This window comes from Camelus dromedarius, chromosome 1 (assembly GCF_036321535.1).
Source record: "Camelus dromedarius isolate mCamDro1 chromosome 1, mCamDro1.pat, whole genome shotgun sequence".
In the NCBI taxonomy this organism is placed as follows: Eukaryota; Metazoa; Chordata; class Mammalia; order Artiodactyla; family Camelidae; genus Camelus; species Camelus dromedarius.
This window is the reverse complement of record NC_087436.1, coordinates 46,699,912-46,772,000: the sequence shown is the minus strand read 5'-3', so window position 1 is coordinate 46,772,000 and position 72,089 is coordinate 46,699,912. Positions and strand designations below refer to the sequence as shown.

General features: G+C 38.3%; 1 protein-coding gene and 1 long non-coding RNA gene across 4 annotated transcripts; one reads left to right on the top strand and one right to left on the bottom strand.

Annotated features, from left to right (window-relative positions):
• Positions 1-31,912: 31,912 nt before the first annotated feature.
• Positions 31,913-63,497, bottom strand: LOC116157706 (uncharacterized). Of its 2 annotated transcripts, none has more exons than XR_010380217.1 (4): positions 63,364-63,497; positions 61,042-61,136; positions 57,564-57,630; positions 31,913-32,415 (listed from the first exon to the last, which is right to left on the bottom strand). It is a non-coding gene; the product is annotated as an uncharacterized LOC116157706 (long non-coding RNA). The 2 variants fall into 2 exon arrangements; XR_010380209.1 differs by lacking the exon at positions 31,913-32,415 and adding an exon at positions 51,876-57,190 and having other exon boundaries at positions 57,564-57,637.
• A 105-nt stretch (positions 63,498-63,602) lies between these two features.
• Positions 63,603-68,554, top strand: RPL34 (ribosomal protein L34). Of its 2 annotated transcripts, none has more exons than XM_010981058.3 (5): positions 63,603-63,662; positions 65,507-65,580; positions 65,663-65,762; positions 66,086-66,189; positions 68,417-68,554. In XM_010981058.3, exons 2-5 carry the CDS (start codon positions 65,516-65,518, stop codon positions 68,499-68,501), a joined length of 354 nt encoding a protein of 117 aa, XP_010979360.1. In that variant the 5' UTR covers positions 63,603-63,662; positions 65,507-65,515; the 3' UTR covers positions 68,502-68,554. The 2 variants fall into 2 exon arrangements, with proteins under 2 accessions (XP_010979360.1, XP_010979359.1); XM_010981057.3 differs by having other exon boundaries at positions 63,653-63,792.
• The last annotated feature ends 3,535 nt before the right edge of the window (positions 68,555-72,089 follow it).

The following is a 72,089-nucleotide window of genomic DNA, read 5'->3' as shown; positions in this document are numbered from 1 at the left end:
GAGTTCTATACAAATGAAATATATTAGCCTTGGGAGTTACTCCACAGCAGTTAAAGAGAGGAGGGGCAAGGACAGGAAAGTCAGAATGCCAGTTAGTGCCAGAACACGGTATTCTGCTTTTTCAGGAGTGATTTTTAAAAAGAGATGAAGAAGAAAGAAAGTCGAAGGATCCGTGCATTTCTTCAGTCAGCTCCAACCTAGGAACTGCAGTGGGGATTTAGCCTGAGGAAAGATTACCACATCAGACATTGATTCAGCTAAAGCCAACCCATTTCAAGGTGTCACCCATTAATTTATTGACTGCAAATAGGAATTTTGCCCAAGGCCAGAACTCACAATTGGTCCCAGTTGACCTGAAATAGACTTCCACAAGTGGCTGGGGAAAGGGAGTCTGTCTTTCGGATGTCTCTCCCTGGTCCACTCTTTCTTTCTTTATTACATCTCCTGCTCCATCACACCGATAACACAGCATTCAAAGAGCTTCATTAGTCGATGGTGTGCAAACAGCTGCTCAAAGGATTTGCGACTGGATTGATCCTGACGCTGCCAGTACAGATAGCACAGGGCAGAAATGACTGTGCTATCCAATTTTGACATCATCCCCTTTTCTTTCTTTCCCATCCCATGTGCTAAACGTTCATTTAGTAAAAGAAAAGACAATATTCTTACAGAGTGGCTCCTTGCATTATGATGAAAGTCTTGGTTTATACATGTTTTCATATAAATACAAAATGGCTACTATTTTTCACTTCTGAAATGCATATTTAACATGCAAGCTACAAAAGTGAGAAAGAATATTAAAGTAATATTTTGGGGAGTGATGACATGTGTAGCATTCTTAATAGTTAATCATTGAGACTGGAAAATGAATAGTCATTTGATGTAGGTGGGAAATGGGCTAATGTTTTGCTAAGATTAAAGAGTAACTCTTCTCTTCCCTCCAATTGTGAGGCGATTTTTAAGACCCTCTGTGACATGCAGCTGAACTCGAGCTGCCCTTATAAGACCTGGCGACCCAGAGGCTAGAAACCAAATTATTTCTACCTTAGAGAAATGAACAATCACATAGGTTCACAAGGAAGCTTATGTAAAGATGGTCTTTGTAGCATTTCCAGTAGCTAAAAACAAACAATCCAAAAGCCACATAATTGCAAATCACAGGGGAATGGCTAAATAAATATGACTTACCTATGCTACAGAACTCTACAACACAGTTAAAAAGATTGAGGTGAAATTCATGTACTAATAAGGACCTATCTCTCAGACACAGCAATTAAAAAAACCCATACTGAACACTTAGACATTGTTGATCAGAATGTAAAGTGGTCCAACTACTGTGGAAAAAAATATGAAGGTTTCTCAAAAAATTAAACATAGAGCTACTACACAATCCAGAAATTCCGCTTTTGGGTATACTGCCCCAAAAATGAAAAGGAGATTTTGATGAGGTGTGTGCACTCCCATGTTTATTGCAGCATTATTCACAATAGCCAAGATATGGAAACAACCCAAATGCCCCCTTCATTGTATGAATGGATAAAAAAGATGTGGGATATATATATACAATGGAATATTATTCAGCCATGAGAAAGGAGGATATACTTCCATTTGTGACAACATGAATGGACCTTGTGCACATAATGCTAAGTGAAATAAGTCAGACAGAAAAACAAGTAGTGTATGAGAGCACTTATATGTGGAATCTAAACCTGTAAAAAACAGAGAGTAAAATGGCAGATACCAGGGGATGGTAGGGAGAGGAATTAGAGTGATGGTGCTGAGGGGTACAAACTTGAAACGAGTAGTAAATAAACCACAGAGCTCTAATGCAGAGTATAATGAATATAGTCGATAATACTGTACTATAATTACATAATGTAATAAATATCCCTACATCAGCAATCATATTACAATATACAAATGTATCAAAGTAACATGCTGTGCACCTTAAATTTATCCAATATTACATTCTGAATGTATTCAATAATAAAAAATTTTATTAAAACAACACATACTATTTATATTAAAAACATACACACATAAAACAACACTTTACAGCTTCTACCTAGAAGAAGGTCTGTGAAGAAAACATGGTAAACTGATAAAAGATTCCCTTGGGAGAGGCTGGGGTGGAACTGGGATTAGGAATAGTGATGTTCAAAAAATGGGCAGACCTCAACGAGGTATCACCTAATACCGGTCAGAATGGTCATCATTAAAAAGGCTACAAAAGATAAATGCTGGAAAGGGTGTGGAGAAGAGAGAACCCTCTTACACTGTTAATGGCAATGTAGTTTGGTGCAGCCACTATGGAAAACAGTATGAAGTATGAGTCTAAAAATAGACTCACCATATGATCCAGAAATCCCACTCCTGGGCATATATCTGAAGAAAACTCTAATTTGAAAAATACATACACCCCAATATTCAGAGCAGCACTATTTACAATAGCCAAGACATGGAAGCAATCTAAAAATGTCCATGAATAGATTATTGAATAAAGAAGTTGTGATATACATTACAATGGAATACTACTCAGCCATAAAAAAGAATGAAATAATGCCACTTGCAGCAACATGGATGGAGCTAGAGATTATCATACTAAGTGAAGTAAGTCAGACAGAGAAAGATCTATATCACTTACATATGGAATCTTAAAATAAATGACACAAATGAACTTATTTACAAAACAGAAAGAGATTCACAGACACAGAAAACAATCTTACAGTTACCAAAGGGGAAAGTAGGGGGAAGGGATAAATTAGGAGTGTGGCATTAGCAGATACAAATTACTACATGCAAAATAAACAAGGTCCTGATGTATAGCACTGGGAACTATAGTCACTAGCTTATAATAATATACTCAGTAGCTTATAATAACCTATAATGAAAAAGAATATGAAAAAAAAAAACCATGTATAACTGTATCACTGTGCTGTACACCAGAAAATAATACAACATTGTATGTCAACTATATATACTTCAATAAAAAAAAGAATGGCGGTAAAAGGGGAGTTTAGTCTTCTATTTAATATTTTCAGTTTTTACAAAGAAACCATATCCATATATTACTTATGCAGTTTAAATTTAAGTCCTTTTAAACAATCACAGTATTATGAGGTTAAAACATTAATTTCTTGCTTTGGTCTATTTAGCAGGCCCTTAATACTATCATGAAAATCAGCTATTCCTCTTCCTGAGGCTTGTGTACTCCTGATGTTCTGTTCTAGCAGAGCAATGGGAAAGGAGAGCAAACAAAGTCGACTTGGAACTAAATCTCAACATGGAATAAAACATCAATTATCTCCCTTCTCCACTCTTTCTTGGATCTACTACTTCTCAGTGGCCACCCACAGCTACCCTGAGAGAAACAGAATCTTAGAACTGTGAGGGTCCATAGCTTTTGCTTTGGCCCCCTTGTTTTTAAGGTGAGGGGACTGGTGTGCTCAGGTTAGAGTCCATTGCTTCCAAGGACTAATCCTGTTCTCCACAACTGCATTCTATTGCCCTCCCTTGGGAGGGAGGTGGGGGCGGGTTGTCATCCCCGTCCAGCTCTGCAAACTCCTCCTACTAATTTCAGCAGCAAAAAGGTTGCTTTTTTCCTGAAAAGATGTTCTACAAAGTAAATTTTTTGTGATGATAAATTTCAGTAATACTACTAATTTAAAAAAAAAAACCTCAAAAAAAGTTAAGACCAGAAGGTAGATTCAGTTTTAATGAAGTGTTCTTCTTTTACCTTGCTTTTATGTTGCTCCTTTTTATCTCTTCATCAAGGAAACTGTGTTCCATCGAGCCTCGGGGTATGATAAATAACTTACAAGGATGCACAGTTGTACATTACTCTCTTGACAGGGTGACTCACAACACTGATAGGTATTATCTACATTCTTTAAATGGTTTCCTGCAGGGGTAAACCCACGCACATGCACACCCAGAAATACAAAAGCACATGAGGATCAAATTTCTACAGGTGACTTGTTTGGCCCATCCCTATTTCCTTGCAAAAGGTTGCTTAGAAAACTGCAACTACATTCAAAAAGGCATAGGCAACTGAGGAACAGATGTCAGCATTCTCCTTGGATCTGGAGCCTTCCAGGATGGTTCAGTAAACAGCTCATCTCTCTAGCTGTCCAGTCCTTCGTGGGCTTCAGGAGAAAAGGGTGGTGGTTGTGCTGGCTGGGAGAGGCATGAACAGACTGAAACCGTGCCTCCCTAGCCGTGCTTAAGAAACTTTTTCCCAAGTGTTTTTCCAAAAAGAGGGAGTTCCATAAAGCGACATTTCTCCCTTTGAACTTGAGCCTTTTGGCATTTTCATTTACATCTGCTTAAACAGACGCAGGACCAGGGCTTATCAGTCCAGCACGTGCTGGGGCCTTCTAAACCATGAAAGGAAGCTCTGGTAAAATTATGATTTTTTTATACCTGACAAGCTGTGACCTGTAGAAAGCTTTGCGTTCTGGCAGAAACACAAAATCAATTGAGTTTCATCTAAACCATTCTCTGGCTTTCAAGACCCTTTGATAAATCTCAGATGGAAATTCTTCAGTCCCACAGAAGCTCAGGAGGGCAACCGTACACTTTGATTTTTGACTTTATCATGTAATTGAGGTGGCGTTTTTATTGATCAGCTGCTCACTGGATCAGTGGGTTTATTAATCTGCTTTTCTAGTCAAATAACTTGATGGGACTTCATTTTAAAGTGATTGTAGTGTCTGCAATAGGGCTCCCCGTGGGCAGTGACCATAAGTTACTGAAGTCAACATTTTATTACAAAGCCCACACACAAGCAGGATAAAGATTCAATCAAGTTGGGAAAATTGAGAGCCTTAACATCAACTTCCTGAATTACTGCAACAATTGGCTTCTTTGCTTGGGGGGAAGGGGAAGGGAGAAAATTAATCCACTCTCCACACTCCAGCAGGAGCTATCTTTCTAAAACACAAATCCGATCATGCCTGTACTCTGTATAAAGCCCCACTGCTCTTGGTATAAAGAACAGAAGACTCGTCCTAGCCTACAACATCTTCCAAGTCCTACCTTTCTAGGCTTATCTCTCGCCCCTCACACTGAAAGCTCTGCCACCCGACACTTTACAGTTGAAGGAAACTCACCAGCCTCCCTCTTACTTCTCGGCTTTTAAACAGGACAGTCTTTCCGCTTCCCCTACTCTTCAGCTAACTAATCCTTATTTGCCCTTCGGGACAGTTTAACTATCACTTCTTCCAGACTCTTCGGGAGTTTACAGCATTTAACACACCAATTTGAATTTTCCTTCTATCTTTGACATTAGATTGTAAATTCTTTGAGAACAGGGATCACATCTTAGACACCGCGTTTGTTGCAGTGTATTTCGTAATACGTACACATTTTTGCCCCTCCAGAGTATGTATTCCTCTCTGGAAACATGTTGTATGATGTCTGTCTTCCCAGCCAGAGAAACCTCCATGAGAGCTTCTCTGGCTCATCCACAGCATGTAGCAGGTTTGGGACACATAGGAGGCATTCAATAATACTTTGCTTAATATTAATGTAATATTAAAAAATAGTATATTTGCTTAATTAACTCTCTGCAAAACCTAGCACAGGGTCTGGCAGGTACTCAGAATTCACTGACTCTAAGGCACCACTGACGGTGAGATGCATCACTATTTAATATGACTTGGGAATGGGAAAAAAGCCTCCCCCAGATGATGACATACACTTATTGAAATGATGACACTATGCTTTCTGATTACTTCGACATTTTTCTATTTAGTGTAAGAGAATTATTTAGTCATAGATATTTATCATAGCTCTTGCATGTGTAAAAAAGAAAATATAAGCAAAATAAATAGGTCCAATTCCCTAAACTTCTTCATACTCAGAGTCTAACTCTGCTGAATTACCTTCTAAATTCAGAGTGGTCATTTGTGCCATCACGAGTGTTGGTGTGGCACTATTTTTTCAAAGAGTGTGCCACTATTATCTCTGGGATTTTCTTTCAAGCCATTGACACCCACCATTTTGCAAGTTTGGGGGCTAGAGCCTTGTTGATCCTACCAAGTGTTAGATTTCAAAGGACAATTCATGTGCCTTTCTCAAATAGTCCTTAAGAAGTCAGGTGACAGAAATAGGAAGAGACTCAGTTATCCAACTGTGCCACCAGGAATGGTAGCCAAGTAGTACAATTGATTGTTCCAGCTGACAGTAATGCAACCCACCATTAATGTTAAAACTTCACGTAATTTTAGAGTAATAAAATATGAATAAATATCTGGCTTAGAATTGATGCAATGTATAGGGGGAAGGTATAGCTCACTGGTAAGAGTGCATGCCTAGCATGCACAAAGTCCTGGGTTCAATCCCCAATACCTCCATCAAAAATAAATAAATCAATAAACCTAAATACCCTCCTCGAAAAAAGAACTGATGTAATAGGTATGTGTACTGAATAAGTGAGATTGATGGAGAAAAACATACAGAAAAATAATTCTAGGAAGTTAATCCTCAAGATATAAGTAATTTCACATTCAAATTCTGGTCTCATTCACTGAAAATATACTATGTGCCAACCCTGGTGCTTGGTTCATTTGTTTACATTATTTCATTTAATTTAACAATATGTGCATAATTCCCAGGGGTTATAATCAGTTCCCAGAGTGAAACAGATCTACTTTATTTATCATTCTGTCTCCAGAAATCCTCATTGACCTGGAAATTACTCACATCAATATCACAATAAAAACTGATTTTCACAATTTTGCAATCAGAAAAGATCTTCATAATCATCAATTAAATATTGGGTTCAGCATAGTTTTACTGTCAAAGATATTCAATAATAATTCCTGAGGACTGGTGATCTATGTCATGCATATTCTTTTTAATTAAAATATTTAATTAACTTGAAGTTCCCATATAGCTTCAAAAAGCAACTATTAAATTAAAATGCAAAGACTCATACTCTTAACTCAAAGATGGAACAAACAGCTAGAAAAGTTCATTTCAGCCTTGGTTTTGAAAAAGTCTGAAATGCTGCAAATAGTTTCAAAAGGTATCTTGAAATTGTCAAAACAAATATCGAGACAAAATCAAATCCAATTCTCTCTAATTTAAAAATATAGGCACGCTATGTAAGGTAGAATTAGGAGACTGGGTGTTATACTCCAAAGGCTAAGAATTACTCAATTGGGTAAAATCTCCACCCACATCAATTTGAGACCAATTCTCATAAAACCAGGGGTGTGTGTGTGTGTGTGTGTGTGTGTTTTGCCAAAAATAACCAATTAATGGATCAGAGCTATCCAAAGCTTATCTGATGATGAATCTTTCAGGAGATGTTGTCTCAAGTTATCTATTATCTATTAATCCCCATTTCCTTCCAGCCACAGAGCCTTGTCTCCTTCAAGCTGCCCTGTGGCAGCTCTGATCTATATGCTGTGAAATCATCCCAGCCGCATCATTCTCCAGCATTATTTGAAATTTGGGTGTTTGACATCCGAAGAAGAAGTGGAGAAAAGTTCCATGGTGGGCCTGACAGTACAGAGGCTAATTTCTAAAGGGCAGAGTAATAAAATGTCATTCACTCACACAAGCCCCTGCGGTTTTCAAAGCAAGAGCCAGTGTGTTTTCTGCCACAATCTCAGAAGGGCAATTAGTGGAGGGGGAAAGGGGCGGGGGAGTCTGAAGCCTTGCCAGTGTGTAACTGTACCGGCTACAAAGATCAGTTGTTAGCTCACTTCCCTGGTCACTGGGGATAACGTGGATGGCGGTCATAATCCACGTGGTGAGGGTGATGCTTTGGGATGTGTTTGTTTGTTTGTTTTTAATATTACAGTGGGTGGTGCTCAATCTGAGGGCCAGCCTAATTTACATAGCTGCACAAAGCCCTGCGCCTGCAGTTAGTTCCCAGTTGAAATGGAACTATCCTTACCCATCATATGAGCAGGACTTTCTGACCGGGGCTGGAGATTAGAAGGATTCATTCACCTGTGGAAAGGCCAAGGCGGGAGAACCCTCCCCTCCAGAGAAGGAAGGAATCTACACGAGCGGGAAGAGAAGAGGGAGAGCGAAGCCCAGGCTGCGTGGGGGCAGGGGGAGGCTGTCAGGGCAGCGCTCCAGGCCCTGCGGGCCCAGTTTCTGTCCTGTCCTCAGGGCGGGCGTCCCCAGCAGGCACAGGGGGCACAGTGCCTGGGAACACAGTACTTTCAGGGGCCTATGAAAAGGTTTTATTTCTTTAGAAATCAGAAGGAAAAAAATGAACTTTAATGTTGAAGAAGATATTTTAATATATAATATTAATATATTTGTCTTTATTCCAACATAAAAGAAATTATATTAATTTCTTAAATTAAATTAGAAATTATAAAGAAGTGCCTTATGCCGACGAAAGTCACAGTGTGGTCCTGCCTTTTGTACTAGGTTAAATGATACAAAATGGCTGAGAACCAACCATTTTAGACCTATAAACAGAGTGGCTAGTCAGTGTGTAGAAAATTTCAGTTATGGAAGATGAATAGGTTCTGGAGATCTGGTGTACAACTGAGTGCCTGTAGAGGACAATCCCGCACTGTACACTTAAATCTGTTAAGAGGGCTGATCTCATGTTCAGTGTTCTTGCCGTAATAAAATGTAAAACAAAATACAGTTTAGACCTAATACCTACTCTCAGAGGACCTTTTGCTAGTGTGTAGAAAATCTCAGCTCAAGCTAGACAGGCAGAGAAGGTAGAGAAAGCAGTCCTGTCTTTCCATGCCTCCTACCTCTTCCTGTCCCTTCTCGCCTCTTTTCTCCTGCTCCCTCTAGTTCTCTCTTTCTGTCTCCTCCCTCCTCCCCTTCCCCTCTCCTTTCGCGCCCTCCTTCTCTTACTTTTCCCCTCTCTCCCTAACTTCCAGGAATTTTCTTATGGAACCAAAGGAAGGTTGGTCATCTCCAGTCCTGGGGTCCCGAAAGGACCTGAGACTGTTCCAGGCACTCACCCTGCTCCTCCCACCTCTCAATGCCACCTCTGCTGTCCTTCTCTAGGACACAGATACGTTCCCAATGGGATCCGCAAAGCCCAGGTGAACTCAGATCAGGGGTACCTGAAGCTCTCCAGGGGTTGGGACAGGAGGCAAGGCCCAGAGACACATCAATTTCTGAAGCTCGCTTGATCTTCCCACACTCTTCCTCCATCCTTCATTCCTAGGATCTTTATCTGGTGAGGAGGGAAAGAGGGAGGGGAAAAACTGAGTCTACCTATTTGCTTATAATTTACAATGTTTCTTATCATTCAGGACAAAGACTTTGCTATTAAAAGCCAAGAATTTGCATTTTTTTTTTCCTTCTGATTCCATCCCTGACAACTCTTTAAAGAAATGGATGTCTTCTGGACTAGCTCCCCAGTAGGGAAGTCACCAGGTAAATAAGGACTATGGCATAAAGCAAAGCAATTACAGACTCACCTATCACCCACTACAAATACCAATTAAACTTACTAGGGCTAAATCACAAAGTTGACTATCACGGAGAATAAGGCAGTATGTTATCAATACAAATACAAAAATAGATAGAGCCCTACTCTCAAGGAACTACAGTTTAATGGAGGAAAGTCCTACCAATAAATGATACAAGAAAATGAACATAAATGAGGAAGAGGCAAGTGCCAGGTGGGGGTTGACAGAAGTAGCCAGTATCCAGACGTCCCATGGTGATGAAAGGAGCTTCAAATCTACGGCATGGTCACGGGTGATGGTGGATGATCTACTCTGGTCTGTAGCCTGTTGAGGAGGCTGGGTGACTTCTGTCAAAACTCAGCCCAGAGGTGCAGTTAAACATTCAGACTTAGAGAAGTCCTGCAGGGCCGAGAGGAAGAGGACACCTGCAGTCCAGGTGTAAGAAGAGAGGACTGACTGAGTGCTCATCCTGCAGAGCTGTGAAGGGAGGAGCAGGCAGACCCAGGGATTTGGCTCAAGGCTTTTATTTATCTGAAGATGTCAAAGAACCTTTGTTATATTACTGATGTTCAGAAATTTTGAGAGAAAAAAATGAAGAAGATGGCCATTATCCAGCTTCTACAGAGAGAGTAACAAAAGCAAAATGGTTAACTTCTTAAAATATATCACATGTCTTGAGTAGAACAAGAACAGCAGGGGAGAAGCACAGAGCCCATTTTGTGCCAACTTTAGTTTGGGCTTAAATGGTGAGGCTGGAAGAGGGAGGTGGAGCTGGGGAGTGGTTAAGCATTAAATAATCAACCATGACTAATCGCTGAGTTTAGCCTGAGTGAATTCACTCTGCAAGCATAACTCTCATCAAAATGTAGCTTATGCAAGGCTCCAGAATGGGCTGCATGTCACAACATAGAACTACAAATCCATGCTTTGTCTGCCAAGTCATAATCAACAGGGTCTAAGGTGTAGCATTCGGTATGGTTAGGTGACATGGAATGGTGCCCCAGGTGAGTTCACTTTTGATGAAAGTAGGTGAAGGTAAGCATTTTATTTACCACATTGTTGAAAGTGAATCTGTGTAGTCAAAGGGTTGTTTGTTTGTTTGTTTGTTTTTTGGGTGGGGGAGGTTGTTGTTATTTTTAATTCAAAGAACATGCTATAACAAAATACAGCTACCTTTCAGGACAGACCTGGATTCATATTCTAGTTCTGTATTTCTGTATTGAGCTAGCTACATGAGGCAATTACTTTATCTTAGAATGAGTTCCCTTCTAGCCCTAGAGTGCTATGATTACATTATTTGGTTATTGTGAAGAGCCTGGTAGGCACTTTCCTCTGAGAAGGTGGAAGAGCAGCTGAGGAAAAATGTAAGACACCATTAAATCTACTTACCGTTGCACGTTGGAAAGAAAAATAATGAATTAAGTAGGGATTCTGTCAATTTCCTTCCTACTCCATTCTTTACACTAATCCCAGCTTTCAAAAAAAAAAATAAGTGTATAAGTTATGTAAAAAACTGCATAAGGGTGAGCCATAGGACATTCAAACTTACTACTTCTCCACTGAGCCCACACACTGAAAGGGGCATACAGTTGGAAGTTTTGACACATGTGTGTGGAATTTTGAAAACGGGCTATGTGTTTAAGAGGGACCATGCTATATGTATTAGCTATATTTGAGTCTGATCTATACCAGGGTTTCTTGACCTTGGCACAACTGACATTTTGGACTGAGTAATTCTTGGTTGTAGGGGGCTGTGCTGTGCATTGTAGGATGTTTAGCAACATTCCTGGCTCCTACTTACTAGATGCCAGGGGCAAACTGCTCCCCCTCCAGGTATTGCCAAATATCCTCTGAGAGACAATTGTCACCACCATCCCCTCCACCCATTAAATATTATGGTTCTGGACAAAATGACCAGGTAGACTATGATGTTTGCTTTTGATGTGTCTGCCCCTGCCACCTTTCCTGTCCCCTCCCTCAGCCATTTCTTTATTCATCCATTCAACAGATGTTTATTAAATAACTATGTGTTGGGTACTGTACCAGGACAGTAATAAGCAGTGAACAAGAGGATAAGTAGTGAACAAGAAGGAATGGTACTGGCTGTCATGGAGTTTACAATTTTGTAGGGGAGACGATGTGAAAAAAAAAATCATAAATAAAAGAGTATGTAGTGCAAAAACAGCAGTTCAGGGAAAGTGCACACACAGTTACCGCCACTGCTTCCCCAAATCCTGTTACTATTATGGTAAATGGCTTAGAAAGACATAAACCTACAAAGGAATGGTAGTTGGTAGAGGAGGAGAACAATAAAAGTGATCGAAACAATGAGTTAGATGGATAAGATGAACTTAGTAAACTTAGAGGAAGCTGAAACCCAAGACCCACAACAAAACAAACCCTCATGATGCTTAAAAACACTGGGCTCAGAGAGGAAAACCTAAACGTCCACAGATGAAGAAGAAAGCAAAACAGATCACATGCAAAGATATGTGAATCAGAATGGCATCGGACTTCACAATGGCAGCGCTTGAAGCTGGAAGACAATAGAGCAATACCTTCAACGTTCTGAAGAATTCTTCCAACCAAAAATACTATACCCAGCCAAATTATTAAATAAGTAATAAATAGAATGAAGATGTTCAAGATACTCAGGGTGTCAAATTACTTCCCAAATGTTCCAGTTTTATATCACTGCATAACAAACTACCTCAAAACTTAGTGGTTTAAAACAACTCTATCTCATATGTTTCCAAGAATTCGAACAGAGCACAGAGGGGACAGATTGCCTCTGCTCCTCAGTGTCTGAGATCTCCGATGGGAGGACTGGGAGAGCTGGGAGCCTGTCAGGCTCTTCTCTCTCTTTCTACGTAGTCTCTCAACATGTTTAGCTTGGGCTTCCTCACAGCAGATTAGTTCAATTTACATTGCTCCAAGACAATAAGACAGAAGCTGCCAGTCCTCTTGAAGACCAGGACTAGAACCATCATTCTCTATTAGCCAAAGCAGTTACAGGCCAGTCCAGATTCAAGGGGAAGAGAAATATACCCTCCTTTCAATGCACTAAACCAGTTCTTAATAAATCAAGAGGTGTTCTGTTGCCAGTAAGATTGGGATTGAGTTGAAGAACAAAATGAACTATGTGCAAAGATAAAAGATCTACCTTTATGCCTGTTGAAAAGAAACCAAATGGATGAAGCTTATGTGACAAGACCAAATCACACCAAGTAAGGAATCTGGATTGTGTTTATTTGCAATGACAGGGAAAGTATATGATCTGAATCATATTAAAAACAAAAACAAAAACAAAATCAAAAAACAAAAAAACTCCCACTTTGCTGTGTAGCGAATGACTTGTGAGGGAGCAAGCATGGCAGCAGGGAGACCAGTTGGATAGTTACTTCAGTCGGTGACTTGGACTAAGAGAGAAAAGTAGAGAATAAGAGAAATGGTCATATTTGAGATAGATTTTGGAAAGTGAGCTGAATAGATCTGCTGATGGATTAAAAGTAGGAATAAGAGAAAAAAGGAATCAAGGTTGATTTCTAGGTTTTTTGTCTGGAATGGCTATATAGATATTAATGTCATTTACTGAAATGGTAAAGAAAGGCTAGATTTGAGAAGGGAATCAAAAATTTAGGATTGAAAATTATTACTTATTAAATTCCATATCAAGGAGGAAGTTGGATATGTAAGTTTGGAGCTCAGTGGAGCTGATGAAATTAAACTGGAAATCATCATCATTCAGGTGGTATGTAATTGCCTAGAATGAGGATATTGATAGAAAAGAACAGAGAAACTAAGACTAAGCCTTTGGAATGCTCAGAAATATAGGAGTTGAGCAAAGAAAGAACACCCAAAAGGAGGAAAACAAATACTGTCAATGGTATAGGAGAAAAACCCAGAGGAACACAGTGTCAGGGGAGCCAAGGGAATTTTAAGAAAGAGAAAAATTAACTGTGTGCTGATTGGTCAGTAAGATGACATCAAAGAGAATGTTGCCATTATATTTTGCTAGCTAGTATCACATATAAATCTTGGTGATCTTGGAAGCTATAGTTGAGAGGATTAGGAGGAAAGGATGTGAGGGGTTAGAAAAATTAGGATTTGAAGAAGTAGGTGGAGAAAGAACAAGGAGCCAGGGTTCCCTTAGGAAAAAAGGACCCAACACCTCTCACTCTTTTTCTGAGAGATGAATTAGGAAAATACATCAAGGTGCCTTGTAAACTTGATCCAAAAGCTACTGTTGTAGGAGTAGACAGGACTGGTGGCTAGCCCCGGCCTGAGACAGAAGTGTGATGGTACTTCTGGGTATGAACAGGAGCACTGAATAAACCCTGATCTACTCTACCTGGATTTATCTTGCACCCTTTTCAACAGAGTGGGTGTGAGACAAAAAGATCTGGTTGCTAAGAACTGTAACAATAAGGCCAGAGCCAGATTCTGGCCAGGAATTCTCTGTGACAGAGCATAACCTAATTAAAAATCACTTTCCCTTGGAAAATTTCTGTGAATGAGAAAGGCTTTTCTCTACTCCCTTAGTCCTAGTCACAGTCAGGACTCAGTTTTACCTGTCCTGGTCCTGACTTAACCTCCAGAATTAATTAGAGAGAACTAACCATGGAGTATTAGCAATTTCGTGCCAGCCAGGTCTCTGCTACCACCAGCCTGGTGGCAATTAACAAAATCAAACTCATTAGCTTCATCTTGGGATTTCTTAGCAGCCTGGGGAAGAGTGTTAGCCCAGAGGACCCTGACCACTTGGGCTGGGAAGCTTCCTCATAGAACTTGGCCAGAGGGAGTAAATCAGCCTATTCTTAAAAAGTCTTATCACTGGGCCACTCTGGGGAGAAGGAATGTATCCCGGCTTCTGTTCTTCAGAGACAGCCCCCAAGGCCAATAGCCTCCCACTGTAGTCAGCACACATAGAACCAACTGGATCCACTCCTCAAGTTACTCACATGAACTTAAGAGATACCTGATGGACAAAGCAGCAGAGGCTGGGATTGTGGAGGGATATGTGTTGGCCTTCCAGACTTTGTTCTCACTGATGCATTGTTTGAACATAAATAGTGCAAGAAGATATGGCAGCTACACTAGGTTTATTATGCCTTGGTTCACTTTCTCTATTCCCTCTGCATCTAATTTTTTTTTCTTTTTCCTTGATCTGTTTTCAATTCTAAAGACAGATAGTATCTAAAATGAGACTGCTCCTACTCCATTTCAAGTCAAATTCATTTTTGTAATAATTATATAAAGGGATATATCTGAACATGATTGTGGGCACATACTCAGGGTTAACTATATGTTGAGTTTTGAAATCTAGCTAAATTGGTGAAATGACTTATATAGTACACAGTTCATGAGCGCTAATGGAGTTAGAGTCATGGCTAGTTGATATCACAATGGATGTAATATGTCATGCTTTTTTCTAACATCTTTTTTGAAGTATAACTTACATACCATGAAACTCACCCATTTAAAATGTACAATTCAATAATTTTAGTAAATATACAGAGTTATGTAACCATCACTACAATCCAGTATTAGAACATTTGTATCACTGTGTAAATAACTCTTCTACCCACAGGCATTCCAGCCCAAGCCCAGACAACTGCTAATGTATTTCCGGGCTCTATAGAGTTGCCTTTTCTGGACATTTCATATAAATGGAATCATAAAACACATAGTCTTTTGCACCTGGCTTCTTTCACTTAACATAACATTTTTGAGGTGCATCCATGTTTTGGAAAGTTTTTTTACTAATAGCATTCCATCCACATTTTGTTTATCCACTCACCAGTTCATGGACACTTGATATTGTTCTTTAGAATCCTTTCCTGAGTGTATTTGGCTCAAATGTATCATAAAATTATCTTGCAGATGGCGTTTCCTATCTGTCTCAATAAGGGAGTTAGAAGCACTTCCTCAGGGAGACTGTCAGCATCTCAGAAAAGTTGTGCTAAGGGTGGATGGCAGCTGCCCCAACATGCTGTTATACAGCCTGTGGGCAGGTAAGTGAGCAAGAGCCCAGTTATAAGTACTGATCCTCTCTTTTTGTGGCGGGAGGGATGGGAAAATGAGAATCTGAAAATCCATAGGTTGTCTTACAGGTCTTATTATGTACTAAGGCACAAGGGTATTTAATTCTCCTGGGAAAGAAAAATAAAGAAAATCAGAGGCGGCATCAAGATTCAACGTTCTAAGTAGAAAAGGAAGAAAAAGTTTTGCCTGACCTGGAAGGGTAGGAATGCTGAAGGAAAGCAGAGTTTTTCACTCTGAGTTAGCAGATCGCCAAAAGGTTTATGCCCAGTCTTGAGGCACCAGCTGGTCCTTTGTGGGAAGGAAGAAAAACACTGCGGTGTTATTCAACAGTACCTCCAGACCAGTCCCTGGGGAAATTGTTCCACGTTCCTTACACAGTGGGACCAGTAAAATTGAAAGAGTAAGACTAACCTCTTGGGAGACTAAAATATCTGTGGCCACTAAACTAAAATATCAGGTCAGACCACCCAAGATTTCTAAAGAGTGGTATTCACTTTGATTGAGAGGATGGTTCCTCCAGTCGGGAACGAGCCACAGGCTTGTATGGCGGTGGTGGAGAGCAGAGAGGTGAGCCCCAAGCACACAGCAGCAGTGGGAGGAGATGGACTGGTGAGCAGCAGTGGAAGGAGAGCACAGAACAACAGCAGGAAAGCTACAACCGCCACTGAGGGCCGTGTGGAAAGGAAGATGCCTCAGTGGTTTAGAGTTCTATAATGCTATTCAGATTGGGGTGTGGGGAAAACCCCAGGACAATTGTTTATCAAAGCCATGTGGTATAATTTGGGCACCTCAAACATGCAATGTGATTTCCTGATTTCCTGCCCCTGTGTCCTGAGGCTGTCACTGCTGCCTGGAATATTCTTTCTTGGGCTGTAGTAGTAGGACCAACTTTTCTTATTCTTCAAGTCTGAGATAAAACATATCTCACTGCTCAGTCCATCCCTATTTAAAGATCCCCAGTGATACTCTTCATGGTCCTCTACCCTCTTGCTTGAGGATTTCACTGGTTCTAAGATATACATCCCCTCCACCCCACCCCTCACCCCCACTTTTTAACGTCTCTGAGATTGGAATAAATGATAGTTTAGTTGGCCATGGTCTTTTCTTTGTAAGCAACTAAAAAAATAATGGTGTATCTCATAACCAGCAGCAACTCTACTCAATAAGATACAGTATTCTTCACACTCTATGGGTTCTAATTTATTTGATGTTTATTGCTTGTCCACCCTGTAAAACTATAAGCTTTTTTGGAGCAAGGAGTACATCTGACTTGCTTACCCAGCATGTAGTACAATTCTTGGCTCATCATATGTGCTTAATAATGATTAATCAAATGGGTGAATGAAACTTAGAACACGGTTATATGGATCTTAGCCAAAAAAAATCACTGTACACAATACTATGTGTAATTAAGTGACATAATAAGTTTTTTGGACAAAATCAAACATAGATTCTAACTGTCAGATTCACATGTACCCAACGTCTTATCCCGAAGGTTGAGTTATAAGTACTGGTTTTAAGCAGAACCTTCCACACAAGTGGATACCTGAAAACAAAGCACACTTACATCTGTCCAACCAGAACTAATTTTTTGCATTATGCATTTCTTGGAAAATCACTTTTAAATGGGAGATATTATTAGAAAGTATTTACAAAGCCTCTCCCAGTATAATACCTGTGTGCTTTGACAAGTATGCTATTTTTGTATGTAAAAAAACTCATTGTCATACATTATGACCAGTTTCTCCTGCTTAATACCATAGTTAACTCTAATCTGATGTTTATAACCTCTTAATCTTTTTCCATGGAGACAATAGATTTGGCCTTATCTATTCATCTGGTCCTGACTTAAACAAGTAGAAAAACCAAGGGATTCAGTCTTAGCTAAAATAATTTAGTAATGAGCAAATATTTTAGGAAATGTCAGTTAGAAATATAGAAAACACAAATGGATTTAAATGCGCAGTTGATTTATTTGAAAATTTTCCTCTGAATGGAAGTCCTTCTTCAAAACTGATGCAAGGCTCTGGATAAATCTCATTATTATGAAAGTCCCCAAAAGTGAGAATTTAAATACAAAATTATGCAAAATGAGAAAAATGGGTCATTTTTGCCACTGCCTCATTCTGGGGTTTTTGAGCAAAATAGAACAAGAATAAAATCATCTCAACTTCACAGTACACCGTATCTCCCTGGCAGCATTCAGATGATGGTTCTGACGCAGTTCAGAATGATGGCTACAGAACTGGATTCCAATCTCAGACAAATCATACTGCCCTGAACCTCAGCAGTCATTCCAGGTTCTGGGAGTCTGACTTGTCAAGGTCCAGGTCAATTGTCATCTCTCAGAAACTTTCCAGACTTCCCTGGTCAGAATCAATGTCTCCTTCCTCTTGTGGACACCCCTAACATTTTGTTTCTTCTTCCTCTGTAGAGTGACACAGTCTGCTTTGTGACACAGACAGGTATCCAGGCATGCCTCATTTTATCACACTTCACTTTCTTGCACTTTGCAGACAGTGCATATTTTACAAATTGAAAGTTTGTGTCAACCCTATGTCAAGCAAGCCTATCAGCACCATTTTTCCAACAGTATTTGCTCACTTTGTGTCTGTATATCACATTTTGGCAATTCTCGAAATATTTCAAACTTTTTCATTACTATTATATTTGTTATAGTGATTTGTGATCAGTGATTTTTGATCTTACTATTGTAATTGTTTTGGGGCACCATGAACTACACTCATACAGGACAGCAAACTTAATTGACAAATGTTGTGTGTGTTCTGACTGCTCTACCAATCAGCTGTTCCCCTAGCTCTCTCCCTCTCCTTGGACCTCCCTAGTGGCTGAGACACAACAATATTGAAATTAGGCCAATTAGTAGCCCTACACTGGCCTCTAAGTGTTCAAGTGAAAGGAAGAGTCTCACTTTAAATCAAAAGCTAGGAAATGATTAAACTTAATGAGGATGGCATGTCGAAAGCCAAGACAGGCTGAAAGCTAGGCCTCTTGCACTAGTTAGTCAAGTTGTGAATGCAAAGGAAAAGTTCTTGAAGGAAATCAAAAGTGCTATTTCAGTGAACACATGAATGAGAAACAAGCAAAACAGCCTTATTGCTGATCTGGAGAAAGTTTTAATGGCCTGGATAAAAGATCAAACCAGTCATAACATTACATTATGCCAAAGCCTAACCCAGAGCAAGCCCCTAACTCTATTCAATTCTGTAAAGACTGAGACCTGAGAAAGCTGCAGAAGAAAAGTCTGAAGCTGGCAGAAGTTGGTTCATGAGGTTTAAGGAAAGACGCCATCTCCGTAACATCAAAGTGCATGGTAAAGCAGCAAGTGCTGATGTAGTAAAAGCTGCAGCAAGTTATCCAGAAGATCTAGCTGAGATAATTAATGAAGGTGGCTGCATAAAATAGATTTTCAGCGTAGACAAAACAGCCTTATATTAGAAGATGCCATCTAGGACTTTCATAGCTAGAGAGGAGAAGTCAATGCCTGACTTCAAATCTTCACAAAACAGGCTGACCCTCTTAGGGGCTGGTGCAGCTGATGACTTGAAGCTGAAGCCAGTGCCCATTTACCATTCTGAAAATCCTAGGACCCTTAAGGATGATTCCAAATTTACACTGTCTGTACTCTATAATCAAAACAACAAAGCCTAGATGACAGCACATCTGTTTACAACATGGTTTATGAACATTTTAAGCCCCCTGCTGAAACCTACTGCTCAGGAAAAAAGATTCCTTTCAAAATATGACTGCTCATTGACAATGCACATGGTCACCCAAGAGCTCTGATTGAGATGTGCAGTGACATTAATGTTGTTTTCACGCCTACTAACACAACATTCATCCTGCAGCCCATAGATCAAGGAGTAATTTCTAATTTTAACTCTTACTACTTAAGAAATACACTTCACAAGGCTATAGCTTTCATAGATAGTGACTCCTCTGATGAATCTGGGCAAAGTCAATTGAAAATATTCTAAAAAGGGTTTACCAGTCTAGAAGTCATTAAGAGTGCATTTGTGATTCATAGGTAGAGGTCAAAATATCAACAACAGGAATTTGGAAGAAGTTGATTCCAGCCGTCATGGATGACTTTGAGGGATTCAAGACTTCAGTGGCAGAATGAACTTCAGGTGTGATGGAAACAGCAAGAGAACTAGATTTATAAATGGAACCTGAAGATGTGACTGAACTGCTGCATTCTCATGAGAAAACATGAACAGATAAGTTGCTTCTTAAAAATGTGCAAAGAAAGTAGTTTCTTGTGGTGGAATTTACTCCTGGTGAAGATGCTTTGAAGACTGTTGAAATCACAACAAAGGATTTAGAATATTACATACACTAAGTTGACAAAGAGGCAAGGTTTGAGAAGATTGACTCCAATTTTGAAAGAAGTTCTATGGGCAAAATGCTATCAAAGAGCATTATGTGCAACAGAGAAATTGTTTGTGAAAAGAAGAGTCAAATCAATGTGGCAAATTTGTCTTATTTCAAGAAATTGCCTCAATCACCCTGATCAGTCAACAGCCATGAGGCAATACCCTCCACCATCAAACATATAACAACTCTCTGAAGGCTCAGATAACGGTTAGCATATTTTAGCAGTAAAGCATCTTTTAATTAAGGAGCTTTAAAACACCTTAATTAAAACAATTTTAATTGTTTTTCAGACATGAGGCTACTGCACACTTAACAGACCACAGTATAGTATAAACATAACTTTTATATGTACTGGGAAACCAAAAAATTTGTGTGACTCACTTTCTAGATATTCGCTTTATTGCAGTGGTCTGGAACTGAACCCCCAATATCTCTGAGGTGAGCCTGATACCTATTTGTCTGCCTCAGAAAGCTGACCTCCTGGAGAGTCAGGACTATTTTTATTCATGTTTGTGCCTTTCACATGGAGGGTGTCTCATACTTCTGCCATATCAAATTGAATGGCCTTATAAGATCAGCGTTGGCTTATTACTCAGCTTATGTTCCCTAAGGTGCTTTACTTTTGTTTTTATGTGCTAATATTCCAGATTAGAACAAAATCCTGCTCATCTCAAACCCTCATGGTGCTTTGAGCGTGACCTAGAACAAAGAGCTGGACTGAGTCCACCTCAGCCAGACACCACCTCTAGCAGTTCATATCAAGTTCACTTCCTGAGGTATGGCCAGCTGGGGCTTCACCGGGCCCTGGGAGGAGAGAGGTTCCTACAATGTCCTAGAGATGAAGATTGATTCCCTTCAGTTCTGAGCACAGAGGCCGATGCTGTCTGCTGACCATACAGCCATTAGAGTCTCGGGCATCTCCGTGCCCGAGACTAATCCTGGCTGTGATGCTCATTTTCTGGGTGATGATATGTAGGTCCCTTAAGCCTCCTGATCATCAGCTCATTGGTCTCTAAAATGGGAAATCTAATATTAAAGTTGCTCTCCACCATGGACTGGAGTGAAAACTAATACAAAGCACTCCCAAGCACCCTGAAAAGGTTCAGTGCTAAGCACAGTGAAACCAGTGTGGCCAGAAGCCCCATGCCTGTGCCAGATGGAACTGGCCTTGGACGCTCTTTCCCCTCCTGCTCCCAGATGATGAGGGTCTGGCTGAACATTCTGCTGGGGTCCAGCCTGGTGTGTGCTGAGAAAGCCCCTGAGAAAGATGGGACCCATATACAGGGCAGTGCTAATGTCATCCTAGAAAATGACTTCACAGAAGTTCCCAGCTCTGAGATTTGTGTTTATCAGTGCTTCTGAGCAGCAGCTATTTGTTTGTGATATGCAACTCTTCAAATAAAATTCTTTTATTTTAGCAAATTTTTGGTTTCAGGGGACCCAGCTGTGGGCAAAATTTCAGTCTTATACCTACATAATGCCTAAACTGTGGGCCAATGGAAGCATTTCCTAGGAAAATCAATCCAACAAGTTGTTTGATGTTGTTTAGCCACACCATTTGTTTGGAGTTTTTACTTCCTAGCCAGTTGCTCTGGGATTGCTTAGGCAAAACCCAAATTAATTTTGTTCTTGGTCACTTTTCATAAAATCAAAAATCTGAAAGTTCAGCCCTGACCACCTCACAAAATGGGCAGTCTTGTTCTTGACCTCATTAACAAAGGGCTCTCCTTCCAACTCACACCAACCTGGGGGAGGAAATAAACCAGACAGCCCGAATGACGACAGAGAGGGATGAAATAACCCCTCCTCGGGACAATGCCTTTTCCTGTCTCTGGAGGCTCCTCCTATTCCCACACTGGTTTCTGTATCCGTTACTCTACCAGGATCCTCTTTCACATCAAAGTGTCCCTCCTTGGGCTTCACAAGTAGGGGCATAACCTTAGTTTCTACAGGAAGGAATTTTCATCCCAAAGGAAAGGGGAAAACTGTGTGTTTGGTTGCTATAAAATTACATGCCACTTTCCTTGTTTGTCAATTTATAATCATGCAAACAAAAAGTATAGGCAGACCTCTAGCTGCCATGGACCAAAATGTTCAGCTCCTAGACTCCTATAGTTCAAGTTGAAAGTATTAAAAAAAAATTAAAACTCCAGCCATTCAGTCTTCGTTACTAATATTAAATGCCTGAGTCCGGGAAAGTTTTAGTGGAGGACGATTCTTTTCTACTTCAAAAGCACATGAAAGGGCATAAGCTGGACAGATTTTAAGGAAGAGAGGTTGAAGAATACCATGCATTCCACCTCAGACTGGACTACTGGGACCCTCTTGGGAGGTCTGTGTTTGAATCAAATTTTAAACTGCTACGTATTATCGGTGATGGTAAAGCACTAGAGCTTCTCCAAAGCTGTCCTTCGTGTCATTATCAAAAGCACTTATTTAGCAACTAACATATCTTACGCATGGCAGATATTTGAATAGGCATGTCCCTGCCTTTCTGGCGCCTCTGATCTACAGTGTGCAGATACCTTTGGGGACACGGAGTAAATATCAAAACCTTGAGCAGTAGGGAGTATGCCCAACAGTATTTTTTTAATGTATAATTGTGCAGGGGGACTGGGGAATAGGAAAAATGATGCTCAACAAAGTTCAACCTGGTGGGATATGCAGAAAACCATTCATTGTCTTTGCGGCAGGACACCTTTGAAGGGCATCCACATTTGGGGGCTGGGAGGTACTGATCAAAAGATAGCATAGGTTTCAAAAAGTGAAGAAATACTCTAAATATTCTAAAGGTGTTCATTCATTAATTCATTCACTTGCTCATTCAGAATTTATCAACTGCTTCCTGAATGCCCAGATGTGTAGCTGACTCTGGTATAAAACACGTAGATCCATACATGCCTCGAAAAATTCATACACACTCAGAAGTTCATGATGGAACGATGTTAAAGCAACGTGGAAGGAAATGAGTTAGCCCAGTGCAAATTCGTAGTTCGGAGGCAGATTTGGAATGAATCGCAATCACTCTGGGATAGACTGGGATCTAGGCTTAGGGACAGAGAAGCACAATTCCTAACTGTCCTTAAATAACCTCAGGGCAAGCTTCCTTACTGTTCTTTTCTCTTTTGTACTCAAATAGAGAGGGAGAAACAAGCCCTGTGGCTTATGAATTTCTTCTAACAATTAGGAAAATGTTTCTTTACCAAAGGTGTGTACACTTTAGGCACTACTCTTGGGCTAGAGAAAAGAAACATTGAAAAAGGATATGCTCTTTCATGAGAACTATGTAGTAATCATACTATCATTAGAAGGGGAGAAAAAAAAAAAAGGAGAGAAAAGAGAGGAAAAGGAATGCAAGGCAGAAGAGATGAGATTTCATTCTGCCAAAGCCACTGTCGTCTTCAAGAAACCCACAGGTAACACTGACCCCTACACCAACAGAGAAAGGAGGGGAAATGAAAAACATTGGCTAAGCACCTGCCAGTCCCCATGCGCTTTAATACCATTATCTTATAACACCTCACAATCGCTTGCCAGAAAGGTGTTAACAACTCTCATTTCATAGCTGAAGAAACTAAAGCTCAGTGAGTTGAAGTAACTTGCCCATAGCTACACAGCCAGTAAGTTGCAGAGCCAGGATGTAAGTCCAGGGCTGCCTAATGCTGGAGCTCATAAATGTTTCCCCCACCCCACACTCCCCCGACTCTATGCTTAAAGCTTCAGAGAAAAATGTATGTATGTAAGCCCCTGGCTGACTGCAGGACAAATATTCCTTTAAGTGTCTGCCTGTTCAGCCTCTCCAGGGATACATCAGAGTATTTTTTAAACACAGTTTCCCCATTTCCTTTGCTCACCCAGTTTCTTTATTTCTATAATATTATTATAAAAGCAGCCATGGTTTATATTTGAAATTGAGCACATATTGCTAGCTGGAGCACTTCTGAGGGACAATGTTATGTAAATCCTAGCAAAGTTATGAATTAAACTTCAGGTACTTATAGGTATATAAAACTTTGCAAAATAATATTTAAAGGGATATGAATTTATTTTTATCATTCTGGTGTAAAACTATACTATATTCTGACTATTTATAAAGTTATTTCCTTAAGTGTTTTCTATTTTTTCCCCATCCTGTCATTCTTATTCCCCCGGTAATCTCTATATATCTAAGGAAGAGGAAGCAAGAAGTTGTACCATGTGTGTCTACTAATTATAGTGTTAGTCCTGGCTACTTTGTTAGAATGCTGGTTATGTTTCAAGAAGCTACCCCTACCTTTTCCTTAGAACTGGCCAACAATTTAAATTCAAATATCTTCATGACAGGCAATTTTATTTTATGTGGCACACCAGAGGAGGGAGTTGGTTTGGGTGTGTTTGGTTTGGGGCTTTTTTTTTTTTTTTTTTTTTTTACTTTCCATTTTTGGTAGGAGGTTGTGCTTCAGAAAAGTATGTTCAGTTGGCCTATACCATCGGAAAACTTTTCTTGAGTTGCCCTACCCATATGCCACAAGCCTGAACCCAGCAGATACCAGCTCCAAGAAAAAGCAGGGCATTCTATCTCTGTGACTGGTTCCATTTTTGGATTCTCTTTGGAGTCTGCCAATAAGTTCCAGATGTGATGTGTTGGTTTTTCAGATCCAAGTTACCTGTCCATTGGGAGCTAAAGAGACCACTAGTTTGGGCCACCCACCACTGACAGATGGCAATGACTTTGGTCACTGACGATGTTGGCTGGATTCAACTCAGCTTAGAAGAGAAAGAAACCATAATACTCCTTAACAATTTCCTTTGCCCCACCCAGTCATTCTACTAAAGAAAAGAAGATTTGAAGAGTCAAGACTCCACACCACATGCGCCACATTAACATCTGGACAAAGGCTTGAGGGACTCTCCTGAAAACAGAAGAAAAGGAGAAAATCCTCCAGGTCACTGCTGCTCCCTAACTCTGCAGGGCAGCGCCGCTGAGTGAGGGTGGAGTGGAGTGGCGTGGAGCTCCTGGTTTGTGAGAACAGCCAGTAGCGGTTTGGCGGGTTGGTTACACAGATTAAAACTAATTTGCATTCATCTAAAACAAATTGGTAAATACAAGGTGCTTATTATATACAGAGTATCACTGAAAGGCTATAAATGTATAATAAAAGTAAGGAAACTGGGGCTTCGAGATGTTGAATCATTTAATGAAAAATGTCATTTTCATATACATGACATTTCTCATGAAAAAAAATGTTTGGAAAAACTTTCTGTATTCTGGATTTAGGTTCCTTTGAGGAAAAAAAAAAATCCAAGTATCCTAAAGTATCACGTCCAATCAGACCACGGTCTACGTGAAGGCAAATTCAGGTCAGCCAAAGTACAAAAGTGCACTTACAATTTGATTTTTTTAAGTTATTCAATAAAAAAGGGATAGATACTAGGACACTTTTACATCCTATCATGTTTTTTCCCTGAATTCCCTGTTTTTCTTTTTAAGAAGAAATCTTAAATATGAATATAGTAAAATTAACTAATTCCATAGGCTTTGGAGGCTCAAATACGATATTAAACTTTGGCAAATGATTCAACATCTCGAAGCTCCAGTTTCCTTACTTGTGGAATAGAATGTCCATCTTACAGAGTTGTGAGAACTCAGTGACATCGTGTATCATGAGCACTTAACACAGCTCCTATCAGATGGTAAGCACTCAATAATGATCAGATATTGCATATAATCATAGCTACTCCCTCTTCTGTTCCAACTGCTTGCACTCCAGCCCACATTCACAGTACTGTCTTCCATCTCCTGATGTGTGGGTTCTAGGGGAAGCAGAGTGAACGGTTAAAAGCATGGACTCTGAAGTCCCACTGTCTTGGCTCTCTTCTTGTCTTCTCTGTTTACTGACCTAGGGCAAGCTACTTCACCTCCCTGTGCTTCAGTCTCCTCACCTTTAAAATAGGGATGATAATAGTACCTAATTCCTGAAGTTATTGTGAGGACTGAATGAGTTAATATATGTGAAGTACTGAAAACAATGCCCAGCTGCTGTAAGCTCTCAGTAACTATTAGCCATCATTATTATTATGCTTATTAATGCAATGGAATTCATAACCTCCTTGAGTTAAGTTGTTGGACTGTGATGTCCATAAAGTCTACTTTTGTCTTCACTGTATCCCCAAGCACTTAGTACGTTATCTGACACAGAGTGGGGCCTCAGTATATATCAACTTTTACCATTTCGTATGTAGACTATGAAGTGACTTTCTAACAGCACTCTTGCTCTGTGGTTATCACCCCTCAAATCCATCCTGTCAACCCAGATCTATCCCAATCCCATCCTACCTGCCTGTCCCATCTGATCTCCCATTGTTCCTCTAAACATCCTCAATCTCTAGCAAACACTGCTGATTTCCTCCCCCAACCATGAACTACAGGGGGTGGGCCTCAGCCCCAGCCACTGGGGTGAGTCATTATTCCTTCAGATCAGTCAGTGTACTCATTCCTCTTGCCAGTGACTGACTGAGGTGTGGACACACAATGGAATTTTGACAAATTAGATCTGAGAGCAAGCCTTTGGGAAGGAGAGAGGTATCTGAGAACGATTTTCCTTAATGATAAAGGTAGTTAGGGAGAAACAGTTCCTCTGCTCCCACTGGATATTGCGGCATTTGCATGTGAGTCCTGGAGTTGTTGCAGCCATCTTACATCCATGAGGAGAACTAAGCCAAAGCTCTGAGGAGGACTGAGATGCACTGATGTGCTGAATTAATCAACCTGTACCATGCTAGCTACAGAATTCTTCTTATTTAAGAGAATACATATATATGACTTGGGCTTTTCTGTTACTTGCAGCCATAAGTAGCCTAACTGATACACAAGAAATCCTCCCCAACAAAAAAGGCCAAGATATAATACTTAACCCCCAAAAGTGCACATATCATAAATATACTGCTTATTGAATTTTCATAAACTAAATATACCTATGTAACCAGCACTGAAATAAAAATTCAACTTCATTAATATATTAATGAAGAAATAAAAATTAAAACTATTTTACCTAACAAATGGGTAAAGATGAAAGATTAATATTCTTTCTCTTGATTTGGATGTAGAAAAGTGTATTCTCTCATTGCTTTCAGTGAGTATATAATTTGGCAACATGTATCAAAATTTTAAACATGTTTGCCTTTTGACCCAGCAATTTAACTTCTAGGAGTTTATCCTAAGGAAATAATCAAACAGATATGCAAAGAGACATGTACGTCTTCACCGCTGGCATTTCACAGCAAATAATTACAAATAATCCAGGTAGCCATCAATAGAGAACTGGTTGAATAAACTTTTGTCTACCTCTAAAAAGATACCTTTATGAATTGATATCATGGGGAAATTTCCCCATAATATACTGTTTTTAATAAAGTCAGCATGTTGTCTAATACTAAGCATAATATGAGCCCACCTGGAGTACCTAAGGATAACAGTGGTTACCAGTTGGGCATAAAAGCAGAGACAACATCTACTTTGTACTCCATTGTACTGTTTTACTTTGTGAATCAACAGGCACGTGCTACTATTTTCATCAGAAGTCATACTGAATTGTTGAGAACATGTACTCTGCAAGGCACTGGAAGAACCACCCCAATGCATCAGCCCTCTCCTCCTGAATCCTGCCTGCCAGTAAGACAGTGGTTCTCATTGGGTTGTCCCTGTACCACCAGCTAGATAAAGATGTGGTCCAGGTAAGGCATTGAGTTTCCATAGCAACCACAAAAAATTCACTGTAAAGATTACAACCAATGATATTTATGGGAGCTTCTATATTCTTATAACTGTGAGAAGAACAATTTTTAAATTTCTATAAGAATTCCAACTAGATGACAGCTGGAAAAGGCAAAACTATGGAGATCAGTGGTTGCCAGGGGTTAGGGTAGTTGGGGAACAACAGGTGGTGCACAGAGGATTTTTAGGGCAGTGAAAATACTCTGTCTACTGCTATAATGATGCCTACATGTTAGTATACATTTGTCCAAACCTATAGAATGTATGACACCAAGAGCAAACCCTAATGTACAGCATGGACTTTGGGTGATAATGACAGGTCAATGTAGATTCACTGAGAGTAACAAATATACCATTCTGGTGCGGGGTGTGTGGAAGCAGGAGGTTTTGGGAACTGTACTTTTCACTCAATTTTTCTGTGAACCTAAAACTGCTCTAAAAATTAATTATTTTTTGATTCAATATATGTATATATTTCAAAATGATAACCACAAAAAGTCTAATTAACAACTGTCACTACATAGTCACAATTTTTTTCCTGTGATGAGAAGTTTTAAGATCTACTCTCTTGGCAACTTTCAAATAGGCAATACAGTGTGATTAGTGGGTTAACTGTATCCTCAGAACTTATTTATTTTATAACTGATGTTGTATCTTTTGACCACCTTCACCCACTGCCCGCCGCTAGCAACCACCAATCTGTTTTCTGTATCTATGAGTTTGTTTTCATTTTGTTTAGATTCCACATATAAATGAGATCGTATTGGTATTTGTCTTTGTCTGACATTTCACTCAGCCTTCAAGGTCCATCCATGCTGTAGCAAATGGCAGGACCTTCCTTCTTTTACGGCTGAATGATATACTATTGTGTGTATATACACACACAGATACACACATATATACATGTCACATTTTCTTTATCCATTCATCCATCAGTGGACACTAAGGCCTTTTCCATGGCTTGGCTATTGTAAATAATGCTGCAATGAGTGTGGAAGTCCAGATATCTTTTCAAATTAATGCTTTTGCTTCCTTTGGATACATACCCAGAGTGGAACTGCTGGATCAAATGGTAGTTCTATTTTTAATTTTTAAAGGAAACTCCATACTGTTTTCCACAGTGGCTGCACCAATTGATATTCCCACCAACAGTGCACAAGGGTTCTCTTTTATCCACAGCTTCACCAATAATTGTTATTTGTTGTCTTTTTGATAATAGCCATTCTAGCAGCTATCTCACTGTGGTTTTGATTTGCATTTTCCCAATGATTAGTGGCACTGAGCACCTTTTAATGTACATGTTGGCCATCTGTATGTCTTCTTTAGAACAGTGTCTATTCAGATCCTCTGACCATCTTTTAATCAAACTGTTTGCTATTGAGTTGCATTAGTTCTTTATATATTTTGGATATTAACCCCTCTAAAGCCTATTTTTCAAAACTCCTATAGGCATAAAAATGTTTGTGAGAAATGGGTCATTTATTTCTCTCATTAGGAGAAAAATTGACTGGCGTGAGCTAAAATTGGAAAGGTTCAAAACAGCTGGTTTATTAGAACCTGTTTCTGAATGCCCACTGACCAAAGCAGCCTAAACAACACCTTATTCTTCTCACACCTAGAACATTTATCTGCCCAAGGTGTTGCATTCTTAGAGGTAAGTTTTCACCCAAAGCATTGCAGCCATAGGTGAAATCAAACAGAGCCGGTTTCACTCACTTGCAGTGCTTAAAATATTTATAATCCTTTCTATAGCCAAAGGCAGCAGGCTAATTATTTACCAAGCAAGTGGAAATGGTGTCCCCAAGGATATGGTAGAACTGATACACCAATTGGGAGAAAGACTGGTAGTTAGCTGGAGTGCAGGGAGTCTCACACGCATCTTGGAGGGGCTCTATTTTAGACTCACGTAAGAACTGGACCCATTGTGCTACAAATGACACTTTTGCTACTGAAAAGATCAAACGGTGCTGAAAGGGCTTCTGTAGCTAGTCCTCAAGTTGATTTTCTGAGCATCTCTAATGAGCTACAGTGAGAGAAATTTGTGCTCTCTTGGGCTAGAAGGTCCCAAAATGGAAAGGCTCTCTAGATTCCAGGAGAGAGATTTAATGGAGGTGGGAGATTATTGAGGCTCCACAAAAGGCTTTAAATTTCCTAGCCGAAAAGCTTTTTATTGGTAACGATGGTGATTTACGGGTTCTGCTAATTAGAAGACCAGTTTAGGCTTACTTTAAAAATTTTCAGAAAACTCAGTAACATCTAGCCTTGAACATGGTGCTCCCTCTCATCTCACCCCTCAAAAATAACAACAGTAACATGTTTATATTCTTCCAGAATTTTTTCTGTGTGTGTGTGTGTGTGTGTGTGTGTGTGTGTAGATATATATGCATCTATTAGTCCTGGTGATGTTATCTAGATATCACATTACAATGCTGTTGGTCATTTCCAGCTCTTCTTGAAATGCTCACTTAATGACAGAGAGGTCTGACACAAAGACCAATAGCCTGAACTGAGTTTGCCCAATGCTAAAAGTTCTGATTCCCACCTCACATCAGTAATAATAATGCTTCCTAAACACTACCAGCTGTGCTCTCCATGTTTGTAAAACCTAGCCTGTGAGCATTTTGCAAGCCTGAAACCTGGAAGTTACCTTAACAACATCCTTTCCCTCCCCTCTGTGCTCCATCCACAACTACGTGCAGGCAATCTGATCTCCTTCCAGGCTCAGATTTCTGCATTTTCAACATCAGAACCTTGGTCCAGGTCATTGAAATCTCCCATCTGAGCTACTGCAGTAGCCTTCCTGTGATCTTGCCCTCCTTCAACTCATTTTCCACGAAATAGCTAGAGTGATCTTTCTGAAAACATAAACCTAACCCTAACATCCACTTACCAAAGGCTTTGTGTTGCACATACAACGAAGTCCTTGCATGATGTTGCCATCAGTCCTTACGTGATCGAACTCTGCCTCCCTGTCCAGCCTCAGTCACTCTCCCCTCACTTCCCAGGCTCTGGCCACTCCGACTGTCAATTCCAGGAGTATCCATCCGTGTTCTCTCCTGGCTCGGATACATGGACCCTGCTGTTCTCTCTGCCTGAAATCTTCTTCCTCAACTCTCCCTTCTTCACGTAGTTAATTCCTATCCAGCCTTCAGATCTCAGCTCAAACATCACTTTGTCAAGGTAAGTATTTACTGTGTCTGTGTGATTGGTTAATGTCTCTGTTGCCCACTAGACTGTAGGCTCCATGTAAGCAGGTCTGTTTTAGTACGTGGTTTGCCCAGAAACTAACAAAGTGCCTGCCACATGGCAGGAACTGGAATATTTGCCAAGCCAATTTACTTCCCTGTGAAGGATCTTAATTTGCTAACAATTAAAGGACCAGTGCAAGTCAAGCTGCTGGACAGAGTCCCAGCTGGGGAAACAGTGACCATGCCCTCTGGTAAAAAAGCCAGAAAGTAGGAATTTTCTCTCCATTTCTGATACTACCCAGGCACCAAACCCTGGCTTCAGGGTGCTCTGTTCAGCTTGGTCATGCCTGGATGGGCAATGATGAGACATACGGACAGTATATGGACATATGGACAGCAGTACTGAATCCTCCTTTTTCAAGATGAAAAAAATGACTTTCCAAAGGTTTGGGTTTTTTTTTTTTTTTTAATAATTAAATTTTAGTAGCTAACTGAGCTGGGGAAATAAACCAAATCCATCAAAATTACTTTTCCATCCTTTGGCGCCCTCTATTGACAGTAAATGCAATTGCAGTTAAATTATTGCAAATTCTCTTCTAGCTGGGAGAGATGAGAAGGTATTTGCAGGTCTTTCTACAAATACAGATTCTGGGTGAATTTATAGTCTTTGGGAAGATCTGATACTCTCTCACCAAAAGTGGTGTTTATGGGTTCATGCATTTCAACTTTTTTGCCACGTCTTTAGGCATATATCTGCATTTGGGCAATGTTATTAGAACTCAGAGGAAATTTGTGATAGAATTTCCAAGTCTCAAACAGCAGTAAGAAAGAAGCATCTTTGCCTGTGCAGAAAATATGCTTTACACAGAACTTCCAGGTTATTTTTTTGTTTTTCTTACCTGGGCAAAACTCAGACCTATACTGGAAACGAGGCCAAAGCAAATATTAAAATATATTTGTTTTAAAATTTATTTTAATTATTTTTCATTTAAAATTAAATAGTTTTTTAATTTAATTTTAATTAATTTTAATTTTTTCCAGGTAATGTTAGTTCCAAAATAATGTTAATTCTTTTCTAAACATATGACCCACTTGTCATAGAAAAACAGACGAATCAGTAAAAAAGGATAAATCAATTTTAATATATGATTTTAACCAGAAGCATAATTGTTGAGTTAGGGAATTATTTTTTTTAATTATTACAATTGAAGCAAACAAAAATATAAAAATTCTCTAAAATGAATTTATTACACATGCTTAGTTTTCACAATTTTTAGGAGACACATGTAGAGCAGAACCCAAGAGCCTGAAGGTCAAATACATAAAATTTTTCAGTCAGTCAGTACATAAAATTTTTCATTTTTTTCCTATGAAGTGGTCAGTGAAAATAAATAAACGAATGATGAGTCTCTGTATTAGAATCTACAGGTCAGCCTGTATATCGGAAGTACATTGGATACTGAGGCAGTATCCGGAAGGCTGGGGCCAGAACAGTCCCTAGAAAGAGCACAGGCTGCCAAGTCAGCCAGATCTGGTACCATCCCGAGTCTGCCATTTTCTTGTGGTTTGACTTTCTGCAAACACTTTAACTCCTCTCATTCTTAGTTTCCTCATCTATCCACTGGAGAAAATGACACAGAGACAGCTGTTGTAAAGATTAAATGAAATAATGTATGTCAAGTGCCTAGCACAAAGCTATCCAATAGAAATATAATGCAAGCTACACATGTCACTTAAAATTTCTAGTGGCTGTGCTAAAAACAGTAAAAGGAAACAAATGAGTGTCATTTAACCCCATAGAACCCAAATGAAATATTATCATTTCAATGTGTAATCAGTATAAAAATGTACTAACAAGATATTTTACACTTTTTTTCATGATAGGTCTTCAAAATCCAGTGTTTACCTTATACTGATAGCACATCTCAATTCAGACACAAAATTTTCAATGATTACAATCTACAAAAGCAATAAAGGTGTTTTTAATGAAAGAATATTTTACACTGCTTCAGTTTTAAAATTAAGTAAACTCTGAAATTCAGTACCACCATCTCTCTCTCTTGTCACATTTCCAGTGCTCATTATCCCTGCGAGGCTAGTCGCTAACTGCGATAAATGATTTTGTGCCCACTTGACTGGCTAATGGGTGGCCCAGATTAAACATCATTTCTGGGTGTGTCTGCGGGAGTGATTTGGGATGAGATTAGTATTTGAATCAGTGCACTCACTAAAGTACATGGCTCTCTCCAAAGTGGTGTCTCTCTCACCCTCCAAACTGTTGAAAGCCTGAACAGAGCAAAAAGGCAGAAGAAGGAGAAATCCATCTCCTTTTTCCTGCCTTACTGCTTGAGCTGGGACATCTGATATCTTTTCTTGCCCTTGGCCTGGGATTTATACCATTGCCCCCCACCCCCACTGCCTCTCAGGCCTTTGGACTTGGACTGAATCACACCATCAGCTTTCCTGGGTCTCCAGCTTGCAGATGGCAGATCTTAGGACTTCTCAGTCCCTATAATGGTGTGAGCCAATTCCTCATAATTTCATAAGAATGAATGACTATATATAGATTTTATTTCTCTGGAGAACCCTGGCTAACACACTATCATACTGGACCATGCACAGCTAGCACATTCCCAGCCTATAGTAGCTTTTGGTAAATGCTAAGTCATTCCAATCCTGGTTCTGCCACCAACGAAGTGACCTTGATCAAATCATTGACCTCTCTGGACCTCACTTTCCTCATCTGTAAAACAAGGCTGTTGAACTATGGGATCTTTGAGACTCCTCTAATCTATAATTTTGTATTTCTAAATCCCCACCCCAACACTGGCCCCATGCTCCTTGGACTCACACAATTTCCAGAAAGGAAAGCAGAAACTTTCTGTTTATCCCTACACTATCAATTCTGTTCTACAATCTTGAATGGAGCATCAGCTGTGTGTGGGACCTGAAGACACACAGACAATGTGGTACTGGCCCTGCCCTCTAGAAGCTCACAGTTGAATGATGTGACCCACTGTAACACATTAAGCACAAGCTGTGTTCAAGCTACGAACAACTGCTGTGGTAACACACTGGATAGCAATAATCCCACTGAGCTCACAGATGGTTGTTTTAATTTAGCAAAGTACATGAAAAATCAGTTAAGCCATGTGTTTGGCATCACCCAAACAAAATACCCAATATATTGGATTTTCTTATTTTGAACCTATGCTCTAGGTTTCATCTGGCCATAGCCTAAATATCTGAGGAGAACAAAAATGGTGCTAAAACACATACATCCTATCCTAAAACATGCTTTATTTGGTCTGTCTGGTCTAGGAGACGTGTCCTGATCTGCTCACCACGGATTCTCCTGAGTAGAGCAAGTCCTCTTGCCGACATTTGCCGAGCAGATACCAGCCTGCAAGTTGAAAGTCTGCATAAAGCAATTTCCGGCTGAGGCAAAGCATTCAGAGCCCCCACATTCACTGGCTTAGTCGGCAGTATCTCTTTCAACTCACCTGGTCTAAATGCTAACCATGGTTCACAAAATGATTCATTTCAACCTCAGCTGCTGAGACCTACGATTCGCCTCTTATACTTCAACTCTTTGCAAGTTGGAACCTGTGCTGGTTCCATTTGCTAATGGTGGCTACAGCCTTGTCTCTCCAAATTCCAGCAATGAAGGACAAAGACATAGCTATAAATTTCACTGAACCCTGATGTATAAAGTTATTGTTTCTTAGGTCTCCAAAGCATTTATTTCTGCCCCACATAGAAGCTATTCTCTGCAATGAAATGGGAAGGCTTCTCAAAAGAAAGCATTTGATGATCTAGCTGGTAAAAACAGACATGATTAAAACAGAGGCAAAGAATCCACATGTTGCTATTACCTTAATGATTAAAACATGCAGCTCATTAATTTAATCTGAGACTGAGCCCTTTTGTGGGTAGACAACTCATATGTAATGTCTTACTCCAGCTAAAGAGACTTGTCCCATGCCAAGCCTGGATCCCCATTTCTTTTATTATTGAAAAGCCATTGGTACAATCCAAAATGATTAAAGCCACAGAGATTGAATTGTAGACAAAGAACTTCAGATTGGATCAGGGATGGGAAAATAAAACTCCAACCGAGTACAGGACTCAAGGGACCCACAATCTAAACATTTGTTTTTTGTTTGTTTTTTTTTTTTTTACAAGCTGGAAAATTCAACTTTCTAGTTCATAACATGTAAGGGAAAATAACTGGCATAGTCTATTAATACACTAATACTATTTTGTGAGAGGAGTTCCTCCAGGGACCCTAAAAGAGGACCCTTAAAATCACATATGTATTATACACAAAATGTCAGACATATAAGACAACTAACGAAACAAGGATTCCTGGGTCCAATTCTCCTTGTCCATAGATACTTACTGTATGAACCTAGGGAAATTTTTAAACTTGATTATTGGGATAATAATTAACAAAACAGCACCTAAAACATTTAACCAGAAAGCAGACCAGCAAAATTAACATTCCACAAAAATTTACAGAAAAATAAATGAAAAAAAAATCACATTGCCTCCAGGTAACTAATCTATAAAAAATCAAATATTCTCATTATAACTATTCCTTTGTACAAAACAAAAACAAATAATTCAAGCCTTTGCTATCACTCAAAAAAAGCGAAGAATGTCTTTTTCAATTGCTAATACTCTGCATCTAAGTTTTAAGATTCATCAAACCAGTTCTCAGTCACCAGACTTGAGCCTTGTTCTTTTTCTTCGTAAGTTACGACTTACATAATAAAGCAAACTGTATCCTTAGGTGATGTTAGGTTAGGCTACAGAGGAGATTCCTGTCCCCTCTTATGCATCTTTCACACTCCATCCTTTGCCACGGGATCCTCTTGATCTAGCTCATGAAACAGAAGATAGTTGAGTGAGGGGCACAATTGTTAGGATACTTTTTGGTGCTCCTTAAAAACTAAAGTGTTTATGTTGAGGTAGATCCTATTTTAACCAAATGGGAAATTTCATTCTGATATTCTGCTGTTAGCCAGTTCTTTCAATGGAAAGACAATCATGACAAATGTTATATGAATTTTTCCACTTGCCTATAGATAGGTTCTTAAGTCAAAATAAGTTTATCTTCAGTAATAAAAATACTCAAAGAAAAACTCTTAAATGGACTGTGTCTAGAGGAACTTACTCTGCCTGTGTGTTAACACAGAAGCTATATTGCCTGCTAAGACAAAGAGAGTGATAAATGGTGATACCACAAATATTAATTTTTTATTTTTATACATGGGGCCTATTTCTGGTTGATATTTCCTCTGGCTTGGCAGAATTGGCAATGGGATATTGATGCCTAAGAGTAACCTTAAGGCAAAAATCTTGGTGTTTTAAATGAATTCTTTTATATAAATACCTCTTTGTGACCTGCTGTTTAACAGATTTTACAATGCATTATATCATGCTCCAATATTAGGACTTTTAGTTTGGGACTAGCAGAAATAGTTCAGCTAGTGAAAATAATAATTTTTTCATGCTATACTACATGGTAATTTAAAGTATTTCAATTAAACAAACTGTCTCATTACTGCTCCTTGATGATGCTTTGATATGATCAGAAATCCCAAGGATGCTATTGGGATACACTCTTAACTATCACATGAATGTGCTAAAGAAGGTTACCATATGCCAAACATTTTAGAGCACTCAGATGACCTACTTTAAAAACGTTTGAAGCCATTTTGTGGTGTGGACTCAGAACAAATTACCCTTGTTTAATAAGTAGCTTCCAATTTATGTTCCAAAAAGCATCCACGCTCTCCCACTGAGATTTTAAAAATTCCACTTCTTTCTCCCATCATAGCTTAAGATTATTTGAAAGTACATTTGTTCATAAAGTACTTGTTATCCTCTTACTACTTTGCTTTTCACAGGACAGTCTAATAGTGGATGTTATAATAAATAATTGACTGCTTTATATCATATTCCCTGTCATTTCACCCCCAAAGATTCTAAATTCACTTGGACAGTTCTCTAAGAAACAAAAGATTAAGTACAGAAATAAACTAAATTGCTTAAGGTAGCATTGAGATATTCAAGATAAATTAAATGTTGCTACTTTAAGTTGAATATTCAAATGCCGTCAGATAAACTGAAGGTTTAAAAAGATTTTAAAATTCGGTTAATTTTACTGTGTTGAAAACAGATGGAAAAAACCCCTCCAAATTCCTCATGTTCTTAAGCAAGAGGATCACTTGTAAACTTTTTTTGTCATGTAAACAACTAGCTTCTTGAATTTAAATACCTGTTAATTTTAATTTAAATATTGGACAAACCAGTTGTTGGACATGATAACAAATAACTCAATGCTCCATGTACTGAATTTTCAATTTGTTCTTTTGGTACTGTATGCTACAGCAATAGGAAAAGTATAGATTTTGAGATCTTAACTCAAATCTGCTTTAACCTGTAAAAGTGATGCAGTATTATTTACTCAAGCCTGCTAATAATAACACTATCTTTTATCTTGATTGTATAAACCATTTCTTTACTAGTTACGGTAAGTAGTGCTAACTGCTATAACAGACCCCATGATCTCAGTGGCACACAATGAAAGTTTCTCCCTCACACACAATGTCCAATGTGATGGTTCCCACTGTGGCTTCAAAATTAATGAGGGTTTCAGAGTTCTCTCTTGGATCGTACAGTCAGAGGATGGACTACCTGATCCAGAGAGAGACTATGAAGCGTACTGCAGGAACTTGGGGGGAGGAAAGCCTAGGCCTAAAAGTATCGTACCTCATTTCCACCACTGTTTCAACTCAGTTACGTGGTCACAACTAAGTACAGGGGAGGCTGGCAAATGTAGACTGGCTGTCTACTAGTAGGTAACAAATAGGTTTTGATGAACACATAGAGATCTTGTCACAAGCCTCTATCGCCTCAGCAGGGACTTGCTAAAAGGAATCTAGTCTCTCCATCACCCTTATAACAAGAGAGAACATCACCTGGGTGGTAAACTGAGTAGTAAACACAAAGTCTATGCAGTGACACTGAAAGTACTAGTCTAACTAAAAGGCGTAAGTAACCAGTATGAAATACTAAAAGGTACTTAGTAATCTATGCAACATGATATTTAACCGTCATCGTCCCAGGTGCCTCTTCAAAGTACAAGGATTCAGTTTTTCCATGCAATTCTCTGAATCTCTTGAGTTCTGAAAGTACTTTTCTTTTCCACTCACCTGGCTGTCAAAAATGGCAGACATGGTAACTTTAACTTCACTTTAATCCTGAAAGCTAGAATTAATCAAAATAGTTCACCGAAATATTTCTTCCTGGCCTGTGTGACCCAAATTAGTGTTTTAAGAGGCACACCTTATGAACCAATTTGAAGCTGAAGCTGTGTGTATGCGTGTGTGTGTGTGTGTGTGTGTGTGTGTGTTTTAAGCTATGTATTTTTGAAAGCTTGAATCCAGACAAAGCCTCAAAAGAACATCCAAATAGTCTCTCAACGTATATTCCATTCAGTTTAAGTTCCTGCCAGAGGTCTGATTTGAGTCCTTGTTAATGATCAAGCTTTCCAAACTTTCTGCAATGACCTCTGATGCAAAAGGAAATCCACCCCATTGTATAACTAGTCTCCAAAGCAAAAATTAAGCAGAAAACTGAGGCAAGTTCCCAGAAAATTCAAGCAAAACCTCACAGCTTGATATATATCTTCTTTTAAATATCACAACCCCAGAGCAAGACAGCAAATAATTGATAGGCAACGCAGAGAAGGGTAACTGACAGGACTGAACCCCTGCAGGGACTGACCTAGAAAGAGATAAAAGAAACTGAGAGAGACTGGTTGCGCCATCTTCACACAGTCCTGAGAGGTAGACATTGCTGAGATCTGGCCCTGTCTAATCCCTCCATGGCTTCAAACATTGTTCAGTTTCTATTTTGGTAACGCTTACTTTTTCAAATGGGGATAGTAAGAAGTGGGTTCAGTTTCATCTCTAGGCTGAGGTGCATTCAAAGGGCATCTATCTGATTTGTTTTTTCTCTAGAAGGCAATCTTCCCAAAGCTTTCCAGAGAGATTCCTCTGGGACCGAATAAAACTTACTTAACCTCACTGGCCTCAATTTTCTCTTCTGCAGAAGGGGCGTTTAAGATATCTACCTTGTGGGCTTGAATGAGGATAAAATAAGTTAAATATATAAGGTTGCTGAACAAAGGGCCTTACAAATAAAAGAACTCAAGAAATGATAGCCATTGTTATGTTAAAAAGAAAGTTTATATCAGCTGTTGATGACCTCTGGCATTACCTAATAATCCTTCAAGTTGGTAAAATATTACTTGAAGCCTAAAACTCTCTATATTTAACTTAATTCCATTCATTTTAGGCTATATTTTAGAGACTTACACAGTATCTTCTATGTGTTTTTATGTAGTTTCAATTTTTTTGAAAAGTCTGGGGATTCAGGAAAATGGTAAGGTTGAAACAGATGGTGCTGCCTAGACCTAAGTTTGTCCACACAGAAGCTCAGCAAGAATTTATGATGAAACAGTTCTTGCCTCATGACAGGAGGTATGGCAAATGTGTGGCCGCTGTAATACCTAGCTCACCTCCAAAACAGACATCTCCCTCTACTAGTGAACATCTAGATCACCAAACTCTTCTATACAGCCCGGATTTTTCCATAAACTTCTCTTCAGAAATACTTTGGACAGTCCCCACAGATCTATCAGCCATTACTAATCTATTTCCATTCATGGGCAATCACACAGAGTGGAGCATATTTTAAATGGGAAGAAAACCTTGAAGAATAAACTGATTTTGACTTCTTATTTTGGTTTTCTGTGTCTGGAGACCAAAACAAAACAAAGCAAAGCAAAACATGATTAAAGCCAATTCTTGATCATCTGTGATAACAGAGAGTACAGTATGGCATGAACAAATCATATTAACGAATCTCAAAAGCCTACAGTAGAAATGAAAACTTAAAAGAAAATTATGTCTAAATATAAGACATCATTGGAACACAAGAAGCTTAAGTTTCATTTGAAAACAAACAGCAAAAAAATCCAGCAACGATGGGCAAAACTGTTCTTTTGTCAAGAGCTGTTTACAAGTAACTAAATCTGCAGATTTTATTTTCACTTCCTCTGCCCTTCACTGCAAGTAGACTAGTAGATGGGGTAAGGTATCTCAACAGGGCAAGAGGCAAAAAGGAAGAGAGACAACTGAGCTGCGAAACCAGACATGTTGATCAGTTCTCGAATAATCCACATCTGCAAAGCTATGAAATTTTTGGTGATTAACATGAAAACAGTCTCAGTGCTAAGTGAGAAAAGGTGAAGTAACAGCATGGGAAGCCTATAAGAAAAAGCTAAAAATATTTCAAAGAATACAATCTATGAACTAGAAAACAAATCTCCAACAGCAATTTTGTTAAGTTCTTGCATAAAAGACAAGATCATCTATGTTGACTCAAGGTAAGGATGACATGTGTTGGGTCACTACCATTGAGAGTAGCAGAATAGCACTGCAGTGTACAGACTCTAGTCTGGGTTCAATCCCAGCTCTGCAAATGTCCTGCTTTGTGACCTTGGACAAATTGCATGAGTTCTCTGTGTCTCAGTTTTCTTCTCTATAAAGTGGGGATGATAACAGAAACACCTTATAATGTTCTGAAAGGTTTAAATGAGTTAATGTATCTAACATTGAGAACAGTTCTTGACATATAATAGGTATTATACTTGAATATTTGCTGCTGTTCCTAATTGTTAAAGATCAAACCTCAAAGGAAGAATAGATCCTTTTTAAAAAATAGTAGGACACATTACTGAGTTTTTATCATGTGTTTATTTTTAGACACTTTAGAGAGTGTATTAGTTTCCTACAGTTGCTGTAATAGATTTCCACAAATTTAGTGGTTTAAACCACACAAATTTATTATCTTACAGTGCTGGAAGTCAGAAGTCTGAAATGAGTCTCACTGGGCTAAAATCAGGAAGTTGGTAGGGCATGCCTTTCTGGGGTGCTAGGGGAAAATCTGTTTTCTTGCCTTTTTAGTTTCTAGAGGCTGCCTACATTCCTTGGCTGGTGGCCCCCTTCCAATGTCAAAGTCAGCAGCGTGAAGTCCTTCTCACATTACATCACCGACACTGACTTTCTACTTTCTTCTTCTACATTTCAGACCTCTGTGATTACACTGTACTCATCCTGATATTCCAGGATAATCTTCCTATTTTAAACTCAGTTTAGCAACCTTAATTCCATCTGCAACCCTAATTCTCTTTGCCATTTAACAAAACATACTCATAGCTTCCAAAGTTTAGGGTGTAGACATGGTGGGGGGGGTGGCGTTGTTCTGCTTCTCACAGTGAGGAACAGCAGTCTATTAAACACTGGAACCATTTATAGTCAGTATGGTAAAGTGAGAAGATAAGAAATCTGAGTTCAAGCCTGTGTTTGATTAACTAGTTTTATGACTTCCATTAATTTTAAGCCACTTGAACTCTCTGGGCATGGGCAGTAAGAGTGGTGTTGCACTGTCAGTCTGCACCCCTAGCGAGGTACTCACTGCAACACTGTACTCTCCTCTCACCACAGTAATTCGTCACCAGCAGATCATCTAAGCTGAGCATCAGAGCACAACTGAGAAGACATGAGATCAAGCATAATGGAGTCTTAACCATTTACTCCAGACAGAAGATGGCCTTAAATGGTGTCACTACTAAGCCTACTGGTAACAACAAAGATCTCACTGCTTCTGACTAATCTACTTCTACTCTCGTCTCGGATCTCATACACTTACCCAGATGATTTAGCTGGGCTATGCTGTGCCTCAGAGTTCACCATTTACAGAATCTTGGAAAGCAGTACAAGTGTTCCCTGTCCTCTTCCCAGGCAAGAACAGCTGTGTAATGGCAAATCCATCAGATCAGCTGCTTCTTGTCCCAGACCTATGCCTTAAGTTTCTCCACCAAGCAAATTTGAGCCTTCTCTCCCTCTTTGTTCCCTGCGGCTACCTATTACTGGGGATTGGGTCTCAGAGCTGTGTGGTCTAGTAGGGATATTTGGCTAATAATATCCATTGTGCTTGAAACCACCCAAAAAATATATCACCACCATACCCCACACACACAATCAAACAACACACAAAACAAACCAAAACAGACCTCTGAAAAGGAGCCAAAAGCTTAAAGTGAGAGAGAGGTTCTGTCTAACAGATGGTGTGGAGCAGAAGGTAACAGAGTCTAAGATGAGTGACTTACCTTTATTGTTGAAGGTCTGACCTTAAAAATATCACAAAGAAAGAAACCAAGAAATCAATGTCACATAGTTGATCTTCATTCCCAGGAAATTAAATCTTCTCCTCTACCTTTCTTTTATCAGAATGGCTCATTAGCAAAAACTGTAATGGAAAAAAAATTAATGCTTTCTCTAAGTTTGTCATGTAAAATCACTTATTAAATCATTTCTATTTGATTTCCTAGGGTGGAAATATTTGGCTGTGCTAACAATGCATCATCAAGCAGGGCTAGTGGTGGGTCTCTGTGTTTAAATGATTTTAGTAGATGTGGCTTTTGGCCTCCAGGAGCATGACATCTGTTTTTGTTTGTTTTGTATAATAATATTCAGCAAATTCTTCTTGCATTTAGAAACTGTTGGCTGAACTTCATTTGATGGCTGGGTCTCTTTCAATGTAGTATATATTTTTACTTAATGATGGAAAAAGTTGATGGATTAGTCAGAATGCTTGAATGTTAGGCTGCATAACGATTACCATTTTTAATCATTGAGGTTCACTTGGCCAGAAAGTCCTTTGCTCCAATCCTTGTTAATAGAATCATTTAAAATATATTGGTTGATACTGGTTTGTTTTCTTAAAATGGGAAGTATAATTTTTTTTTAGTGCATTACTGCTATACTAAGGATCTTGTGGGGTATGACAATCAGATTCTAAATATGTTTGGACCATAGTACAGGGTGGATTGAAGACTGAGATGGGTATGTACTAACCTTAGAACTTGCCATTGTAGCTACTACTTTTTATTAAATGACTGATACTGCATTCTTTCTCCTGAAAGCCAAATGAAGAAGTTAATTCAAGTTAATTTATGGTTTCATTTCACTGAGTTCCACTTAAATAAAATATTATTGTTATATGGTCAATTATTATGAATTATGAGATATATTTGTGGCAATGTTAACACAAGCAGGAAGAAAACTAATGTTTTGAAAACTCGAAAAGTAAGGCTTCTTAGAACTTATTTTCTGCTTGCCACACAGGTCTGCCTGTTTCCAGTGAAATCTAATTCCAAGCACCTCTTTTCATCTCTAAGAACTTAAGAACTCTGGCTCTGATTGTGTCTTTGCTTTGGTGACACCCTGGCGGCTTCTTTCTATTGCTCAGAACTTGTCCAAAAAAATGTGGAACATCCTGATGAGCTCAGTCTCTCTCATCAATCTCCAGGTCAAGTCTCCCTTTCTGAGGAGATCTTCTGATCCTTATGCCTGCTGCCCAAGGTGGTGGGCTCGGCTTTGGAGCAGGACTTAATTTTCCCTTATTCTAAATCATGTGCTCAATTGCTTTCTTTTTCTCAGATAGTGAAAAACCACCAAAGAATAGCTTAATGCATAAGGAAAAACAAATTTAGGGAAATGATCCACCTGCTTGTAAATAATAGGCTCGTGTATATGAGGTAGCTAATTCTACACAATAGTAAGCACTCCTTCAATAAAAGCAAGAGAAATGAAAAGATCCCAGGATTTCTTTGTCACACTTAAAAGTCTCCCTTACTCCAATCGCCTAATTTTTTAGAAGGGGTATTTGTTCTCTCTTATGATCTGGAAATGCATGTGCCTAATTGAAATAAGATGTACGCCTTAAATGATGAAAATAAAAAGTGATCAAAATAGATTTTTGTTATCCGTTGGGCATTGGGAGTTTAAATGCAAACTGCAATGGCTTGCAGTGCAGGGAATTAATTATTGGTAATTGAAGTTGTAAGCTTAATTCCCTGCTTGCTTCAATGAAAATGAATCCTTTTATTTAATATTGAAATAAGCACCACTAACCTCATGATCTAGGACAGCACATGCATTCAGCTATTAAGCAATAGTGAATGTTGAAAAAAAAAAAAGCTTTATCTTTTAAATACTGAATTGTGATTAAAACAAAACAAAACAAAACAAAACAAAAACATTGGGAGGTAGATACATTAACATAACGTAGCAGATGGTGTTGGGTACCCTTAATAGATCTTGTTCTTGTTCACCCATTAGAAAACCCATTTTGTAGTCTAATAAAAGTCGAAACTATTAAAATATATATACATATATACTTTTTGAAAACTTGTTCTCAGTAAAATGTTTTCATTGAAATATATTGTTACATTGAAGCAGGATGGCCATTTAAACTGTTGAGCAAGTAAATTCCCTGTCCAGTATTTCTGCTGTAAGGGGTTCTTTTCTTTCTGAGGGAATATTACAGCCAAACACGATGTGGACTTGGCTTTCTGCTCAGTCCCATCTCTGGTCTCTCTCTGTCTCTGTCTCTCGGTTCTGACCATCCAAAACTGCCCCTGGGCATTTATTTACACTTACTGTTAACTTAGGTCTGGTATTGCTTTCCCGGGCTCCCTATATCTGCCCTTTGCCTAAGCACCATCTTTTACTCCTCTTAGATCTCAGCTCAAACATTACACCTGAGATCTGGCAAGTCCTCCTCTTTTATATTCGTATCGCAGTAAGTCACGTTGTAATTACTTGTTTCACGCTTGTCCCTTCTGCCAAGCACAGTTTCAAGAAGGCAGGGACAGTGCTGCCTTGTTCATAGCTAGGGCTCCAGTAACTAGTTCAGAGCCTTGCACATGCTGAGAATTAAGAAACATGTTTTGGGGGAAGGAAGGAAGGAGGGGAGAAAGGGAAAAAGGAAGAAGGCTGAATGTTACTTAAGGTCAGCCAGAGAGATCCTTGGCAAATTTCCTGTTTTATAGTCCTGAAGTTTCCACAACAGTTATAATACAATTAATGATTTCTTTTTTTCATTTTTATGGGAAATGAGTGGAATGAAGAGTTTCCAACTTTTTACTATTGTACTTCATACTAATCCCCGACTGCACCTTTGCAGAAAACAATTTATCCATATTTCAATAATTAACACATGTATTTATCCATATTTCAATAATTAACACATGTAATTGTGTAATAAGTAACCTAAGAAAAATTTCTTGTTAAGAAATTACACTTGCATTCTGTTTAGCGTGTTTACTAGAGAAAAACAACATTGTATTTCCTCAAATGAGAAAGAATAGTTTGAATTTGCTCTCAGGGACACTAATCATTTCTCACCTAGGAGAGGTAATAAGATGGATGCCTCTGTTCCTTAAATAAACATCCATTGTGTGCATCAAGTTTGGTCGCGGGTTGTGGAAAAATCCCTCTGAGTTGGCTTCAAGGACCAAAATGCAGCTGTTCAGACTGTTCAAACTTTCAAAACTAGTTTTCTCAACAGCAGAGGGCTTAAATGAATACGTACTTGTACAATCTAAATATTGTTTTGCATTATCATGGAGAGAGAATAAAGGAGACAGAAGAACACTCTCATTGGTCTTTATCTCAGTAACATGAAACTACTGACTCATTGCTCATTTTAAAAGAAGCAAAAGTGACCTAAATGGTTTTCTGGGTTAAGATGGTAGAGTAAACCACACATCTGATTTTGCTTCTCTGAAAAATTCCACTAAAACTTGAGTAAAGAGATTTTCTTTAAAAGGCATAAACCTACATGAAAGTGAACACAAGAGAATACAAGAGCAGTAAAATTTTGGAATCTAGAAAGCAGACTGACAACTGGCAGCACCATACACCTTTGCTTGGTGTAGCAGGTGTAAAGGAGAGGCTAAAGTAACTAGGAGGCTAAGGTAGGGAGGGCTGGGTGAAAGCTGTTCCTCCAGGCCAGCTCTCTACATCTTTGCTCACATTGCACATTGCTATATTTTAATATATATAGTACTTACATTAAATAAATATACATACAAACTATATAGTATAATAGTTAATTCTCCCTATAATAGAAGCAAATACAGAAGGCCTCTGGACTGTGAGACATTAAACATAAACGAAGGTATGTTATTATTATCATACCAAATACAGAGAGATGTCATGACTGAATGCTAAGTACCAACAACTTCTATCTCTTCCCTGACTTGGCTCCCAGAATGCCAGCCGCCGACCATTTCCCTCTAAGCAGGAGATTGGAAAATTCTTTTCTGCTAAACATAACTAGCCTAAGAGGAAAGATTTGCAAATACTCACATCAGGAGTTCACCAACAAGCAGCCCATCCGTATCACCTGACAGTGTCATTCAAAGGAAACAAACCTTGGGGTGGGGTGGGTATAGCTCAGCGGTCGAGTGCATGCTGAGCATGCAGGGTCCTCGGTTCAATCCCCAGTACCGCTATTAAATAAACAAATAAATAAGCCTAATTGCCCCCCGAAATAAATAAAACAAAGTGGGGCAGAATTTAGAAATAGGTAATATTTATTAAATTAGGGACTCTACAATTATAGAGAATTTTTAAATAAATAAATAAATAAAACCAAATTATTGCCTCCTCAAAATTAAAAAAAATAAAAAAGGAAACAAGCCTCATCAAAGTACTCAGGGCAACCAATTATATTTCAGCCCCTCATTCTTAATCATGAACATATAAGAGAGTATGACCAAAAACTTGAGGAAGACCTCCAGCATAGACAACAGAGGCCAAAACCCATGAACAAAAAGAAAGTAACCTGGAGAAGGTGGAGGGTGTAGTTCAGTGGGAGAGCACATGCTTAGCATGCAGAAGGTCCTGGGTTCTTTCCTCAGTAACTCCATTAAAAGAAAAAAGTCACACATTACTATAAATAAAACAGATAAACAACAAGGACCTACTGTATAGCACAGGGAACTATATTCAATTTCTTATAATAGCATATAATGGAAAAGAATCTGAAAAGAAAGAAAATATATGTATGTAGATGTATGACTGAATCACTTTGCTGTACACCTGAAACTAACACTGTAAATCAACTACACTTCAATTAAAAATTTTTTAATTTAAAAAATATTTTGAAAATTAAAAAAAGAAAGTAACTTATAGAAAATGGAGACTAGAGAGAGAGAAGCAAGAGAGAACACTTCAACAAAACTATTAGTATCTTCTGATCAGAAAAGATTACCCTTGTGAAACTTTTTTTTCAAAGGTGCTATATAAAAGGAAAACTCAGTGAGTAAAAATAGCTCCAGAAAATTACAAAATAGCTAAAAATTTAAAAATTCAATAGAATTGGAAGATAACATTGAAAAAGATCTGAGAAAGTAGAGCAAAAAGACAAAAGAGAAAGGAAAATAAGAGAAAAGACATAAGAAAAATAAAAGGAACAGACAGGAGGCATCTTAGTAATGGATTTTTTTCCTAGAAAAGAGCACAGAGAAAACAAAGTGAAAAATCTGTCAATAAAATAAGTCAACAAAAATTTCTCAGAACTAATGACATGAGTTGCTAGATGGAAAGGGCCCACTGAGTTCCCTACCACCCTTCTGTCTCCCCCAAAAAGACTGGAATAGATCTGTATCAAGGAACATGATTGTGAAATCTCAGAATACTGGGGACCAAGAGAAGATCCCATTAACTTTCAGAGAGGGAAACAAGTTACATACGAGGGATCAGGAATCAGTACGACTTTAGATTTCTCAATCACAATAAGGCAAGCGAGAAAGACCTTCAAAATTCCCAAGGAAAAATATTCCTACTGCAATTCTAGATTCAGCCAAACTATCACATGCATATGAGGGAAGAATAAAGACATCTTCAGATATTTAAGGTCTCAAAAACTTAATTCCTATGTACTCTTTACCAAGGAGATAGTGAGAAGATGGTCCCTCCAAAATAAAAGAGAAAAATCAACAAAGGGGAAGACATGGTGTACTGCAGAGTTTGTTTCTACACCGTAACGTGTCATCGAGGCTGACCTTTGTGGACTGCATCACAGATTCACATGCCCTACGTTTGTGATCAGCCGGAATCGCCGGCAAGAATACTGGAGGATAGGAGGGCAAAGACAGCTTAGGGCCCTGATGGGAGGTAACCATAGCATCCATCTGTCACTCATTTCTCATGGACTGAGACTTGAATTTGTGGTGCAGAGTTTTGTTTTGTTTTGTTTTTTGTTTTTAATATTTTACAGCCATCAAAAAATTTCAGCTAGACATAAAAAATGTGTTTCTAACATGACATGTGGTAGTCCACTTCCAATGGGTCAAAAATCCAGATTTATTGGAATTTTAAATAAAGAGACTGCTATTTCCCATACTGCTTCGTTCCAGAGTACTGAAAATATTTGTGCTCAGTATTCTGAAGCAGACTCTATGAAAAGTGTTATGAGTGTAGCTGTTCAAAAGTCATTTGGCATATATGCACAAATGCTATGAATCACTGCCAACTTATGGAAGCGTTGAAAGAAACAGAAGACAATGATTTTAGTGATTTTGTTAGTGCTCGTTGCCAATGCCCATTGATAATAGTCATGGAAGGAATTAAGCCCAACTTAAGGTTTTCCTGAAATGAAAGGAATGCGTGCTGAATATCTGATAACCAAAGGCAGAAAATAACAGTGTGATTTTCATTTTCTCACAGGTATCAAACTACATATTGACAAACTACATTTAAAACTCCAAAAGAGGTTATATTTGATTTAACTAGACAGGTACAAGAATTTATGTTGATACTGAAACTCTTTATAATACAAACCAATAATAATGATTTTATACATTTTTCTAATATGAGTCAAAGTTCAGGAGATTCTAATTATAATTAATGGCATTATATAATTTGATTGTAAGAAGAAAAAAACAAGAAAAAATTTGAAGAATGCTTTGCTAGTATTGGTAAGTTTAGAGTAGCTTTTCAAATTATACAATGCCGTTTTGAACTCAATATTTAATAATTCTAAGTAACAGGAGTTAGTGAATTTACTTAACTTGAATTAATGTGGTTTTAAAATTGACATGTTTTTGCTTCAAAGTCAAATAAATTCTTCTAAAAAAAGATGAACCAGTTTTGTCAACATGAATAAATATTAAAGGCAAAGGTTTTTGGAACTTAATACATTTATTGGAAAATTTTTAAGTATGTTAGAACAACTGAGGTATGTGAGTCTACCTTTTATGAAATATAAATATTTCCAATGAAAATGTATTATCTAAATTGAAATGTGCTGTAAGTGTAAAACACACACCAGAATTCAAGTACTTAGTATTAAAAAATTTTTAATATCTCAATAATAATTTTCTTTTTGGAATACATGCTAAAATGCTAATATTTTGGGTATATTGGGTAAAAATATTATTAAATTAATTTCACTTTTTATTCTTTAATGTGATTACTAGAATACGTTAAGTTACATATGTGGCTTAAAATTATATTTTTAGTGGACAGCATTGATCTAGATATTAATCCTTTGTTAGTTTTCAATGCTGCAAGTATTCGCTCCCTGTCAGGTTTTTTTTTTTTTTTAAAGCATAGTCTGTTTTTGGTATCCTTCATTGAACATTGAAAAAGCCTTAATATTGATGTACTTAAACCATCAATTTTTCTTTTTTTTTTTTTGACTTTAAGAAATTTATTCGTGCATAGTTCTTTCCAATACATCAAGCGCTCATCCACACCTAACTCCTGCGTTGCCACATTTGTCCCTTGCCAGTAGCCCTGGGAGTTAGGGTGCTCAGATGTGTCAGCAATGTACAGAGGAGGAATCACTTGCTTAGAATGGCAGAAATGACCCCACAGAGTTTTCATGCCAAACCCTCCCAATCCTACATGACACACTCCAACTACTGCTGTAACCTCATCCAGCCGAGCCTTTGTGGCAAGATCTTCGCCAGTAATATGAGTTTGTGCACCTTAGGAATTCAACATATATGGATAATACAAATTCACATAAACCTTAAAATGGTAGTCATTATCTTTAAGAACATGAAAATGACAAGCCAGGAAGCTTACTGAGCCTGAGCTCTAAGAATAGAGGTTAATGCTCTGTCTTCAGTGAGGACCTAGCAGCCCTACTGAAAAGCAGGACCACAGGACCAGGCTGGAGGAGGTCACTTTTCATGGTAGCAGTGTAAACCATCAGTATTTTTCATTCACAATTTGTGCTTTCACAGTTTAGTAAGCTTCTCAAAGACATTCTTCATTTTCTTCTACTGGCTGTGTATTTTTACCTTTCTCACCTAGGTCTTTAATCCATCTAGAGTTCATCTGTGCATAGTGTTGAGTCAGAAGTTCAGCTTTTCTTCAGGTGAAGAGCCAGTTTTCTTAATGTCATATACCAAACAAGGCATCCTTTTCCATTTTTTGTGGTACCACATTCATCATATATCAAATTCCCATAAACACAGCTCTATTTCTGAACTCTCCACTCTGTTTCATTGATCTGTTCCTATCCCAGAAGCATTCTGTAATATTCCTTAATAACTGACAGTTTGAATCATTCTTCATTCCTATGCTGGTATCAGCTATAAACATCCCACCCAATGAGTTTCTATACTTTCCCTTTGCTTTGTCTTATCAGCTATAGGCTTTGGCCTTTTAAGTATTAATAATATATACTGCCGTTGAAACTTTCTTTGACTGCCTTTTCTTTAAGGAGGTTGTTCTCAGTGAGTCTTTCAGAACTGTTAATGAGTAAAAACCTGCCAGTTCATTTTTGATAGAGTTATCTGGTCTCATGAGCCGAACAGATTGGATAATACTTGAACCCCATAAACCAGAACCCAGTAAAATAATCCTCTCAGTATAAGACTTGTGTAGGGACTTGACTAATAATGAATGACCATGGATCTTTAGGAGTATCCTCCAGACTCCACTATTTCAAATGGTGCAGCTACCAGCTATTTGCAACTGTGTTTCCAAAGGTCAGTAAAAACAATTTGTGACAAATGCGTAAAGTCAAAATTATTTCATTCACTGATAGGCCACTCTGATGGATGGAGTAGCTAGGGCTCAATCATTCCTTATAAAGAATCTCCCATATGCCGGAGATTAGAATTTCAAATATAAATGAAATGCATTTTATTTATACATTTATACCTCACTTCATTCCTCAGAGAGAATTTAAAGAAAGTAAAATTAATAAAATATCAACCTTCCCCTTAAGGATTTCACCATCTACTAACGAAAAACATACGTCAAAACTATTACCATAGTACAAGTAGAAGTATTACAATACAGATATATCTCTAACAAAGTAAGAGACAATTAATGCATAGGTGGAGGGATTAAAGTATCACATTTGATCTGAAGATTGAAAAATAGTGAAAATTTTAACTTTAAAACAGAGTGATCCTGGGGCCATATCTTGATCAAGTGATCAAATTTCGCATCACTAATAGTGGGACAACCAGATACAACACGCCTCCTGATATGATGAAAGATACACAACATCACCCAAGAAGCAAGTCTTGCTAAAAATGTTTAGCATGAATTTAATCAACCTTTAGACCTAACTTTCAGTTTACCAAAAGCATAGGAGATAGAGGAACTAGTCAAATAGTAACATAAGGTGGGGGTGGGTATAGCTTAGTGGTAGGGTGTATGCTTAGCAAGCACAAGGTCCCGGTACCTCCATTAAAAAATTTTTTTAAGTAAATAAATAAATGAGGAACATAATTAGACAAACCCAGAATGTGAGACATTCTACAAGATAACTGGTCGGCAGCGCTCAAAGAGTCAATGTCATGATAAAGTAGTACACTGTTCTATATGAAAAGTGACTAAAGAAAGCTAATAACCAAGTATAATGAATGAACAACTTGATTTGATCTTGTTTTTTCTTTAAAGAGACATAAAAGGCATTCTTGAAACAATTAGATTAATCCAATATGGAATTACTATTAATTTTCTGAGGCATAATAATGGAATTGTGTTATATAGGGGTATATCTTTATTCTTAGGAATTGTATGGTGAGTGTTTAGCAGAGAATGTCATGATGAAAAATTTACTTGAAAAAATACAAGGCCTTTACAGCAAAATGTTAACAATTATTGAATCCAGGCAGAGGATATGTGAGTTTCATTGTATAGTTTTTTAACTTTGATATACATGGAATTTTTTCATAATAAAACTTAGAATAACTTGATTCTCTCCTTTGGGTGATATTGAATGTTAAACAATAAGAAAAGAGAAGGGTAAGCAGGGTGGATGACATCGTAGGCAGACGGGAAAGCTTGAGCAAAGGCACAAAGGTAAAATCCTTGCGTATTAAGAGGCTAGGGAGTTGTCCCTGTAGGCTGTATAAAATTTATATCTAATACACTATGTGGATAATAAACAAACCTCTACTGAACACCTACTACTATAACTGTCTCTGGTATCACTTAGAGTTCTTTGGTTGCCAGTGATAAAATTATCAGTTGATGTAAAAGCTGTACAGTGATGACTCAAGAAGAACTGGAATAAAGACATCTCTGGGGATACAGGAATCAATAACCAGTCTCCCCAAGGAGAATGGACCGACTCTAGTCTTTTTCCTTCTTTGGGTTTCTCTACTCATAAGTCAATCCCTAGGAAACAGAGTAAGATCCAGACCCAAGCAGGTCCTCTTAGCCTGGGCACTGAGGGACCAGTCTCTTATTGGGTGGCATTCTTGCTCACCTAAATTCAATTCTATTGAATTCTATCTTATATTCTCTGGGAAACCCTTGAATCCTTCTCTTCTTGCTTGTTAGCCAGAGCTGGCTCACCATCAAAGAACCACAATACAATTTTATTTGTCTCTGTTTTATTTATAGTTAGACTCTTGGACATTTCTACATCATACACTCCATGACACAATTTCTTGTGGTTTATTTTTGTCTGAATCTTTATGGTAGATATGAAATTAGGTTTTTAAAAAAATGTTCTTCCCTCTACATTTGGATGGGTATAGTGGTTAAGGACAGTAAGTACAAGAAGGTAAGGGCATGAGATAAAGAGAAAGAGATGGAAAAAAGAGGAGAGAAGAAAAGAAGAGGAAAGAACTCGAGAATAATTTTGGTGTTGGTTAAATTTGTTAAATATGCTATGCAATCTTACCTTAAGGAGTTTAGGACAGGTAGAAGCAATGGTTTGAGAACTGGTACAATGCTGAAAAATGGGTATTGTGGGGAGTGGGGATAAGGTGGAAATTTATGGTTAAATGGGCAAGACTTTAAGGATTTCCAAATCTTTCAGAGAGGAGAATGAATATATGCAAAGTCTAGATAAAATCCTCAGGATTCATGAGAATCCATGTTCTGAGGTAATGATGCTTGGTCCTACTATAGTTACAAGAACTACCAAAATTTTTTTTGCTTTTTAAAAAAATTAGGGTGAATAAATATTGCTTAGATAAGTTTTGGGGTTGGAGTTAGGAAATATAAAGTTGGTAAAGCAGGACAAAAAAGTTGGGGGGATGGTTCTTGGGGGACAAGGACTGCTGTTTCACTTGTCTATCTGCAGCCCCAGGCTCTGCACCTAGCACAAAGAAAACATTCAAATGCTTGTGAGTAAGCAGATATGTGGATAAATGAATAAGCGAAGTAGCAAAAATCAGAATTTGTGGGCTATTTTAAAGAATTCCAGAGATGCTACAAATTTGCAAGGGTAGGATGACCATGGAGGGAATAGTTCAGTTTCACTAGATATATTTGTTAGCTATGTACTCTATGCTCTGCACCTGCACTTGGGAAGGATAAGGCACAGTCCCTACCCTTACACAACTCACAATCCTGTATGTGCATAGGGAAAAATAGGTACATTAACGACAACAATGTAAGATTGAAGATAATCACATGGCAAGGAAGAGGTAAAACTAAAGTATGAGAGAAAGCATTTGAAGGAGAACACGTCTTATTGAATGGGAAAAGGTTAGAATAGCCAACATTGGGGATGTGACATTTGACATACATCTTGAGGCACTGGTAGACTTTCCACAGACAGGGGCATTTCAGGAAGAAGAAATAGCATAAACAAAAGCATGGAGCTGGGAAATGAAGGATAGGCCCAGGACGGCAGACTGATCATATGAGGAAGATCTTGAATGCCGGGCTAAGGAATCTGTGTTTAATTGTAGGTATTGGAAATCACTTACGGTTTCTGAATGAGAGAGTTATGTGCTTAAAAGCAATTTTTTAAAGAAAATGAGACTGTTAGAGTTTTGAAGGACTTTGCTGTTCAAAGACTGGTCAAGGACCAGCAGCATGAACTTCACCTGGGAGCCTATCAAAAAAGGAGACTCTCAGCCTCCGTCCCAGACTCACTGAATCTAAACCTGCAAAGCAGCCAGAACCCCCAAGTGATCTGGGTGCACATTAAACTTTGAGAAGCACTGATGTCAAATACAGTGGAAGAGGAAGATTTGACTTCAGACAGTCAGAGGACTAGGCCAAAGAGAGATGAACAAAGGTGAGAGTAGCAGACGCACCAAGGCTAATGTGGTTGCCCAGAAAGGGAGAAGCCACGAATGACGCAGAGCTTTTAGGCTGGGTAGTGATGGTCGATTTCTGCCTCACTCATTTTCCTAATATATTAATCCTCTGACCTTATTCACTAAAGTCATTGTTTCCCTTTAGTATGTTTTCCTTCTATTTGTTCTTTCTATTCATTAGCAGGCATTGCTTCTTTCTACTTGTGTTCATAGGCCATAAAACAAATGAGAAACTTCCCGAGCCTAGTTTTTAAGGAATGCAGGTTCCAACTACTGCTATACCACATGCTGAAGTGAAAAAAAAAAAAAAAATCACAAAGAGATCAGAAGGGAGAAAGAAGAAAAGTAAAAATATCTCCTTTTGTATTTCAGGGTTTTCTTCCCTTCTGTGTTTAATACGAATCAAACAGGTGTACGTTCAAAGCGCGCAAGTGTGTCTTCATCAGCTTTTAATCATCAGTTTCAAGAAAATTCAGATCTCTCAGAAAGAGGGAAAAATAAACAGCTGAGCAGTGTGACTCATTTACACTTCAAATATACTTTGAATTGGTTATTCCTCAATTAATCAAATAGCTGGTGTATCCCTAAAGTAGTATAAAGTGACACGCTGTGTGAAATCAATTTTTCCTTCCAAAATCGTTAAATCCAGTAGCCTGTGACTACATCCCTGCTAATTCTGGTACCAGTGCTTTCATCCTCCATTAACTCTGGCACGCCTAACAGGCTGTCAAGAATAATTTCCCAGGACGTAAATAATTCAGAAATTAAAAATTAATAAATAATAACAGGGAACTACTGGGAAATAGGCTGGGTCAATTAGTGCGCTCTGCATTCTGTTTCTTCGCAGCAGGGGGGGCGGCCGCGTTCGTTACTTGAATCTTTCCTTCGATTCTGAGGTCTGATTTACAGCTCTTCATTACTGGATCCAGTCAGACACAATTACCTCCATCACTATCTCAGTTCCTAACTTCAAAGAAACGAGCGTTTTCTTGTCTGCTTTTTTTTCTCCTTGCAGCAGGCTCAGCTTGACATCCCTGGAATTTCTTCCACGCAGACTAATTAATAAGTCTTCGACTTATCATATTCACTTCTCTTCTTTGATGTGCTACCTTAGTCAATCATCCCATTTAATTAGAATTTCAATGATAACTTTACTTATCTTGTGGCAAGATGTAGATTAAAATAATGGGATTTTAATTCTCTTTCGTATGGGGTTATGACATTTTGGAAGAGAAAGTTTCAACACAAACATGATATTATGTACTTCCTATGTGGGGGTAGAGGAGCATTCCGCAATTATTTTCCTCTTGCTACAAAATAGTATTGCGGTTGAGCAAGCAATAATGGAAATGCACTGGATTTTTCTATAGCATCATCTCATCAAATCCTTCACAGAAAAAAAATTACCTTGATTAGCATAAATAATTGGAACAAGGTACAGGTCACATTGCCAGCAAAGGCAGAGGCTATGTTTTGAAGAAAAAAGTAACTCCAGAAAGTCAAGGCTTTGATATACTAACCCTTTTAACTCTTTTTGCCCTTGCCTGTCAACCCAGGCTAATTTCCATTTTAGTAAATTCTATACCAGTTTCTTTAGACTTCTTCCCCAAGATGCCACAGGAAATAAAAAGGTTCTCTCAAGAACATAACAAACATTAGCAGAGCATAGGATATGACACTGATGTGCAAAATTAGTTAATAAGGAGAGCAGAAGCAGTGTTTCATTTCTAGAAAACAGTACTAAGACCAAGATTTATTAAGCTTCCACTGTGTGCCAGCCTCAGTCATATGCTTTACATCTGTTAATTCTCCAGGCATACCTATAATATAGGATTATTATCCCCATCTTACACATAGGAAGACAGTCTCAGTGAGGTTAACCTGGCCTTTCTAAGGTCTCAAGGTAGCACGTGAGGACTGAAGAAATAGAGAATGCGTGAGAGAAATAGCATTTAAGTCTTTGAGAGTAACATTTAAACCCTCCCATGACCTGACTTCAAACTGTCTGCCTGCCAAACTCCTGTTCTCTCTCTTCTATTATATAAACTCATCCAAAATACATCTCCAGGCATTGACCCAGTACCAGAGTATAGCATAATATATACCTTAATACATTGTTGATGGCTGCTTTAATGCTTACAGACATTGGCTGAAGTTCAGTCTTTGTAGTCATAGTGATCTCAATCATCATAAATACATTATTTTAAAATAGCAAATACAAACAGAAAGTCATATATATATACACAAGGTTTAGAATAAGAAAATAAGCTTTTCCCACATTTTCTTATACTGTTTTTTCCCAGGAATAAAATGATTAGCTTTTTGTTTGTGGCTTTTAAAAAAAGGTTACTAACAATAGGAATATCAATGGGAATTATTCCTTCCTTGATCTCTCAATCTCTCCCCTCCTCTACACTCAATACAATGTCCAGTAAGACAACAAACAGAGGTTACAGTGACCAACAGAAACTTATTTCATTAGTTAGACACGAAACCACTGCATTAATGCCATTTTGAAGCTAACCTTTCAGGGATTTAATACAGTTGTTCTTTAACAATAGAATTTGGTTCATTTGCTACTTAAGACATGATTATTTAAATTAAAGTTAATTGGTTTCCTTACTCTCCTTTAGGGCTTTAGGCTCAGAACATTTCTATTAGAAAAACCTAATTTGTCTCAAATTCCTATTTCTAAATTTTAGACTGGTTAAAATGCTCTGATATTTTAACTCTTTGTAGCAAAAATTTTATTTAAATTACAGCTCAAACTGGCAAAGCAATTAAAGATTCAGGTGACACAATTAGCAAAAGGGCTCAGGAGTAGTTCAGGAGACTCGAAGCGACTGTGTAAGATGAACAGTAGTCTTCTGCCAGGGCCTCTCAGAGGCTGAGAAAGGCTTGGGCCACTCCTGCTACTTTTCTTGAGGTTCTCAAGTGTCAATTTAAAAAGGAAGACACGCCAAAGCAAGATTACTATGACATATTTTAAGTGTTTACATTGGACCACTTAATGATTTTAATACACAAAATACAGTGTAATATAATTGAGCTACTCACAAATAATCACAGTACTAATAAAATTCATTAATTCATGGAGCCCTGCAGGCTGTGACACCAAGTTACAGAACAAAGCATACAAGTTCTATAGTGAAAGTCTTTCAATCTTCCTGTATATCAATGACTATAAAAATAATCTAATTTAAATAATATAATATAACCTAATATAAATAATCTAGAAATAATGTTAAATTCTTAACTTTAAGTTCTTCTGGAGTATGTGGTGCAAGTCCAAATGCTCTCACCATTCTTGATAAGCTCCAATCTCATCCATTCACTTAAAAATTTTCTTACTGTTTGGCAGGCATTGCTCTAGGAACTAAAAATATATCAGTCAACAAAAATTTTTTTAAAGGACAAAAATCCCTACCTTGTGGAGCATAGTTCTAATGGAGACAGACAACACATAATAAACACAATAAGCAAATATATAATATATAGAAAATGATAAGTGTGGGGGAAAAAAACAGGGTGGGAGGATCTATAAGGGCCAATAAAGAATAGAAATGTGCCATTTAAATAGGATAGTTAGGATAGTGAACTGAAAAGTTATCTTGAGCAAACAAGTAAAGGAAGTAAGAGTAAGCCGTGCTGATACCAGGGGAAGAGAATTCCAGGAAGAGGAATGGCCAGGGAAACAGGAACACCATGATGTTCTTGTGTGAATCAGAAAGGGTGCTGCTTCCCTCCTCCCCATATTATTGACTAAGTGAACTGATCTGAGGAGAAAACTTAAATTGTCATCTTAATAGATACTGAGAAGAAAAGGGGCAAATTCAACACCTATTCCTGATAGTAAAAAAAATTTTAAGAAATAATAATCAATGGCTATTTCTTTAACACACGACTTAGTGAAGAAACACTGGATGCTTTCCTGCTAAATTCAGGAAAAAGGCCATTACCTACACTACTATTTAATATTATGTTTGAAGCATCAGCCAATGGAATTGGACAAGAGGCTTAAGAATTAGAAAGAAAGAGGTAAAATACCTAGATAACTATCTGGAACCCCCCCCCTAAAATTAATAAAATTAAATACCAATAATAAGAAAATGAAGTAAGGTAGTAGAATATAAATTAATAAAAATCACAGCCTACAATAAAAAAAAAGTTAAATGGAGCAATGGAAAAGAGAATGCCATTTATATTAGCAAGAAAACAGATTAAATACCTAGAAATAATCTCAATAAAAATGCACAGGCCTATATGAATAAAAGTTTAAAAATAAAGATGAATAAATAGAAAGACATTCCATGTTCTTGGATAGGATGACTCAACATAATAAAGAGGTCAATTCTCCCCAAGTTAACACATAAATATAACATAATAAAAATGTCAACAAGTTTTTGTCTGGAGCTAAACAAGTTGAATCTAAAATCTGTATATGAGTAGTTATGTAAGACCTAAAATTACTCTTAATTTTTCACATAAAATATCCTGAAATCAATAAAAAGCAATCAACCACATGAGGCGAGAAGACAACAAAAACCAAGGGAAATATCAGACAATAAAAAGACATCCTTGGGGCATTCAGATAATGAAGTGATCAGTTACAAAACATTAAAATAATTCTCCTAAATATACTCAAGAACTCGAGGAATAAAAATCAAGATTGAAAATTTCTGCAGAGAATGAGAAGTATAAACAGAGAAATAAATGAAAAAATTAGACCTAAAAAATACAATAACTGAAATGAAAAACTCATTGGAGTGATACTGACAAGAGAATTAATGAACTGGAAGACAGTTCAAAAGAAAACAGAACAAAGCATGGAAAAACAAAATGATAGTAAATATTAAGAGTACAGGAAACTGTGGAAGCTTTAAAATATAATCCTAAAATCACTGACACTCTATTCATCAAGGGGTGAGGATATATGTCTTCGAATGTTGGGGGCTTGTGGCAGCTTTGACCAATGGTGGAAATGATGCTATGTAGCTTCCAAGGCTAGATCATAAATGGCCGTGCAGCTGCTACTAGTTCTCCTAGAATACTTGCTTTTTAGATGCTCCCTCTTGAGAGGCTCCCTCTCAGAACCCAGCTGCCATGTGTGAGAAGCCCAAGCCCCATGGAGAGGCTATGTATAAGTGCTCTTATTGACAGTCTCAGGCTAAGCCTAGCTTCAAGGTATCTCAACCTAGGAATTAACTAAAAAATTGTTTAGATGATTCCAGCCTCCAGCCATTCAAGTCCACCTCCACTCACCATGAAACAAGGACAAACCATTCTCACTATGCCATGTAGAAATTCCTGACCCATGGAATCCATATGCATAATAAAATGGCGGTTATTTTATGCCACTAAGTTTGAGATGGCTTGTTACACAGCAACTGATAACCAGAAAAGAGATCTACAGATACAGTGATAAGAGTACAGTGTGTAACTAGAGTCCCAAAAGGAGAGAAGAGAATGGGGCAGAAGCAATATTTGAATAGATAATGGCTGAGAATTTTCTAAAACTCATGAGAGATATCAATATATAGATATAAAAGATCCTACAAGCTCCACAAAAGAAATAAAGAGAAAAGCATGCCTAAGCACATCATAGTAAAACTACTGGAAACCAAAACTAATGGAAGCCCAACCTAAAGACAAAATGTTACAAAAGGCAGCCAGAAAAACAAACAAACAAACAAAAAAAAACTTTCCTTTAAAGGAGTAAAAATAAGAATAATTTGACTTCTCAACAGATCATGGTAGCCAAAAAACAATAAAATGATATTTTCAAAGTACTGAAAAAAAAAAAAAAACTGCCAATCTTGAATTCTATATTTAGCATAGCAGAAGTTAATTCTAATTTTGGCTTGGTTTGTGGTCACCTGATTAATAACCTTAGTTACATCTGCAAAATCCCTTTTGACATGTAATATAACATAATTACAAGAGAACCAACATGGGGCAGAAGTCATTGAAGGCCATCTTAGAACTCTTAGCCTTTGCATACCACATGTACTCCATGACCCATCAATTCCAGATCTAGGTGTATACCCAACTGAAATGTGTACATTATCTTCACCAAAATACAAGTACTACAATATTTACAGCAGCACCATTCATAACAGCCCAAACTTGGAAACTACTTGATGTCCCTCAACAGGAAAACAGTGGTATGTTTACTCAATGGAATTCCACATAGCAATAGGAAGAAAAAATAATATGCATGTATCTTACAAACATAATTTTGAGCAAAAGAAGTCAGATATAAATAATACTTCTCATTTATATAAAGAACTAAAATTGGCAAAACTTTATGGGGCATAAGTCAGAATAGTGGTTACCTTTGGAAACAGGGAGAGAGAATGTAAGGGGCACAGAGAGGACATTTGGAGTGCTGATAATATTGTGTCTTCATCTAGGTGCATCCAGTTTGTGAAAAATTTATCAAACTGTAAGGGTATTATTTGTGTGAAGATTTTTAATTACTGCTTCAAACAAATCTTAGAAAGTCCAAAAGAATCTTTACACAAATTACTAGAAATAATAGAATTTATCAAGATGGCAGAAGGTAAAATTAATATACAACCAACAGGATTTCTATATACCAGCAACAAAAAACTGGACTATCTAGTTTAAAAGACACCATTCACAATAGAATTAGAAAATGTCAAGTACCTAAAAATTAATCTAACAAAAGGCAAATCTTTATAGACAAAGTATTAAATGTATTAAGGGCCATTAAAGAGGACTTAAATATACAGAGAGATATGCTATATTTATACTTACAAAAACTTCATTTTATAAAAATGTCAATTCTCTCATTGATCCATAGATTCAATACAAATCCAAACAAATTCAGATTAGCTGACTCTAAAATGTATCTGGAAAAGAAAAAGTCAAGAATTTTCCTTCTGAAAAAGAAGAAAAGGTAGTACATATTTGCCCTTCCAACAGTTAGGATTTACTAAATTTAGAGAGTAAAGAACTCACAAAGACAAGACCAGTGGAACAGAGAGTCAGAAACAGATCCACACATGTATGGAACACTGGTATATGACAGAGATAACATATTAGATTGGTGGGGGAAAGGGACTATTCAGTAAATAAAGTTGGGAAAAAATGAGGTTAACGTATGGAAAGGAAGAAAATTGTATCCCTAACTCAGTATACACAAAAGTCAACTCTAAATAAGTTGTAACAAGACTTTAAATCATTAGTAGAAAATCTAGGTGAATATCTTACAGATTTCTGAGTAGGAAAGGGTTTTAGAAACAAGACACAAAAAGCACAAACTCAAAAAAGATAAATTTGATATTAAAATTAATAACTTTTACAAAAAAATCCCTTAAATAAATAGGTGTTAAACCTCAAAGTTTCACAGCCCAAGACAGAAAAAAGTGAGGTAGGTTAGTCTTATTTCAATTTTACAAAAGTTTATGAAATATCTAGTAAGTGTACACAGAAATTAATCAACAAAGAACTAAAAGAAAGATTAATAGAAACAAATGAGGTTTTTGGAAATGTTTAATAAGATATCCACATCTCTGGCAAAACTGATCAAGAAAAAATGCAAATACAGATTGAAAGAGAAGTCACGTTATAGAACTGGGTTAAGTATAATAAGGGAAACTGATCGTGAGACCATTATTTTTATCTACTGGCGTGGAGGTGGGCACGGAAAGCTAGGTAGCACACACTAGGTACACTACAGTGTGCTAAGGGTTCCCATCTTCTGTTATACTCAACTGCCCAGCATTCTCCAGAAATAGAAAGAATATATATTCCAAGTAAATGCATTCATTTGTTCATTCATTAAGAAGCCACATTTAACTCTCTATCCAGCCTCCATCTTAATGCCTGGTACAGAGACAAAAGGGATTACAGAGGACAAAAAGTGAAGGACTGGGAAGGAGAGAAGTAACTATGACAAGGTCAGGGAGAAGTAGCTATGTGAGAGTAGGCAAAGGGGGGGATATAACCAGAGCCTCCCATCCCGTGTGACAACACAGATGGCAGTGCTGTGAGGCACGATGGGCAGGGTACCTGCCCTCAGTCACTTGCCTGCTTTCTCACCTCGGTAACTGAACTGGAAAACCTAGAAGGGAACCTGAGTTGGACACTGGGATACTTTATTCAAGTTGTCTCTTCTGGGTCAAGGATACTGGCTGGGTCACTGCATCACTGGACATTGCTCTCAGATTCAGGAAACAGCTTCACCCACGGTCAGGGAGCAGCGAGACCAAAGACTGGCTGATGTGGGTCTGCAAAAGTCCAGCTTCCCTGCCAATTTGGGACAACTAAGAGCCCGCCTAATTCCAGGGCTCCCTGTTGGAACAGCTGAGGTCTCAGTTGCAACCACATTGAGGGTCCCCAGGTCCTACGTTCCTCACGGGAGCATTTTTTAAGAGTGCTCTCCCGTACCCCAGCATATAACTCTCTCTCAGTATGTTTCCAGGGAGCCTAATTTGAGATTAAAAATGTAACGACCCTTTTAAGCATTCTTCCTTAGAGCCTAGGTGAAGTGTTCTTTACTTTTTTGGAGGTCATGAACCCCCTTGACAATATAATGAAAGCTAAGAACTCTCTCCTCAGAAAAATACACATAGGCATTAAGAAATGTAAACTTTTACATGCTATTTTAGTGGGTTTTATTCCTTCCTCCACATCTTTGAGATGCAGCTCAAACTCTACCACTCATGTGAAGTCTCGAGAAACTCTATATATAATCTTAAGATTAGCCACCATTTACTGAGCACTCACTCTCTACAAGGCACTGTGCTAAGTGCCTTAACTTTATGATACCTTTGATCACGACAAAACTCTGTAGAGTAGTTACTAATACCTTCTTACAGATTTAAGGGCTCGCCCAACGGAACACAGATAATAATTAGCAGATATAGGATTAAAATCCTGATCTTGTAAAGCTTGTACTTTGAATGAATGACAAGAAAAAGAAAGGGCGGTTAAAGGCAGCAACTCCTCGAAGGTCACCTAATGATAACTGTCAGAATTGGGATTTAAACCCAGGTCTAACCCCAGATCTGACGCTCTTTAGGTAAAATGTGTCATAGCGCCCATGGGAACGGAAAAAACCTTATTTTGTCGCACCTCTGCCCTATGCAGCTCCTTTGTCATTAGCGCTTGTTCCAAAAGATCTTTGTGTGGCGCTGTCCCCGACGGATGAGGCGCATCCCGGCCTGAGGAACCGCGGCACGTCGCTTTACGTACAACGTAGCGGTGCTATGAAATCCCGCCCACTAAGGGGAACTGCTTACCTTCCGTACAACATGGCGGCATTCTCTCCGCCTCGCCTCTTCCTATGACGTAACTTCCTATCATGCGCAGTCATATTTGGCCTTTGAACTCGCCGGCCCTTCCTTTTTCCTCTTCCGGGGACCGATCTAGAGGTATGGATGCTTTTTCTTTCTCCTGTCGCTACTGCCTTTAGAATCGGCCGCCATCCGAGGAGTTGCCGGAGCCGGGATCTCTCAGGGACAGTCGTTTGAGCTGGCGTGGGAGTAAGGGCTCAGGAGGAAGGTTCGTGGTGTGCAGTTCCCCGGCTTTTAGCTTCAGATACCCCTCGTTCCCAGTCTCCACTCCGAGCAGTTAAGTGGCCTCAGTTCACCACCACTGACTTTGCCGCCTTCGCCTCCGGCGTTCGGAGACAAACGAGTTGTGTTCCGGCTGGTTGAGACAGCGAAATCACGGAACGTGCTCGTATCTTAGGCCCACGTTTTAACCCCGCCTCTGTAGCTGTTCTCTAGGATTTGGGAGGGCCAGTGAGTGGCATATTCGGATCATTTCAGAGTGTTTTCTTTTCCAAGACCAATAGCATGGAAGATAAAAAATGTTTTAATAGGGCAACATGGACCTCCTGTACAGCACAAGAAACTATATTCAGTATCTTGTAATAACCTCTAATGGAAAGAACCTGAAAAAGTGTGTATGTGTATAGCTGAATCTCTTTGCTGTACACTTGAAACATTGTAAGTAAACTATACTTAAATTTTTAAAAAAAGTTTTAACAGGAAGTTTCCTGTCTTGGTTTTGGAGAGGCATACGGACTAGCGGCTGATTGGGTCACTCGCCCTGGCCTTCCGTGTTGGTTTTGGTTTCTGACAGTTACAGTATAATGATAGTAAGGAACTTGTAACAACAAATGCATTTTTTTTTAAAATAACACGTTGTGATGAAATAGTTAAGAAGATTTGGGATAACAAATTAGGTTGGCTCAAGTCTTGCTTATGTTTTGAAGAGCGAAGTCGTTCATTTGCGTAGCTGTATAACTGATTTGCTAAAAAACATCATTCAGTAGTACTTCTAGTTGTTAAGTGTGGGCTGGGGGACCCAGTTAGCTGCCATAATCCAGAGACATTTGGTCCAATACCAAAATTAATAAGAATAGCACTTAACTTGACCCAGATACTGTTAGGAGCAAAACATTGAACGCCGAGCAGCTACTATGTGGGCAGGCACTATGTTGGTCAGGATGCCTCTTGTCATTTAATCCTAATGACAGTTGTGTGAACTAGGTAAAAACTATATTTTAGAGATAAGGAAGCCAGCTCCTGGCGCTTTATATTCCCAGTAAATGGCATGGCTAAGGATTCAACTTAAATTCTCTGGTGTGCCCTTCCTTTAAAACCAGCGTTTCTCAAACTTGCCTTTTGGTAGCAATTTTCCTGACACCGCTCCAGATGGAATCAGTTTCAGTAGGAGAGAAACCTGTAATTGTAACCAAGTGCTCTGCATTTGGTTACCATTAGGAAAGCAAACATTGCCTCTTAGCATTCTTACCAGTTACCTTTAGATGTAAGTGTAGCCATCCCTGAGTATCCTGGGGGATTGTTCCAGGGCCCCTGAGGATATCAAAATCTGTTGATATTCAAGTTTCCTTATGTAAATCCTCCCGTGTACTTTAAATCATCTCTAGATTACCTGTAATAGTAATGCAGCATAAATGGCTGTGTAGACGGTTGTGGGCACATGGCAAATTGAAGTTTTGCTTTTTGGAACTTTATGAAATTTTTTTCCCCAAAATATTTTTGATGCACGGTTGGTTGAAACTGGGTGCAGAACCTGTGGATACAGAGGGCCAACTATAGTTTTAAAATACAGACTCCTTTTCATGAAATATCTTAATATAAGGATATTATATTTAAGAATGTACATGGATAATAAACTTTGTGATGCTGTTTTAAAATTTGAATTTTTTCTACAATGCAGTTTTATTTCATTTTTCTCTATTTAGGCATTCAGAATGGTCCAGCGTTTGACATACCGTCGTAGGCTGTCCTACAATACAGCCTCTAACAAAACTAGGCTGTAAGTATTTCCAAAATTTAATATACCTACAGTCATTTATTCTGCAAGGTGCTGAGCTGTTGCCTATTCTCTCACTTCCTAGGTCCCGAACCCCTGGTAATAGAATTGTTTACCTTTATACCAAGAAAGTTGGGAAAGCACCAAAATCTGCATGTGGCGTGTGCCCAGGCCGACTTCGAGGAGTAAGTGAACCTTTTGCTGTGAATAACATAACAAGGGTTGAGCTTTTGAGCATTAATTCCTTGGTAAGGGGGAGAGGGATGGAGAGGTCACCACTAGGAGGGTTGAGAATGACTAAGCATCCATGATCCAAATCTGTGAAGGACATAGACTTTCTTTTAAAGCCTATATGACAAATTCAGTGAAATGCCTTTCAGATAAATCAGTTTATCATTTCCCTCTGTAACCTTGTTTAATGTTTACACTTAACACTTAGCAAAAATCTGGGACAATTTCTGTTTCTGTTAAAGCATCTCAAAACAATCTCAACATTTTTTTTATGCAGGTTCGCGCTGTGAGACCTAAAGTTCTCATGAGACTGTCTAAAACAAAAAAACATGTCAGCCGGGCTTATGGTGGTTCCATGTGTGCTAAATGTGTCCGTGACAGGTAAATAATAATGAAGTCAGACTGTCTTAAACAAGTGTATGTGTTGCATTGCATGCTAATTATTATTAGAAGACTGGTGAAGAAATAACAGAATTTGCATATTCTAGAATCCTTAACTAGGGATAATTGGTGCTGTACATACTAATAAATGATATTAGTTCAGATTAATTCGGTTGTGATTTGGAACATCTTTATGCTAGATGTAGAAACTAAAAGGACTTGGAGGGGCAGGTAAGGAACTCCTAGTGATTTGGTCTGTCAGGTTGATGGAAAGTCTAAGAACGGCGTAGCTATATATAGTTCCAGTGTGGCTGGAACAGCATTGTGGGAGATGGTACACAGGAAAGGTGGAAACGTCACAGATAATGAAGGACCTCATAAGCCAGGTTTTTAGCTTGATCTTTACAAATAGGGGAAATGATGGGTTTTGAGCAGGGCACTGAAACCTTTGGTGTGCCAGAAACTAAAACTGCAGCAGGATGGATAGTGAAGTCGTCTTTCTACTAAAGATGAGTGGTTGGAAGAGTTTCTCTTCTCTGTGAAGGCTAAGGAAATGACATCTACATTAAGACCTGAAGGCTGGATGGGGTTAGAGGTGGGGTTATTGGGAGAGGACGCGGTCTTGTGACTGTTAAAGGACTGGTAGTAGCATAGGTAGGAGTGGAAGCAGGGGGTTAATAATGGTGACCTCTGCTCAGCATTTTTATGATAAACTGTCAGAAGTCCATCAGGGAGGTGTTTTCTATTCTCATTTTCTGTGGAGAAACCAAGGCTTGTTGCTTAAATTCATAAAGCTGTTAAGGGGCAGCATCAGGATTATTTCCAGATTTTGTTGAGACTCTTACTCTTAATTAACCGTACTGTCTACATTAAATTGACTCCAAAGACCTAAGTGGAAAGGTTTGAGAGGTGATTGGCCATTACAAGTGAAGAAATTGGTTTAGAGGAATAGTTTGCCTCCAGTTTAGTCAGCTTATTCTATCAAGTGGTCTGGCCAAGTCTACCAAATCTGACACCAAATGTTGCAAGTTCATTCTGCCTTTCAGGAGTTAATTTGTAAGGGGATGATTAGGCATGTTAACGTTAATACAAATACAAGCTAAATAAAACTTGCATAAGATAGGAAAACTGGTTGAAGTTAGAGGAGAAATAGCTTTCAAGTAGCTGAGAATCTGGAAATAGTATTTGAGGTGGAATCTGAATGATGGGTGAGTTTCGGACATGAGGTACAGAGGGCATTGCAGGCAGAGAATGAACATAGTTTGATCTGGCACATTGAGAGTGTAAAATGAAGATTGAGAAGTGAAGTCTGAAAGGTATGTTGGAGATGAATGGATTGTGAGTTTTAAGCTACAGGAATTTGGCTTTTTACCAGTCTCTGGCTCCCAGACTTTGCTAAACATAACCACATGACCACATTTATTAAAAATACAATTCAGGCCCCAGCTTCTGGATATTTGGGTTTAGATCTATAGAATAGCATTGGCTGTTACATTGAGGGGAGTCTGCAGTCTTTGCTCTAAGAGTGAGCTGTATTTATGTAATGTGATTACATCCCAGACATTCGAAGGAGTCAGAAATCCCAGGGTTCTGAGGGTAGATTATTATAACCAGGGATACCAGTAGGGAGCATAGATGGGGTAGGTTTCTGTGGGAATTAAATGAGAGCTTTATCTCTAGAGGTAGCTTTGAGTTAGCAAGTGGTAATATGGACCTTCTGTTTCCAGGTCCTATGTGCAATAATAATAGTGATCAATAAAATGCATTTTGTCTCTAAATGGAGGTTCAAAGCACAGAAATTGCAAATCCTTCCAAATTTAATATTTTTAAAAACCTTGAGAAATAGGAAATTTCTAAGACACACTGCGAATCAAGTAATACCATTAGTCCTGGATCCTAATAATGAAGTGAGGTTAAATGAAAGCTATCATAAGGAGCAGTCTGCTGTGGGGGTGATTTTATAGCTTATCATGGCTCAGAAGAGGAGGGCAGGTACTACTGGCATAGAATTGAAGAATTACCCTGTTCTAAATTCCAGTGTAGGAAGGAGACCTTAGGCTGAAAGGGTCCATATTATTCCTGCTCTTAAGTTTTAAATCTGTATTTGTATGGGTTTCATTTACTTTTCTGGGTATCTTCACTGATTGCTTTACTCAGTTATGGTACTTTTCCTGCCTGTGTTAGTCAATTTTTAAAAGCTATATTCATTCAATATTTTCTTTTCTAGGATCAAGCGTGCTTTCCTTATTGAAGAGCAGAAAATCGTTGTGAAAGTATTGAAAGCACAAGCACAGAGTCAAAAAGCTAAATAAAAAAAAAAGGAAGCTTTTTTGAGTAATAAAGTGAAAAAGCCTTGTTCTGTTAATTTCTGTTGGTGATTTGTTAGTGTGCAGGTTTGGTTTCTGTGGTAACTAGAGAGCCCCATGATTTTAGTTGATTACTTTTTCTGAAAGTAATTGGAGGTCAATGATGGCTAGAATTTTTTGATGGCAGCTCTAGACAGCAATAAAATAGGGACCTTAATATATTTTCTCTTAGAAACTATGTTGTATTGATCCTGGTGCCTCTTAATGAAAAAGTATGTAAAGGGTTTTAATAAAAGCTCATTCTTAAAGTGCTTAGACTGTATCAAGCATCCCTCCAAGTATTCTACATAAGCTCTTCTGAACTGTCTTCTAAGACCATTTCATGAACTGCTGAGGACTTACCAGGTTTCTGCAAAATAAGTGGGTTAACTTAGCAATTTGAGAAAGCTAAAGCATTATAGTTACATACTTTTAAAAATTCATATGTTAGATGGTTTAACCTTTTATAAATTTGAAACGTTTTCACTTTTCAAATGAAAGCTTTTCAACAACTATAGACAGTTTAGTAAGTATGGGAAAGAATAGAATCCCCTTTGACTTCAGTATACAAATAATCAGTTTTAACAGTTCGGTGTCTTTCCCCCGTTTCGTTTTCTAGATACAAGACATCATAAAATTGTTCATATACTATATGTGTAAATTTTCAACCCTTTCGCCCCCACTTAACAAATATGCTGTCCATAAGACTACGGATGTGAAATACACCTGAGTGGTGACCATTCCTTCACCTGTGTTTAGCCACTGTTTTTGATCACAGACCACACTTAAAGGTCCCTTTGCTAACGTCTCCTCTTCACCTTACACTGTCACACAGTTTGGTCCAGTTCCCTCCTCTCACCCCACCTCTTGCAGCACTGCGGATTTCATCTTGTGGTGTGTACATAAGAGCATAGGTTGGTGTGAACATAGCAGCACTGTCCAAGTGACCAAAATGGATTCCTTACTGTTCTAGGTTTTGATTTTGTAAAAAAAAAAAAAAAAAAAAGGCGTTTTATTGAATCCAGTTCTCTGTGTGTGACTTAAAGTGTTCTTGACAGATTCCTAAAAAGACATGTGAATATAGTCAGTGGTTTCTTTTTAAAGTCTCGTGTTTCTCCTTCCATTGAATTGCTTATAAATTCTATTAGAAGGAGGGGGGATTCTTTCACCCTTAAATGTAGAAAATCTCCATATGTTTTAAGTAAATCGAGTTTATTTTCAGCAGTGTAATAGCATACCTGCATTTTTTTTACCCTGATTTGGAGCTTGAGATCCCAGAATTTAGATGGGGCTATGTCTAGCTTATAACACCAACTAAGATCATATACAATTCTTGTGGAGTAAGATTGTGAAGCAGGGCTGAATATTATGCTTGTTCTCTTGAGTTAGATTACTTATTGCTAGTAAGAATTCTACAATTATTAGTACCAATAGAGCAAGTTGTGTGGAGTCAGCTCATCCCAGCTGTGAGAGTTAGTCATGTGCTTCTCTGTCCAGCTCTGTGTTTAGTGATGTCAGTTTGGTACCTTGATGTTGGCATGGTGGGAGTATTTACACCTGGGAAACCAAATGCTACAAAATCCTTTTTGCCCCCAGGAAACTTGATACTAAGTACTATTGGCAAGTCACTGGATATTATTTAAGTTACAATCTGTTACCACAACTTAGGTATGATGCTGTTGGCACCGGGAACTCTACATATATCTGGTACATATTTGGTAATGATTTGCACTTAAAGGTTTTTTTGAAATAAACTCTTATACTTTGTAAGTATTCTGGAATTTGATTTTATAAAATACAAAATGGAGCTTTTATTGAATCCATTATGTGAAGTTATGTGAATGTAGAGGAAAATAATTTAAAATCTTGCAAAGGTATAAGTTTCATCTCTAAACAATGAAAATTATATATGACAAACACTGTATTCTAAACCAAGAGTATTAAAGTTGACTATCTTCATGAATTTCTAAAGGATAAAATCCATAATAATTCTGAATCAAAAGATACTTTCTGCCTTGTTTCCTGTTCCCCTACCAAAAAAAAAAAAAAAAGATACTTCTGGTTTCCAAAATATTAGCATGTCAGTAATTTAGGGTAAGTCTTAAATGTTTTTGGTCAATTTGAAGGATTATGTAGATATTTTTGCCATACATTTTACATTACTATGTAACTTGCTTTAGATTTCATTCACCCAACAAGTATTTATTAGAAACTACTATGTTTCAGGAACTGCTGCTTGGTGAATATTAATACAATAATCAGAGCAGACTTCCCCAGCTATGGTACATTGGGGGACCCGTAAATTGAAGATGCAAGTTTTTAATTGCACCCATTAGGATAAGAATCGAAAAGGAAAAGTACACAGTGCTGTGAAACCATGTAAGAAAGGAACATCATGGGGAGTGAAGGGAGGCTTTTCTGAGGAAGTCACGTTGAAGCTTAGAACAAGGAGATGTTAGCTGGGTGACAAGGAGAACATTCCCGACATAAGAACCAACATGTATAAATGCCCTGAGTTGAGAAATAGCTTGTATACATGCTACTATATATAAAGTAGATAAACAAGGACCTACTATATAGCCCAGGGAACTATATTTAATATCTTGTAATAACCTATTATGGGACAAAATGTGAAAAAGAACTATGTAAGCTGTCACTTTGCTGTACACATGAATCGTAAATCAGCTATAAAGAAACAGCTTGTGTAGAAAAATAAAAAGCAATACATGCAACCCAATTCACTCTCAACCCTCAGAGCCCTGTAAATCTGATGTGTGTGAGCAAGTTGAAATCACTGAGAAGAAGCATCCTTGCCAGCACACGGCTTCTAGTCCACCTGTATGGCCCCAGAGCCAAAAGATCCGTGCCACCTGTCCCTTCCTACAGGAGACCAGTGAAAGAAAAGCTTTCCTAAATGATTTCAGTTAGGAGCAAAGACACTCCTCTGAATTAGAGGGTATTTAAATTATGCGATCCCCTAGATAATTTAGGCATCAACCTACTATTAAGGAGGAAATGGATCAAAATTACTGACTCAATTCCCCTGATATTCATTCAACCTCTATATTCCTTGGCCTATCCAAATAGCCTCAGGGATATGCCCTCTCTCTCTCAGGTTGGAAATAAGCTTACAGTTTGACATGCCTGTAGAACAAATGGTCTTGAAAGAAAATTCAAATGTTTATTGCATCTTAGTGTAACTTCTATAAAAGCTTTAAGCCATATGGTCTCTGTTGAAACAACTCAGCTCTGCTGATAGAGTGTGGAAGCAGCCATAGACAATACAATACCTAAGTGAATGGTCATTGGCCGTGTTTCAATAGAGCTTTATATATAAAACTAATGTGGGGTCACATTTGGCCTGTAGGTAGTACGTTGTGGACCCTCCCTGCTCTAGAGGACTCTTGCTTCCAGCTATAGCTGCCAGCTGACAACTGCATAAGAAACCTCAAGTGAGACCAGCAGAAAATTACCTTGTTGAGTCTAATCAACCCAAAGAACAGTGAGGGAAAAAAAAAAAAGTTTGTTTTATACACTAAATTTTGAGGTGGTTAG

What these genes read in the sequence shown, in the direction of transcription:
- RPL34 (XM_010981058.3), top strand. Translation starts at nt 65,516, where the DNA reads ATGGTCCAGCGTTTGACATACCGTCGTAGGCTGTCCTACAATACAGCC. An exon ending in GCCTCTAACAAAACTAGGCT is followed by an intron (nt 65,581 to 65,662) that starts GTAAGTATTTCC and finishes CTCACTTCCTAG; the next exon opens with GTCCCGAACCCCTGGTAATA. An exon ending in GCCCAGGCCGACTTCGAGGA is followed by an intron (nt 65,763 to 66,085) that starts GTAAGTGAACCT and finishes TTTTTTATGCAG; the next exon opens with GTTCGCGCTGTGAGACCTAA.